The 72,089-nt window shown below is 39.3% G+C and overlaps 1 protein-coding gene across 1 annotated transcript; it reads left to right on the top strand.

The window, feature by feature from the left end:
* The first annotated feature begins 19,383 nt into the window (after positions 1–19,383).
* Positions 19,384–63,102, top strand: LOC131894702 (zinc finger protein 431-like). The gene is made up of 4 exons (XM_059245009.1): positions 19,384–19,479; positions 58,545–58,671; positions 58,867–58,927; positions 60,111–63,102. Exons 1-4 carry the CDS (start codon positions 19,477–19,479, stop codon positions 61,321–61,323), a joined length of 1,404 nt encoding a protein of 467 aa, XP_059100992.1. The 5' UTR covers positions 19,384–19,476; the 3' UTR covers positions 61,324–63,102.
* Positions 63,103–72,089: the final 8,987 nt, after the last annotated feature.

Raw genomic sequence — 72,089 nt, 5'->3', positions numbered from 1 at the left:
AGAGCAAGTTCCAGGACAGGCACCAAAACTACACAGAGAAACCCTGTCTCCGAAAAAAAAAAAAAAAACAGAAAAATTGTGGTGAGAACATCTAAGCTGTCCTGAGCTAATCTTTGAAAACTGTGAATATGTAATAGCACATGAAAGGGGGAAATTATAGTTGCCTATGGAGTTAAGGCTGCTAGTTAGACAACCATTGGAATGAAGAGATTTTTCCTAGATTATCTAGGTGAGTCAAGTACATTCACAGGGTTGCTTGTAAGTATAAGAAGAAGACAGAGAGGGAATGTCAAAGTGATATGGCATGAGAGACTCAGTTAACCACTCTTTCTGTGGAAGGAAGAAGGGTTGTGTTAGCCAAAGAAGACAGGGAGTTTCTAGAGCTTCAGAAAGTTCAATCAACATCTTGATTTCAATGGATCAAAGTGAAGACCAATAGGCTTCATCTTGCTCACTTGAATAGTTGTCTACAGGGTTCAGTATCTCTCAGGGATTTAGTTGTTTGCTGGCCCTTGACCAGACACTTCTCATTTTTTTTCCTGTTATGTGTTCCAGGGCAGCTCATAGCATTGTAACTGTCTTTAATCAGAGAGAGAGAAGAATGAAGCCAGTATGTTCATAGCCTAATTTTACAAATTTTCAGCTTTTGAAAAGTATAATTGACAAACAAGTGTTGCATGGTTTTATGTACAGCATATTTGATATACATGTGCACTGTTAAATGAATTAATCTAATACATCTCTCTCTCTTTTTTTTAAGATTTATTTATTTATTATGTATACAGTATTCTGCCTGCATGTGTCTCTGCAGGCCAGAAGAGGGCATCAGATCTCATTACTGGTGGTTGTGAGCTGCCATGTGGGTGCTGGGAATTGAACTCAGGACCTCTGGAAGGGCAGTCTTAACCACTGAGCCATCTCTCCAGCCCTCTAATACATCTCTTATTTCATACATTCAAGAAAGAGCATTGAAGATGTATACTCAGTGACCTTAAATATCCAATATAGTATTATTACTTGTAGTCACCTTACTGTGCATTTATTCTTAAACATATGGTTGTTGATGCAAATAAAAAATAACCATGGCATTCTGATTCCACTAGAAATACATAAATGATGAATTGAAAAGTTTTATTGTAAATTATTCCATACTACTATTTGACCTGTTAGATGTCAAGCCCAAAGTATAAAGAAGATATGCAGTCTTGTTTCTTCAGATTCATCAGTGAGTATAGTCTCAAAATGCCTGAGTTTTGTTCACTTGTTTAAAAAATATGAAATGGAATTATTAAATTTGCAGAAAAATATATGGATCTTGGGGGTTGATATTATGGGTGAGGTGACCCAGTCTCAGAAAGATAAAAATCCCATGTTCTCTCTCATATTGTATCCTAACTTATGTTTGTACGAACATAAATAACAGGCTGTGAGAGTGGACCATAGACTGTAAAACTAGATAGGCATCCATGAGAGGTGGATAAGAGGTAAAGAATGGGGAGAGGTCACATGTGACATAAAAGTAGAAAGGAAGCTACTGGAGTTGGGGGATCAATGAGAAGAGGGAGATTGGAACTTAACAAAGGGGAAAGAAAATTTTAAAAAATGTTGAAAAAGCTATAATAAAGTTTGATTCTTTGTGAGCTAATGAGAAACGAAAAATAAAACTAAACAAGACAGACAAGTGCAGTTGAGGAGAGCTTCAACTGAGAAAGAGTCAAAAACAGACTGTGAATGCAAGCACACACACACACACACACACACACACACACACACACACACACGACTGGTAACCAACAGTGCCCTGATATTCTGCTATGGGAGGCCTGAATGTCACTGCTTTTCAAATCATCATTAGATACATCAGTGAATTCTTGGGTTTGTTGCAGTGATGATTATCTTCCGGATTGCAGGTGTGCTGTGTGTTTTGTCTGTCATAGTAATTGTTTTTGTTCTAAATCAGTCATTAATTACACAAACACACATAATTAAATATGCATAAAAATGAATGGATCTTGACAATATAATATTGAGTGAGGTGACCCAGTCTCAGAAAAATCTCATGCTCTCTCTTATATGTGTATCCTAATTTATAAAGTTTGTATGCTTATAAATAAGGGGTTGTGAGAGTAGAATGTAGAATATATATGTGTGTGTGTGTGTGTGTGTGTGTGTGTGTGTGTGTGTGTGTGTGTGTGTACCTGATCTATCCAAAATAATATGTACCAGTGGAGAGATAGATAGATGATAAACAGAAAGATGACAGGAAGGCAAGCAGCCAGGAAGACAGGTATATAAAAATATATCTTTATATCGGGCAAGCAAAACATCAAGAAGAAATTGAATGTGGAATCTCCTTTAAGGTAGCTACTTGGGATTCCCAAGAGAGGCCCAGTGAAAGCAGTTTCCACTGTGCTGAGGTTTTCAAATAAAACAGAAATGAGAAGGAGAAAGGACACTTCATCACATTGGGGGCTAACAAACATTCATTGTTAATGACTGATGAGCCCAGTTTAGGAAGTTAGCTGGAGGACCCAATAGAGACATGCCCAGTGAAAGAGGACTAACCAGCAGCTACACTGTGTAGAGTGGAGGAATCCCAGAGTGTGTAAAGTCTTTAGTGTATGTGTATGTTCTTGACATAAGCCAGTCATGTAAAGAACAATAATCTCATACCCATGGAAAAATGAAAAAGCTTGTATTATCCAGGGTGAGGCTCAGAGAAATTTAATGCCCTACCTCAGTAGTCTGAATGTGGGTATTGATAGTGTGTTCAAAAAGAAGTCCACCATATTTTTCTCAACTGGATGTTTACAGCCTGAATGCCATTCCTACACAGTGTAGGAATTTTTTCTCCCTCTTACCAGAGGCTCAGTGGAGGAGAGGTGAGAGAGACAGAGTCCTAAAGAGTTTCCTGGGAAGCAAACTCCAGAGACCAGCATTGAGGAGCAGATCTAGTTTAATGTGTATGTTAACTGGCATGTATGCATACATCATCCAATCAGCTAAGGTCATATCAAGTTGCTATCCAGTCAGTCCAAATGACACACTACTCACATTATGTGATGGTGTACAGGGGGCAGTATGTCCAGTCAGTGTGTCTGCAGACCAAGGGCAGGAAGCAGACAACACCCTGGGCTTTGGTGCCAAATTAGAGGGTCTCCAGTTAGCTGGGATTCTGTTATGAGTCATTGTGTGTTCCAGAGACTCAGTTCTGCTCAAACAGCCACAGGAGGTATTGGCATTTCTCACATTCCCTGTCTTTTAGTGACACCATTTGAACTGACCCCTTATGTTCCCCCTTTTCTATTAATTCAAGGCTAAATAGTTCCATGAGGAATACCTTTTGAGTATTTGATTGATTTTTTTATACATGATATGACCTTCCAGATTGCAATACCTCTCCCCAAAGGCAGGAGGAATAATCCATACATGACAAGCTTTTCTGGAGAGAACATAGAGATCAGATTTTGAGCTCTCCCTATAAGTCCATCATATCAGGCAAACTTATGATGTCCACTTTGGTGACATTAATTGGGGGGATTTCTTGATATAATTGTTGGGAAGAGGGGCCCTCATCTGTATTACAGACACGGCTCCTACCTACTTAGCTAATTTTTTCTCCTTGATCCAGATGTACATACTCAACCCAATCTCCTTGTTTATTGTACGTTATAACTCCACCTCCTTGTTCAAGTGTGTGCAGTAACCCTGTGTCTCTATTCAACTCTATACTATAAATGTGCTGAGCTTCTGGGGTTCTGAGCTTTCGCTGTGTGAGACCCCAGAGCACTTAACCCCAGATCTATGTCCACATGTCTGTCTGCCTGTCTTTTCCTCATTCTCTCACTGCTCCAGTCAAGTTCATCCCTGGAGCTATGCTGGATGGACTTGGCACTATATCACTGATGTCAATGATCCTTTACACAAGTATCCATAAACACCCAATAGCTTCCCGAGGGAGCCATAAGTCCCCTTGAAATTGTCCCTAGTCCAAGACTGAAAGGTGACAGGCCAAGTCTTATTCAGGTGCAATGCAAGGGCCACATTGGTATAAACTCATGATGACAAAGGCTATATAATACCGGAATAGTCTTTCAAATCCATGGCTTAGACTCCTTGGACATCCTGCTCCACAATCTTTTCTGAGCCATAGAGGGAGTGATGTAGATGTCCCATTTATGGGAAAAAAACTCAACATTAAATAATCCTCAGTGCCTTGAGCTAGGGTATCTGCCTTCACTAAAGGAGTTTCTCTGCTTAAGGTTGAAAGCAGCAGTTGTCCCCAGGCCACAGACCTCATCCTATCTTTGTGTCTGTGTATCCCTGATCCCTTTCTCTCCTGGTACTCTTGATCAAACACTCTGACAATAAATGTATTTTTTTTTCATGTCCATCCTGGATTTCTAAAGGTTCATCTGTCATTTGAAGGGAATTCTAATAAATGTATACAGAGATAATAAAAGCATACTTAGGTGAGACTATGTTGAGTGGTAATTGACATTACTTTTTCCAGAATTAGGACATTTAAATTTCAGATTCCTATATTCTTTATGCACTATTTCTCTTGTCCAGCTTTTGCCATTTGAAATATTGCATATATTTTCCTTGTTAACAAGTTTCTTTAGGATCTATGATGTCATCTTTGAACATCTTGTGAAAGGACTGGTATTTTAAATAATTTATATCTTATTGTAAATTTCCAGGGACTAAACTTCCAGCTTGTATACATGACTAAGTCTCTGCTTTCACATGTAAGACTTACTTTATCTAAAATAGTTTTGGAGAATGAATCAAAAATAACATTTCACAGGCTGCTGCATGCTGCAATCTATGCCATACATCATGATTACTGTCATCATAATGGTAGAAATACATGTGATGCTAACTACAGGTTAAGAAAGCAATCCCTAGTGAGGAGAGCAGAATCAGTAATCTTCCATTAGGGTACAGCTCTTACATGTCCCACCACATCATCATTCACACTAATTAGGAAGAGGGAAGTTAGAAGAGGAAGATCTGTGGGATCCATAGGAGATGGGAACAGGCAGGCAGGGAAGGCTGCCACAGATGTTCTGCTGCAGAGCTAGGGATGAGATGGGGTGTTGGATCTAGGGGAACAGAGGGAGAAGAGAAGATCTGCAGGTTGTGCTTGCATGAGTTAGGGGCCGGGTAAATTGATGAGTGGGGGAGGGAGATAAGAGGGGATGGTCTTTGGGAATCAATGATATTGTGTTCCCCAAAATATTGTACACCCTAATAAACTTATCTGGGGTCAGAGAACAGAACAGCCACTAGATATAGAGGCCAGAAAATGGTAGCACATGCCTTTAATCCTAGCATTCCAGAGGCAGAGATCCATCTGGATCTCTATGAGTTCAAAGCCACACTGGAAACAGCTAGGCATGGTAACAAGAGCCTTTAATCGCAGGAAGTGATGGCAGGAAGGAGAAAAGTATTTAAGGTGTGAGGATGAAGAACCAGAGCCAGGTTAAGCTTTTAGGCTTTTGAGCAGCAGTTTGGCTGAGATTCATTTGGATGAGGACTCAGAGGCTTCCAGTCTGAGGAAACAGGATTAGCTGAGGAATTTGGCGAGGTGAGGAAGCCGTGGCTTGTTCTGCTTCCCTGATCTTCCAGCTTTAACCCAATACCTGGCTCCAGGTTTGATTTTATTAATAAGACCTTTTAAGATTTGTGCTACAGATCAACAGGAAGTACAGGCAGCAGGAGGAGATGGGGTGAGGGAGGAGGCTGCATCTGGTGTTCTGTTGCAGTGCTAGGAATGAGACTGGGGGATTAGATATGGAGGGGAGGAGGGAGTCTTCAGTTGGCTTACCTGTTTCCTTTATCAGCTTGTGTGTTCCCAGTGAGTTCCTGCTAGTGTTGGAGGCTGGGAAGACTTGGGGGAAAGAAAATTGTGGGAGAAGATCTTTGTGAAACACTGGGGATGGGGTCAGAGCAGAAACAGAGACCTAGAAGATTTTCTGCTAGAGAACTGGCGATTAGACTGAGGGGATTAGATCTGGAGGAGCAGAAGGAGAGGTGTGCATCCACCCTCAGCCTTCTTGTTGCCCTGGCAGGAACAGCCTTGGGTTAGAGGGTGCCTGTTGGGGTTGGGAGCTGGGACACAGCAAGGAGTTAGAAGGGAGGTTGGAAGGGAAAGATCTTGTTTGTCCCCAAGACTTGGAAGCTCTACTTCAGTCTCCCCTCCTCTGTCTCAAACCCTGACCCTCAGAAAGCCTGCAAGTGGCAGCTCCTCCCCCAGAGCTGTTCAAGACTCCACCTACAGGGTATTTGGGCTCCCAGCCATAGACCTGCCATGTGATTTCTCTTCCTTCCTTCCCCTGAGATCACCCTGGAGTGCTTTGCTCAGATTAAACCTGGTCTTATTAATTCAGCTTGATTTGGCTTATTGCATCAGCAGAGAAAACCATTACTGGAGGATTCAAAATACTTATCATCCTTATCAGATATCACACTATAAGACTTAAGTCCCACAGCCTTACAAATTCAAACATTTTACAAGGTGTTTCACAAATATCCAGTCTCTTTTCAAATCCAAATTCTCTGCAAAACTCCAAAATCTTTTTTTAACGTTTAAAGTCTCTCAACTGTGGGTTCCTTTAAATTAAAAATAAATTAAGTACTTCCTTATTTCAAGAGGGAAGAACCCTCACACAGTCACAATATGAACAAAGCAAAACCAAACTGCAACAGTGTAGATAACACAATGTCCAATATCTGGCGTCCACTCATGGTCTTCTGGGCTTCTCCAGGGGCCATGGGTCACTTCTCCAGCTGCACCCTCTGCAGCACACACAGCTTTCTTCTGGGCTCCGGCTGGCTCCACTGTTCCATTCTTGGTGGTCAGCCCATGGTACTGTCATCTCCAAAACTGCTGGAGACTTCTGCTGCAACTGGGCTATATTTTCACCAGTAGTCTCTCCTGGGCTGTCTTCTGAGACTCCAGTCTTGCCACACAGTGTCAAGCCTCAGCTGCTCTCCATGCCCTCTACATGCCTTCAAAACCAGTACCACCTAGGTGACTCTTACACTACCAAGTTTGGCTGTTAAGAGGAGGTACAACATTGGACACTTCTGGAACACAACTTCTGCATGCTGATCCTGGGGAAACACTTCCCAGAAGATTTCACCTCAATCACACCAATCTCTTCTTAATCACAGCTGATTCCTCAGCTCCAGCTGATCAGACACCACAGCTTGTTCACACGAAAGAACTGGTAGAGTCTTCACTTCCCTCTGAAACTTCAAAGGCCAAACCTCCATCATCTGCATTGCTCTCAACATTCTTATATTCCAAGATCCCACAGAACAGCTCACTGAGCTCTCAATACCCAGTGGCTTTTCTGGCCTGAAGTCCCAAAATCCTCCCACAATATTCCCCAAAAGAATATGGCCAGGTCTGTCACAGGAACACCCACTTATGTTACCAATTTATCTTAGGGTTACTATTGCTGAGAAGAAACACAATGACCAAAGCAACTTGGGGATGTTACTAGAGTTTTCCTGGTCCTGCCTGGCCCATGGTCAAGACAAATCTCTCTTACCCACCAGTCCCCAAGCTGCTCAGACCCAACCAAGTAAACACACAGAGATTTATATTACTTATAAACTGTATGGCCATGGCAGGCTTCTTGCTATCTAGTTCTTCTGTCTTAAACTAACCCATTTCTATTAATCTCTACCTTGCCACGTGGCACGAGGCTCACCGGCATCTTCACATGTTGCTTGTCATGGTGGTGGCTGGCAGCATCTCTTCTTCAGCCTTCCACTTCCCAGAATTCTCCTCCCTCCTTGTCCCACCTATACTTCCTGCCTGGGTACTGGCCAATCAGTACTTTATTTATTAACCAATCAGAGCAACATTTCACAGCATACAGTTATCCACAGCACTTCCCTTTTTCTTTTTTTTTCAAAAAGGAAGGTTTTAATTTTAACATAGTAAAACTACATATAACAAAACAATTATCAAACAAGAATTACAGTTACAATATCTAGTTTATTTATAATTCTAGTCTATTTGTATTTGGTAAAATTAAAGAAGATACCCTATCTATCTTATACTTGTGAGACTAAGGTTTCATATCTAACTTATCTTTTATCATAACTAAGGAAAATTATAACTAGTATTCAACTACATAAAAGACCCCAGAAGGATCTACTATTACCTGAGAAACAGAAGGATGCAAGCAACTTTCAGGAGTCTTGCAGGATAGACAGAGACAGCTGGCAGCCTGGATAGTCACCTAATGTTCCTTTGTAAAGTTGGGACATCTGTCTTCAGCCCACAGGACCAGAGTCTCCCAGTCACTTCTCTCTGTGTCCTGTAGATTGTCTGGCAGTTTCCTCTGCGAAGCAGTAACCTAAAGAACCATTTTGTCAAGCAAAGTTCAGTGGTTACCTTTCTATGGGTCCTGCATGTCCAGTTGATCAAGCAGTCCAGGCAAGAATAGTTTCTTGTCCAAATGGCTATTTTTGCCAAGGTGAAGATAAATTCCATATGGAGTGTCTTTGATGCCCATCCTCCTCTCTGAAGTAAATCCGGTGCTGCCAGGAGCAGACATGCCTCACTGTCCAGAAAGACTAAATTTTTAAAACATTTTAAATGCCATATTCTGTAGGTCTTTGAAGTGTTTGAAGATTACCTACCTAATTGAATTATATCTATGTGTACCTAGAAAACAACATAACTATAATTTTGACTATCATAGAAGACTAATTATTAATCTATATTTCTTAATTATCCATTACAATTTAAATGGGTTACATAAACATAATACCTCAAACGAGAATAGAAACATATATATAGTATAACAAAATTAAGTTTAAACTTGTATCAATAAACTAAAATCTATACCAATGTAAAACATTTCAAACAAGTTGTTGTTCTTTACAAGTAGGTTCATTAATCTACCCTTTCATCCTATCATATCTAAACTATCTCCTTTTCTTCTTTAGAAAGAGATTGCATTTATAATCAACCTGTTTTAAATAAAAATATTGATTTTTCTCTGTCCCACACCAGAGGGCTCTTCTGATATGGGACAAAAGAATTTTTCAAACTTTTTTTTTTTTTTTGCAGTGTGCTTGGGTTTAGAGAAAGAGTGAACCAATTCCATCTCCAAAGCCAGCTTGGTATATTTGGGAATTTGGGCATAGCTTCTCTTTCTACTTCCTGCTGGAGGGGGACTCTGTATCTTATGGGGACACAAAGAAAATTTTAAAATTATAGAGTAGTCCGTAAGGGTGTATCATCTGAGCCAGTTGCCTTGAAACTGTTCTGGATGTTGGATCATCTGGACCATGGAGTCATCAGAGACCTTTCAGGGGGTCTTGGTTGGTCAAACCTGATGTATCTTAATCTGGAACAAATTCATAGCCTCTGGCTTTCTGTGGAAACAAAAGCAGAGCCTCCTTTCCAAAGCAGCATATCCTTACATCCAAACTTTGAAGTCAAGGTACCTTTAAAATATCCATATTGGTTTAACTCCACAGCTTTTATGATCAAATGTTTTTCTGCAGTTAAAAATCCCAAAGACAACACAATCCAGACTCTCTGTGTAATATCCATCTTTATGTGGCTTATTTTTATACTACCTTTACTGTCTCTTTAAAGACTTTATTTTTAAAAACTATGTATTTCTTTATATAACTGTATATATTCCTTTTTCTCTCTCTTCCAAGCCTACGTACATTTTTACACACATTGTAAAGCATTTAAAGTCTTGTTTCATCTGAATCTGCCTTATTGTGTAACTATTGCTTTAAACTGCAGCATTCATAAGACCAAAATGACCACTGTGGCTGCTGGCTCTGCCCACCTCAGCTTCCCAACATGGCAGGGGTATGTTTTCCGCCAGCTCTCAGAGCCATCAACTCTTGGAAACAGTGGGTCTATGCTTTTATCATAGCAGCGTGTAGCCCAGAAACCTCTTTTTTTTTAACTAGTAAAAACTATATCCAACACACAGCGTAGTGCACAGCTTGGAGACACCTCCGTGTAACATAGTGTAAAACAAGCTCGCACGCATGCATGCATGCCACGAACTTGCCATAGAGTAGCTCAAACATGCAGACTGCAGCTAATTTGAGAGAGACAACTAGGAAGCTGTTTTAGCTCCATTTTAGAATCGTCTTTCTCAGGTTTTAGGTAGAAACTCGAGCTGTTGAAGCTGAGAAAGAATTGGCCTTGGTAGAAAAGAAAGTACATGAAGGACACGTGGATCATATCAATCCAAAGCTGGATTGCATTTTGGTTATTTTACCCTCGAGACATTCTCCTACAGGAATATTAATGCAGGGGGAAGATATTATATTGGAGTGGATATTTTTACCAAATAAACCGAATAAAAATTTAAAATTTATGTGGAAAAAATTTCTGACTTGATTTTGAAAGGAAAATTGAGACTTCGTCAATTAGCAGGAATAGACCCAGCAGAAATTTTCATACCTTTAACTAAGGAGGACATTGAAAAATTATGGACAGAAAATGAATCTTGGCAAAGAGCTTACACTAATTTTTTGGGAGAAATTAACAGCAAATATCTCAAAAGTGATAGAATTGATCTTATAAAGAGAGCTGATTGGATTTTGCCTCAAATTGTACAGGAAAAACCCATATCTGGATTTCATACATTTTATATAGAAGCAAACAAACAAGGAAAGGCAGGTTATAAATCAAAAAATTTAAGTAAAGTGGTTCAAAGTCCTTATAATTCAGTTCAAAAATCGGAATTGTATGCTATTCTGTTGGTATTAATAGATTTTTCAGAACCTCTCAACATAGTTACTGACTCTCAGTATGCTGAAAGAGTGGTATTACATATTGAGACTGCATAATTTATCCCTGATGCTTCAGAATTAACTTCACTATTTATTCAGTTACAAGATACAATCAGGAAAAGGAGTCATCCTTTATATATAACTCACATCCAATCCCATACTGGTCTGCCAGGCCCTCTAGCACAAGGTAATGATGAGATTGATAAATTATTGATAGGAAATGTGCTGGAGGCCTCAGAATTTCATAAAAAAAAATCATGTAAAGGTTTAAAAAAGGATTTTTCCATAACCTGGCAACAAGCCAAGGAAATTGTAAGGAAATGTCCTACTTGTTTCTTTTACAATCAGACGCCATTACCAGCAGGATGTAAACCAAAGGGTACTCAGAGGAATGAAATCTGGTAGATGGATGTGTTTCACTTTGCAGAATTTGGAAACTTGGAATATGTACACCACACCATTGATATTTATTCAGGATTTCAATGGGCAACTGCTTTGAGTTCTGAAAAAACTGATTCTGTTATCACTCATTTGCTAGATGTTATGGCCATCATGGGTATACCTGCACAAATTAAAACTAACAGTGCCCCACGTTGGGCACCATTTGTTGCTAGAGTTTTCCTGGTCCTGCCTGGCCCACAGTCAGGACAAATCTCTCTTACCCACCAGTCCCCAAGCTGCTCAGACCCAACTAAGTAAACACACAGAGATTTATATTACTTATAAACTGTATGGCCATGGCAGGCTTCTTGCTATCTAGTTCTTCTATCTTAAATTAACCCATTTCTATTAATCTCTACATTGCCACGTGGCTCAAGGCTCATCAGCATCTTCAAATGTTGCCTGTCATGGCGGTGGCTGGCAGCGTCTCTTCCTCAGCTTTCCACTTCCCAGAATTCTCCTCCCTCCTTGTCCCACCTATACTTCTTGCCTGGCTGCTGGCCAATCAGTGTTTTATTTATTAACTAATCAGAGCAACACATTTAGCATACAGAACATCCCACAGCATGGGGAGGAATGGATTTATTTGGCTTACAGTTCCACATCATAGTCTATCATTGAAGGAAACCAGGACAGGAACGCAAACAAAACTGTAACCTAGAGGCAAGCTTCCAATCAAAGACCATGGAGGGGTGCAGCTTACTGGCTTGCTCCCCATGGCTTGTTCAACCTGCTTTCTTTTCAGCATACTGTCTCTCATGATAACAGCTCTGGTCCCCCAGGACTCCTTAATAAAGCATGACCCCACTCATATCAATCACTAGTTAAGAAAATGCCTTACGGGCTTGCCTGTAGCCTGATCTTATGGAGGCATTTTCTCAGCTGAGGCTCCCTCTCTCTAATGATTCTAGCTTGTATCAAGTTGACATAAAACTAGCCAGGACAGTATATACATTACATTCATGGCTGGTAGCCAAGAAGTCCAGAAAGGCAAGTCATATTCCTCCCAATTTGAGTTACAGATAGCCATGGGCTGACAAAGAATGACTCCAACGGCTCAAAGAACTGGAGTAGAGGAGGCTTGCACAAGTGTTCTCACTTTCTTTTTTGAGAAAAGGTTTTGCTTATAGCCTGAGCTTGCCTAACCCTCACAGTGATACTCCTGTATCTGTATGCTCAGTACAGAGGTTACAGTTGGCTCCCACCCCTAGCTGCTTTTTTAAAAAAAATACATATGCAGAATTTATTAGCTTTCTACTGACTTTGCCCTAAGTCCCCCTGAAAATAGTGTATTAGAAGCTGTACTTCTGCAACTTGCTTGGCATGAGGTATCAGCTTATACCAGACCTACTGATCCCAAAGCTTCTATCTTTCTCTTCCCATCCTTGGTCCATACCTTCAACACTTAATCTTTTGGGACCCCAATTTCTGGAGTTTCAGGTCATAGCCCAAGCTGGATTTAACTTTTGATGTCTTGCCTCCACTTTCCAAGTGCGGCATGATAGGCCAGTGCCACTGCAGAAGGTTCAGAAAGTGTTAATGTTTTAGGTGACAAAAGTTAAGGTAAGAAAGGTGTGAAAAATCCTAAGCTTGTCTTGTTAAAATTATCAATGCCTGGTGAGTATCAACTGGGTGGTTTAAATTTGGCCTGTGGTTTGGCTAGACACTCTTCCACCTGTGAGACAGGGGAATGACTCCACTTCACATTGTGTGTATCCTAGCAGCTCTGTGCCCAGGAGGAAGAAGGGCAAGTGCATATAGAGTACAGGAAGACAGCAGGGGTTAGATATTAGAGGCTGGGGAGGAGTTCTACTATTATGCAAATCTCTGAAGAACTGGGACAGGTCTATGCCTGAGGTAGAAGCCAAGGATCAGAACTAAAGTATCCAACCCTTCAGCATACTGTCTCTCATGATAACAGCTCTGGTCCCCCAGGCCTCACTAACCAATCAAAGCGTCTGGGAGGACCAGCCACTCAGATTGGGTGGAGGACTCTTCTACGCTCCATGCTCCTGTACTAAGGGATTTCAGAATGAGCCCTTGTGCTGCAATGTGAACATGACTGCTGGGAACTGTGTCGAAGCACAAGTGAGTTCAGATGCCACTACATGGTGAGCAAGGGGCTTCTGTCCCCAGAGATGGGGGAGCAGCCACCTGAGCCTCAGAAGCTAGTGTGGTAGGTCCTCCATAAGGATGAGTTGAAACTAGTAGCCAGATGCTGAGCCAAATGCCCTGCGGCAATTCTCTGACCACTGTTGATTTTGTCAACCAGATTTGCACTTAACTATTTAGAAGTCTTGCCCACTTGGAAACTAAATATTGAGGCTCAAGCTAACCTCTCAAAATTGTACAGCCAATTTTTTCTGCCTTTATCCTCATAGCATGAATTAATTCATCTGGGGAAATTACACAGAAAGTCACTCACTCTGCCCCAGAAGGTCCTTCTTTATTGTGGAGACCCCTGCAGTTCACTGTCTTAAACTTCAGTTTATGATCTGGCTATTGTCTAATCTGTTTCCCCCTGCAGTGTACACAGCACACTGTTCCTCCTCTTCTAGTCTGAAAGGAGAAGCTATGCTCCACACACAAATCCTTTTCCTATTACTACCATAGACAACTCACTGTGTAACTCCAAACTGGTAATTTTAGACTCTGTGGTTCTACATATCTGTAATCCAAGGATTTAGGGTGGTTAGTCAGGAGGATAGCAAGGGCAATTTCCTGTGAAGCTACAGACAGGGTTCAAGTCTACCTCAATCAACATTAGAGATGTTGACTCAAAACTACTTTTCAAAAATGCTGGAGATGCAGTTCTATAATTAATATGCCATCTCAGGGAGAAATCATATCACCCATTTAGAGATTAATAAAGAAAAATCTCTTTAATAGCAGTGCAAATTCAAGTCTGGCTAATGCTTAAAAAGGAGCTGGCCTGGAATAGATTTTGATAACTCATATATACCTTAGGTCTATGCATTCCACACACCCATAAATCTTAATCCTTAAATCTCTTAAATCTCTTTCAGGTCTGGCCACTTGTTATACTTTAAACAGCTGAAATAGAGACAGAAGACTGCAAGTCCAGTCCTTAGTTAGAGGGGAGATTTATACCCTAAAGATATTTCCAGGATAATTTTTTTAACACAATATCAGCTGCTGAAGTCCTATGTCATCCTGTGCTGTCCTTGCTTCAATGCAAGGTCAAACAGTATCTTGCTAATGGCATTCTCTCTATGGGGAAGCACCTACTTTAATTCAAAGTCAGTATATCTAAGAGTTCTTCTAATTATTTTTATCCTTTTAAAAAGTCAAATATTTGTATCACTTTTAAATTTCATTTTCTATATAAGAATCACTGCTCTAATCACTATTTGTTTCTGCTCTCCAATGTTTCCCAGTCATTAAGAACTTCACTTCCATTTTCTCCAGTGGTTATTATTCACTTATTTCTGTTTGGAACAATGTCTCCTGTAACCCACGCTTGCCTCACACTGTGTCATTGAGAATGACTTTGAACACCAATCATGTCTCTGCCACCCAGTGATGTGAAGACACATATGTCAATCATTCCGGGCTTGGCCCTGACTGGTCAGCGAGGAGGAAAAGGAGACAGTGTTCTAATGCAGCCCAGGCTTTTATTGGGGAGTACCAATGCAGAGGTGCTTGTGTAAGAATGGGAATTCATTGTCCATACATTACAAGCTGTTATAGTCCCAGCACAGAAAGGGAAGGGAGGCAGGAAGGAACTTGAAAGTTTTCCAGTTTTGTCTGTAGTTGGGATCACTAATGGGCAAACAGTGAACCAATTATACTTGATCAATAAATGTCACAAGTGGCCATTTCTTGGGCTCTACAGAGCAGGTTTCTTGGCCAGGAGATTGACCCATTGAAATGTTAGGTCTACACCCAGGACAGAGATTTTATTCTCTTGACCAAGGGCCTTTATCTCTTAACAGGCATTCTTTACTACTTTTAAGTTTCCTCCTTCCTAAGGTTTCCAGAATCACTTAGCATTATAGATCAGAATTCCCAAAACACTTTTGGCATCTTTGGCCTCTGACTAGGATAGAATTTCAAGAGTCACAGTGACTCTTCTGGCTTTTGGTCAAGAAAGCAACTAGTTAATTTTCTTTGGGGTCTTTTTACTCTAAACTGCCTAGTTGATTTCTACCTCCAGTTCTTATCCCACCTCCCTCTGAAGAGATAACCCAAACTGCCATTATGGGATTAGAGTAATGACTGATCTGTCCCTTCCAACTGAATTTGAGGTATCAGGTGGCAGTATTGGGCTACCCTTCCAGAGGGCCTCTCACAAGGACCAATCTCTCAGATTCAGACAGGAAAGGAATTCCTTTATTGGTGTCTGGAAAGGACTAAAATGTCCAAAGTCCATGAGACATTCTTGATGGGCTCACAGTAGCCCCTGTTTATTAAATATTTCCCTTTAACCTCTATAGTTGGTCTCCAGAGTGATGAACCTACAATAAGCTTTCACACTCTTTCAAGGCTGTTTCATCAGCCAAAAGTTAGCATGAAGCCCTTCCCATGTAGCTTCTGGAGAGGGAGAGAAGAGGTATTTAGCATCATTTAATTTGGGGATTAAAACAATCATGGGCCTGTCTTTCTTGGCTGTGGGCAGGTGCTCAGGGAGCCAAGGTCTGACATCTCACATGTGGGCAACATCTTTTTATGAAGAAGAAAATATTAGTGAAATTGGTAGTCTAAATAATATCTCATGTAGAATTAAGTTGAATGTCTGTGGAGTGCAATTCCTTGGGCTTTACCAGTTCCCTTAGTCTTTGGTTATACTTTCCTGCTGAGTGATAAGAACCATGCAGGTAGGTAAAATTAATCTTTCTTTCTGTGCTGTCAAGGCTAGTTGAGCAACTAGTCCTCAGGGGTCACTTGGGCTTGAGGGGAACCTGTAGTTGGAAAGTTTCTCTGGTCCCACCAGGACCCTGCAGTCCCATAGCCCACTTATAAAATAATCACTCAGAAGCTTATATTAATTATAACTACTCCACCATTTGCTCAGGATTATTACTGACTAGCTCTTACACTCAAATTAACTCATAATTCCTATCTATATTTAGCCACGTGGCTTGATACCTTTTCTCAGTTCTGCCTTCTCATCTTGCTTCCTCTGTATCTGGCTGGCAACTCCTGACTCAGCCTTCCCCCAGAATTCTCCTTGTTTGCTTATCCTGCCTATACTTCCTGCCTGGCTACTGGCCAATCAGCATTTTATTTATCAGCCAATCAGAGTAACATACATTCACAGCATATAGAAAAATATCCCATAGCAGGAATCTCAGACTCTTAGCCTTTCTTTTACCAGTTGTCCACCAATGTGAGGATAAGTCAAAGCCTTTGTTTTATGTACTGTGGCTTCCTTTGAAGCCTTGAGGAAATCTTCCTCCACATTGACCCTCCTTTTTGTAGACCAGACAGTATTTCAAATTTATTGAGTGGGGTCAGTAGGGTCTCGATAGCCTCCATGAACAAGACAATAAGTGATCAATGGCCTTAGTCCCCAGGGACCTCATTGACCTTGTAGGGAAAGGGGAGAAATATTCTCCCTTTTAGTCCTTTTAACCATATTAGAACAGCCTCCAAAAATGATTATGAAACACCAGAAGATCAGTTTTATACCAGCTTGGTTCTTTTAATTACTGTATACTATTTCAGTAGCCACATATAACTCAATAAACTTTTGTTTGACATACATTTTAGCCAGTCCTTGGAATAGTTGATATCTGACCTTACCAACTTTAATACAATATATGATCTCTAAATCTCATCTTTTATGTACCTTAAACAACTTATTCAGACCTTCATAACTTGCAAAAGCTTTCTAATCTTTTTTATTCTGGAGCCACCCAGTCATTATCATCTTCATATATCTAAGTCCTTTCCTAAGGCCATTTCCATGTTTATATTCTTCTATCTTGTTCTTTTATGTACTTGTTCCTTTTTATAATACCAGGAGACATAAGAACATTAACAAATATATTTATGATCTATTGTGAGAATTTTCTCCCCTGTGGAGGGGACGAAGCAATGTCTATACCATCCCCATAAGTCCCAATGACAATGCAAAATACAATTTCACAAAAGTCCACCCTTGGGGGAACCAATGAGTTTATTGAGTTTACTTACTGAACATGATTGAGGAGATACTTACAGGAGTTTGGATACTGTGGTGGTTTGAATCAAAATGGTCCCTAAAGTCCCATAGGGAGTGACACTCTTAGGAAGTGTGGTCTTGTTTGAGGAAAAGTGTCATAGTCACTTTCTGCTGCCTGTTGATCTGGATGTAGAACTCTGAATTCTTTCCTCAGCACTAATCTGCCTACATACCATCATGCTTCCTGCCATGATGATAATGGACTAAACCCTTTGAAAATGTAAGCCAGCTCCAATGAAATGTTTTCCTTTATAACAGTTGCCATAGTCATGGTGTCTCTTCGCAGAAATAGAAACTCTAATTAAGACAGACATCCAAAAGCAGCAACACGTGAATGTTTTCATTCAGTATGTACAATGGCTTTCCCACACCTGTATATGTGAATGTCAACTTCTCCCTACTCTTCCACTGCCTATATACTCTACCATTACATTACATTTCTCAGTGTACATGGATAACTTTCTTATAAATGCAAATACAGAATCCACCTCCTCCCAAGTCTTTCCCAAGATATGTGCTGTAGCTCCTCCCCAAACCACAAGGTCACATGTCATTAGGGATGAATTGCATACAGTTGCCTGGGAAAGAAGCTGTATACTCAGAAGGAGGGGATACCTCTTTCAATGATGAACTATCAACAGTCAGCAAACCTGGTGGTGGTCATCCTTTGTTAGCAGGCATAGCTGAACATCAGAAGATGCCAATTGTTTGTCTTAACACATTTCTGAGCAACAAGAATTAAATAAAAGAAAGCTGAATAGAAACTGCATATAAAATAATGTAATAAATTACACATTTCCTAGTACAATCTGTTAAACTAAACTTTAAAGAAAACACAAGACAGTCTTCATAGAATACATGGCATTACTACTATAAACATGCCTTTGGTTTTTAATGGGTGTATGTTGGCAATATAAAGAAACAGCAAATACATAACAAAACATTATCAAATTGATGTGTACAGCATCTAGTCCAAAACAACTAAGAAATCCCTCTTTAAACTATGATGCTCCAGCTTACTATAGCGAGATCTTTACACAGAACATTCTCTCTATCCTCTCCATGGATAAGCATCCCATTACTTGTTTTTACTACAGACATGTGAACAATAACAATATACATAAAAGGTGAATAAACATTTATATTTTAGCATCCTAATCTCTAACAGGCCTAGTTAACACACTAGTTATCTTCGGGATATTTTAGAAGTAGCCATCCCTTAGCTAAATTATACTTTGTGTAACTTACTATCTCCTAAGCACTGGTAAGTCCTTTGTTATACCAGTTCTACTTTCCTACATCACAGCTAGTAGTGGAGTGTTACCCAGTACATGAGATGCCCTTTACAACCTCCACAAAATTAACTCCAACTGAATCTCCTAAATGTCAAACTGGAAGTGCAGAGCTTCTAGAAGATACTTGAAACCAGGCCTTTATGAATTTGGCAACCTGTCTAGGCCTTGGGAGGTTTCTCTAAGGCCCTGATGTACAGAGAACAAAACAGAGCTCTTTGTCTAAAACCAGGAATATGCTTGGGAAAGCTGGTCATGTTCTGAGGTCAGGGCCTTTAGGAAGGTTTGCTTCAGATCCTGAGAACTCAAGTCTTTCCCCACATGGGGTTGTGGTTATCAGTCCCAATGCCACTGTGGACTTTATTGATAATGTTCTTGAGACACCCAGTTTTCTTTTTGAGCAACATTGATTAGCCTCCTGAATTTGTGTACTTCCTTTTAAAACTGTACCCTTTGGTTTACATTAACAAGAGACTTGCTGTTGAATTTGGTGCAAATCTCCAGCCCGTTTGAGATAGGTCTGTGCGGAGAGTGGAAGCCAGGGCTGGGAACCACTATGCCTTGTTCCTTCCACTCACCCTATCCAGTCACTCAGGCTTCACTAGCCAATCAGAGCCTCCAGCAGACCGATGGGCGGGTTCTTCCGATAGCAGGCTTCTTGCTCAGCTCCTCTGCTGAGGAAGTAGGAAGTTGTCTCTAGTGTTGTACCTCGTGCTCCGTTGTGGGGAGAGCGTGAGTGAGCTCGGCAGCTACACCATGGTGAGCAAGGGACTGTTGTGTCTTGACTGGGTGGAGCAGCCTGCTGCGGTGATAGAGGGGCCATTGTCCCCAGGCGGGGAGGAGTGGCCGGCCGTGGTGAATGAGGGGCTGCTGTCCCCAGACTGGGTGGAGTGGCTGGATGAGCCTCGGGAGCTGGTGTAATGGGTCCTCCAGCTGTGTGGGAGCTAGTGGCCAGACGCAGAGGTTCGGCGTGTTCCTGCCTGGTGCTGCGTGCCCTGCGTGATCCTGCGTGGTCCTGCGTGGTCCTGCGTGGTCCTTGCAACTCCCTGGGCTGGTGGAGCAGCCTCTGAATAACTTCTCTCCATGGGCTAAGTATGCACAGAGCATTGGAGCGGGACTGTGCTTAGAAATACCTAGTTGTTGACATCACTGTGAAATGTTGGTGTCTGTAGCGCTTGTATTGTCTTTATGGAAGACAGATTTGCCAAACTCAGGGAGCCCTGGTCTCTCTAGTATCTTACAGAAGTTCTCCATGTTTAACATTTAACATTTATGCTTAGGATCCATCTAGAGTTAATTTTGTGGACCTTGTAAATGGTATCTCCTATGTAAAGTAGCACTCCACTGCTAAACTGTGATATAGAAGAGTAGAATTAATGGTAATAGGATTGATGACATAAGAATTTACTAAATCATATGAGACATTAAGTCACATAAAGCAGAATTTAGCTAAGGAAAAAGCTCCCTTCCAAATACCCCAAAGATAAGTAGTATGCTAACCATGCCTGTTAGAAATTAAGTAGCATGGTAAGATGTAAATGTTTGTTCACCAGGATTAATCAGCCATTAAACTCCATTTTCATAACAAAGGAGATAACCCTGATTTACAACCAGGCAAAATGCCCAACTTTCATCAAAGAACAGGCCTCTAACTTGCTGCTCAAGGGTTTATTACAGGGTCACAACCAACATTAAGTCCTGATGTGCCATAAAGGTATATAAATTCTAGAACAGCTGCATCTCTAGCCTTTTTCAAAAGTGGTTTTGAGTTAAGGTCTCCCATGTTGATTGAGGTGGACTTGAACCATGTTTGTAGCCTCACAGGGCATTGCCCTTGCTATCCTCCTGACTAACCACCCTAAATCCTTGGATTACAGGTCTGTAGCACCACAGAGATCTAAAATTACCAGTTTGAGTCACATAGTGGACTGTCCTTTGCAGCAACAAGAAAAGGATTTGTGTGCGGAGTATGGCTTCTCCCTTCAGACCAAAAGAGGAGGAACAGTGTACTGTGTACACTGCAGGGGAAACAGACTAGATAACAGCTAGATTACAGAATGAAGTTTAAGGCAGTGAGCTGCAGGGGTCTCCATCATAAAGAAGGACCTGATGGGGCAGCATGAGTGATTATTGTCTGTGTAATTTCCCAGCATGTATTAATTCCTTCCATGTGAATGAAGGCAGACAGAATTTGGGGGTATACAATTTAGGGAGCATAGCTTGAACTACTGAGTATTCAGTTTTCAGTTAGGAAACTCTCTTATGCAGTTTTGTGCAGCCCTGTATGACACAGTTAAGCAATTAAGTCAGCTCAGAGGTTTGAGACATAGGCCATTGGCTGTAACTCTGTGTGTCAGCTTACAGCATTCAGTGACTAACATTTTACATGGGACAAAGTCATAAAGTCTCTTTTTAATGGCATTCTCTGTAGCAGGGAAGTGTCTATTCCATTTCAAAGTCAGTATAGCTAAGTGTTCTTCCAATTATTTTTATCATTTTAAAAAGTCAATTATTGGTATCATTTTTAAATTTTCATTTTTTAAATTAATTACTGCTCTAATCTCTATTTGTTTCTATTTTCCAATGTTTCCTGGTCACTAGGAGTTTCATTCCATTATTTTATTTTATTTTTTTTTTTTGGTTTTTCGAGACAGGGTTTCTCTGTGTAGCTTTGCGCCTTTCCTGGAACTCGCTTGGGAGACCAGGCTGGCCTCGAACTCACAGAGATCTGCCTGGCTCTGCCTCCCGAGTGCTGGGATTAAAGACGTGCGCCACCACCGCCCGGCTCATTCCATTATTTTCTTAAGTGCTATTTATTTAGTTATTTATTTATTAGTTTGTTTATTTAGATCAGTTTAGAGCAGTGGTTCTCAACCTGAGGTGGTGAAGGCATTCTTTTGGGGGATCAAATGACCCTGTCACAGAAGTCACCTAAGACCATTAGAAAACACAGATATTTATATTACAATTCATAACAGTAGCAAAATTATAGTTATGAAGTAGCAGTGGAAATAATTTTAGAGTTGGGGTGGTCACCACTGTTATGATATATTATGTGGGAGGAACCCCAAGGGTATCCTACGTGTGCAGGGAAACATGCTGGCTTGCAGGGCAGATGCAGCAGCAGGCTGGTGGGTGACCCACTCCATGTGGGCATGGCAGCAGGATGGCAGGTGGACATTCACAACTCAGATGCTACATTTGCTTGTTAATGGTTTATTATAATAGGGATACAAAAAGAAGATAGGAAAGAGGAAGAGAAAAGAGAAAAGAGGGGCTTGAGGAGTGCACACCTCATGGGACTGGAGGGAGAGAGAAAGGGGTAGAGTTTTTCCTTAAGAAGAGGCTTCTACATCAGGACACAGGGCAGCACCAAGGAGCAGGTCAGAATATTAACAACCACAACATGAAGAACCTGTATTAAAGGTTCACACCATTAGGAAGGTTGAGAACCACTGGTTTAGATCAATGTCTCCTGTTGCTCAGGCTTGCCTCTCACTATGTAGTTGAGAATTGCTTGAACATTTAATCCTGCCTCTGCTGCCCAGTGCTGGGAAGACAGTCCTATTACTCATTCTAGGCTGGGCTTTGACTGGTTTGTGAGAAGGAAAAATGGACCAGTTAATGGCTTTTATTGGGAACTTAAAAATAAAGAGAGACCTGTGTCGGAATTATATTCACTGACCAACTGTAAAGCAGGTGTAGTCAGCACAGAAAGGGATGGGCAGGAAGGAGGGTGTCCTGCTGTGACAGTAGTTGTCATTAGCAGTAAGTAGTGGGGCAATCAATCTTAGATGTTCCATAAATGTCCTGACTGGGCATTTCTCAGTTTCACAGACCAGACAATCAAGAATCTGGATAAAGAACTGAACTTTGGTGAAACCAAATTACTGTAGTTACACTAGTTCAACCAAAATAAAAGAACTGGATAAAATGGTATGGCCTTGCCTAACACATTATTATGTTCAAAGTTTAAGATGTTTGGCCTGAGAGAAACGGCATGAGTAGTACTTGGTGCTCTAATACAAACCCCTAGTCTCTGGATCACATGGCCATAAAGCCTGTTTCTACTTTTTAACATATTTTTTTGGATTATATTTATATCATTCCCACTATCTCTTTCCTGCCTTCAAGCCCTCCCATAGATCCTTTTGTTTATGCCCAGATAAAGGGGACTCCCAAAAGACAACCATGGAAACCAAATCCCATATGTAAAAGCAAAGAGCCTTTATTTCAAGCTCAGAGCTTGGACTCTCTGTCCGACACAGTGGTGAGAGCAGAGAGCCCTGAGCCCAGGCAGGGTGGGGTTTTTATCATTGCAGAGGTTGGAGTGAGGGAATTTCCAGGGTTCAGGACCCTGATTGGCTGACATGTGTTTAGGGGTATAGGGAAGGTTTGGAATGTCAGGTATTTCCCCTTAGATGCAAGCCCTCCCTGGGTGGGGTCAGCTCATGGCTTCTCCTGGATCCTGGTATTGCCTGCCAGTAAGCCTGTCACAGAGGCTGTGTCTGGGCCTCTAAGCCTGTCATGGCAGTTGTGTGGTCAAGCTGTTTGGGGCTCCCCCAGACCTTTATTGTTTTCTAATCCATGGCCTCTTTTGGCTTTAACAACAATTACTGTTTGAATGTGACCTGTGTTTGGCTGCAGGATTCGCAGCAATGAAGCAAAGAGTTGGCTGCACTGGATATTGAGTGTGTAATGACATGTGCACACAAAGGACCCTGTGCCTTAGAAGAGGAACAGGAAGTGCTCTGAGAGAATGAAAGATTCTACTAAAGTACAAATTTCTTAGACTAGAGCCTTGTCTGACCCTAGAGTGGATGGGCAGAGCTGGGAAGGCCTGTGTTTTCTGAGTCATTCGATCTTTCCTCACCCAGTAGGGTAACTGCTAAAGTCCTGAAGCCCAGCTAGGTGGTCCTAGCTAACAAGGGACTCTGGGAAGGCATAGCAATCAGGAGCACCAGTGGGAGGTAGCTTGCAGGTTCTTTCTAGAATTCTCCTCTAATTCTGTTATAGGGAGCTCTAATGAAGACCATAAGCCATGCCATGGTGAGTTTGGGGCCACTGTCTCCGGATCAGGAAGAACAAGTTGGCTGAGCTGTCAGAGGCCTAACTGTTGGGACTGGGATGGACCATCAGTCAGACTGTGGTTCTGTTTGTCCACGTGATGACTTGAGCCTTGGCCCTTGACTTCTGAGCCTCCCTGAGTGTGGATTTCCTGGGGAGAGGGAGGTTCTGCCACCCTGGCATGGGAGGCTGTGGTGCCTGTAATATCACTGTCCAGTGTGCACACACAGGCATTGCTTTTGATATGCAGTGGAAAGACAGATTGGAAAACTGAAGGTCTGGTTTCTAGAAGTTCTGAATGTTATATTCCACTTTCAGGTTTGTCTTATAAATGTTACAGATAGTTTAGAAACTGGTAGAAAGGAAGTGATGGGGATCATCCTTCAGCAATACATGATTAGAATGCTTTTAACTTTCTGCTACTGCCAGCCATCATGGTGTGATTCAGGGAAGTTCAGTTCCAGGAGACAAAAGGAGTTTCTGAGTTCTGGAGGTATCTCAGTTTTTCATGGTGTTGGGCGTGTAAATAGGGCAGATGCCACATCTTATGCCATAGTCTGTGTGGCAAGAAGCAGACATTAAATTATTCTTCTACATTGTTTTGTGATTGAACATCATTGGGGCTGGTTTTGCCTGAAACCATAAGGGAGCCTGAGGTACTGTAGAGCCCTAGTAGGCTTTGGAGGAAATCACCTCCATTTGAAGAGAGAGCTCTAGAGCATGGAACCCCTCTGAAAGAAATATCAGTAGCTTATCTTTCTCTGGAAGAAAGATCAGAAAGTTAACAGTTTGAGGGTCAGTTTTAGTTAATTTTGTGGGAGTTGTAAAGTCTGTTTATTTAATTTCTATACACATAGAATCTTAGGTAGCTGGGTAACGTAGGTCAAGGTCACAGTTTTCCTGCCTGTTTCCTTTAATCTTTTTTTTTTTTTAATGACACTGATGTTTTGTCTGCCTGAATATCTGTGTGAGGGTGTCAGATCCCTGGAACTGTAGTTACAGATAGTTGTGAGCTGCCATGTGGGTGCTGGGAATTGAACCTGAGTTCTCTAGAAGAACAGCCAATGCTCTTAGCCACTGAGCCATCTCTCCAGCCCCTCTTTTGATCTTTTGATTAAAAGTTGGCTATATTTTCATGATTTTGCTCTTGGCTTTTTCTCTCCATCCCCTTTATTCTTTCGCAAACATTGTACATGTTCTTGATTACCGTAACTTTTGTGGTAAATATATAAAAGTCACATTGTGTCCATGTGTGTACTGTTTTTTCACATTCCCATTGAGCATTCTGAATGTTTCCACTTTGCATGTTTTTGTAATCAGCTTTGTTGTAATAAATTGTGCAAATTGACCATATACAACATCTTAATATTGATACATCATGGTCCCAAGAATCTTTTATATACTTTATTCATTTAGGTTTCGTTGTTGTTAATCCATGAAAAACTTTTAGATTATTGGATAAGAAGTTATGGGGCTTGGTAGGTCACTCAGCACAAATTCTTCTTGGGGATGACCTGAGTTCAAATCCTAGCACCCAAATTAGGAGCCTCATAACCACCTGCTTCTCCAGGTCCAGGCGATCTGATACCCTCTTTTCTGGTGTGTCACCTGTACACACATGGAAGACATTCTCTCAGACATACAAACATGTGCATCAAAATGAGGATTCATTTGTTTTCAAAAGTGCTTGTGACTTATAAAACAGAACAAAACAAGTTGCTTTAGGTGTATAATACAAGTCAAACAATGTTTTGTTAAAAGTCTGTTATCTTGCATTTGGTTTGGAAAAGTTTTCCTTTCCTCACTCTGATGCAGACTTACATCTAATCATGCATCATAGGAAAGCGATCCTAACTTTTGTGAGCAAGAAGGTAGATAATGCATAGTTAGTATAACAAAAGTTATATTTTATTATGCTGATGGTCATCACTCAAGGTTCACACTCTAAATTCCTAACTGTGCTCCTAAGCCTATTTCCCCAAGGCTGCACATGTATATGATATATTTTATCTAAAGTTCAGGTTCAGTCTCTAACAGAAGTCTCTGAATCAAGGGTCAGGATGCTGAGGGAGATGCTCTAGCTACAAGACTGATCAAGGTGATGTCTCTCCACATGTCAAGAGCTGAGCATTGCTCTTATTCTTTGCTTATATACTGTCCAGTGGGTGTCATGGGGTTCTAGGACTGTGTCTGGTTATCTGGAGTGAGTGATATCACAAGGTTCTGGTTATCAGGTACACTTAGGTGTAGTCAGGTTCCCGACTAAGCTGTTTTTACGTGTCTAAAAGACTTTTTTTAATTTTTACTGTGCTCATTCCACTCCATCCGTTGGTCCTTGAGGCATAAACCGTGCCAATGCAGACCACATATAAGAATTATTAACAATTTCACAGCAGTTTGCAAATTTGGGCCACAACAGAAAAAGGAGAAAGCATACAACATATACTCTAATTACTAATAGACAAACAAATGCAGGAAAATAAATCTCAGGGACTATAACATACAATTATTAAGCAAAATGGTTGAAACAATATAAATCACAGGATATTGTTGTGATCCCTCTGGCATATAATTTCCCAAATTTATATTTTCTCAGGTTTAATATACCCCAAGTTGAAAACACATTTAGAAATAAAAGGAAATGCAGTCACTTTCAAATAAAAATGTTGTAAAAGGGGCATAGTAAGGTTGGAGCTATAGGACTCTGAGCTAAGCCAATCATTGTAGAGCATCATTCTAACCTGATCAGTGTCAAGTAGAATGTAGTTCATGGCCATAGGAGAAGTTTTTCTTCTTTTATTGATGAAAAGAGCAACTAAGAATCCAGTACTCTTCATAATTAGCTTCCAGTGATATTTCTCAGTTGTTTGTATGTTAACATTATGAAAAACAAATGATGAATATAAAGCATTAGGAAGTCTGTTGAGTCTCCAGAGCCATCCATCTCTGGTCTATGACCAGTGTATACAGGCCCGGTCTTTTGGTAAAAATGGCAGTGACATGTGGGGCTGAACCAAAAATCTGGAATACAATAATCTTGGCCTGAGGTATCATCATGGAGACAAAACATTTCCTGAAGAAGTTTCTTTAATATGACTTGTACAGGTGTGTCTGCCAGAATCATACATAGGTGGTTTGTTCCTTCTGGTGTAATAGTTTCTGGAGCACGTTGTCATAGTTCCTTCTAAAATGAAGTTTATTAAACAAGGCCAAAATAATCAAGGAATTATATGCCAAAAGGGCAACATGATGTATACAAAAAGCCAAAAACTCTCCTTTATCCAGTGGAGTAAGTTCCATGTGGGGAAGCAAGTATACTCAAATCTAAATATCCTACCATTCACATCAAATAAATAGCAGTTTTTAAACTTGGTAACTTTATGGGTATAGGCAACAGTGTCTGCTTTGAGTAGGGCTGATAAACGTAGGACTCTGTCTGTCTGTCCCACTATCCCTAGTAATCTCATAACCCATTGACTGTAATTGTGGCATATTAAAGGAAGAACAGTGAAAATGCTGTTAATGGCTTCCTAGCCTTTCTTAGCAAGTCATCAGGTTCAGGTTCATAATTATATAGGGTACCTGAGTCAAAAACATGTCTCTGTTCCAGGGTTAGGCTGGAGATCTTAGACGTGCTTACCTGTCCTGAGAAAGGAGCTGTAACTTAGAATTTTTGACTGGACATGAGCCTAGTGGTGCTTTAATTGCTTACATTTTTTTTTATTTTTACTTTCATTCATAAGTGAACTCATAAGTACTTGTTGGCTTTTGTTTCCTTTTCATGTGCATCCTTGTTGATTAGTTCCATTTGCAAGCAGTTTGTTAGTCTTTTCCTCACTTAGTCATTTGCTAAATTATGCTTCACTTTGTAATTCACTTCCACCATCTATATGCCTTCTCCAGGAATAAAACAGATACCAAAATCCATTCTTTCATAGTCCTTTACAACAAGAATGAGACATACCATAAAATAATCTTTTTTTATTCAGAATTTGGTTCTTAGTATAGAACTTGCTAGAATGGCTCTTTATATTATAGACCAGGCTGGCCCAAACTCACTGAGACTCACCTGATTATTATAAAATCACTTTTTATTCTAGAACTCAGTATATCTTTGAAGTTTAGTACGCACGTGGATGAAGTGTATACTTTTTTTGTCTTTCTTTGAGACAAGCCCCACTGCCTCAGCCTCCTGAGTTATGAGATTAAAGGAGTGATCCACAGTTTCTGAATCTGTTTTTGTTTTCATTGTGTTCAAAAACAAAAATAAGTCTTAAGAGGATCCTTACAATTTTAAAAACTTAAACAAGAAACTTAAGAATGATACAAATAATATAGGAGAGAAGGCTGTGGTGTCTTTGTAGGGATTCCATGAAACTGTTCACAGAACTTCAGTCTTAGAATATCCATTCCTATCCTCGGAATTAGTGTGAAGAGGTATATTTAGGTAATGTGGTAGAGGACATTTTTTAATGTTGAGCAATATCTCAATTGCATATTTATTAGTTCTTAAATTTGTGGGACTTTAGTAAATTACATATTTCTTTACTTGAAATTAGAAAATGTTTTTAGTAGATAGGAAAACTGCTTGTTTTAGAGAGTAAGTATTGCTTCTAAGGATTTTTAAGTTTCTAGCTGTATGATGTTTTTCATTCCATCAGTTCTGGAAATGTGTTCTCATGTTCTAATATATTCACTAGATATGTTGAGAATGCCTCATCAGAAAATCTGAAATCCTGTCAAAATGTTGAAAAGCCTTATGGATGATACAAGCTTAGCTGGTAAAGTCTAAAGAGACACCCCAAACATCAAAAGGTGCTGGAAACTTTTTTGTAACACACTGACATTTTGGAGAATTACTCAGTATTGCTCACTGGAAATAATTTAAGTTTTCTAGATATAATTTAATAATGCTTGCATCATTTTATAATAGTATTCAGTGTGGCCTTATGCTCATTTAAACAGTTTTGAATTAACAATAGAAAACTGCTGAGATACACTTGACCCTAATGTTGACATTGGAAAGTAACATAAATAGCATCCCTATTATTACAATTTTACAGTGAAGGAAATAAAATGGGAAACTATTGATAGGTGAGTCTGGAATTCTCTCTTTGCTGGTAAGTTCTAAACTCAGAAATGAGACAAACTGAAAACTTATTTGGTAGTGTTTAATAATATGGGATAAATTAGTTTAAAACTTGGCTATGCTCTTATAATACGTTTGTTAAACTTTCCTCAGTGGTTAGTTTTTAACCTAATTTGTAATGTCAAATTTAGGACTGTGGACATTATACTATAGTATACGTGTATAGCCCCTGGCCAGGTTATTACTTGGTAGTGTTTTCTATTTAAAAAGGTGTCTCAACTTTAAATCGTACCAAAAGTTTCTCTAGGAAGAAGCCACCTTCCCTCTTCTTAGGATAAAGCTTCTTTATTATGTTTTTAATAAATGAGGTTGAAAATTTGGTACAGAATTTAATATATTAATATTTGTATTTCAATAATTTGATTAACTAATAAGTACTTTTGGTCTAGTGCAAAGAGAAATATTTTTCTTTCTTTAAAAATAACCTAGCTTTAAAACAACACTGACAGCAAATAGCCAAACTAGTGGAAACACATGAACTATGAACCAATAGCTGAGGAGCCCCCAACTGGATCAGGCCCTCTGGATGAGTGAGACAGTTGATTGGCTTGAACTGTTTGGGAGGCCCTCAGGCAGTGGGACCGGGACCTGTCCTTAGTGCATGAGCTGGCTTTTTGGAGCCTAGGGCCTATGCTGAGACACTTTGCTCAGCCTGGGAGGAGGGTACTGGACCTGCCTGGACTGAATCTACCAGGTTGAGCCGAATCCCCAGGGGAGTCCTTGCCCTGGAGGAGATGGGAATGGGGGTTGGGCTGGGGGGGAGGACGGGGTGGGGCAGGAGGAGGGAGGACAGGGGAATCCGTGGCTGATGTGTAAAATTAAATCAAATTATAAAAGAAAAAAAAAACACTGACAGAATTACATTCATTAAATCTTTTCAGGTGAGTTTAAAAAAACACAGGAAATATTTTGTGATCAACAGAATGAGGTTTAAATATAAGGAGTCTGATTTTATTTTCAATTTTTGTTTTTGTTGACACAGGGTTTCATTGTAGTAGCCTTATCCAGTCTTGATCTTCCTGCCTCAGCATCCCTAGTTACTTTTTAAAAAATTGTATTCACATATTTGTGTATAGGGGATGTATGGAGGTCAGAAGTTCTCTCTCTCCAATCGTGTGGTGCTTGGAGATTAAACTCTGGTCTGGCTTGGCAGCAAGCCTCTCTACCCAGCTTTCTCACCAGCTGCTCAGTAATGCTTTTATTTTTTTATCTTTTTGAAACAGTGTTCCAAGCTGTGGATCCCTGATCCTCCTGCCTACACTTTTGAAGTGCTGGAGTATATCCACAATCTGAATTCTTAATGTTTCAACTCTGGTACTTTTCCTTAATTTTAGAAAACACCTAGGCATGCACATGGTCTAAGCATGTGTGCTTATAAATTTTGATATTTGAACAATAATAACAAGACATTTGTCTTATAGCTTTTTGTCAAGCCATTATTTTTACATTTCTGGTTTTTTTTTTTTAGAGAAATAGCTGTTGAGTATAATTTTATTGAATTTCTATTTTATAATACAAACATTTGGATGGTCCACTTTGACTGTTGGACCACTTCAGTCTCCTGTCCATATTTAAAGGCAGTCTTAAACTAATTTCTGTTTAGCTAGATTAAAAAAAGTGTAATGTACTTAGGGCTTCTGCTCTATGAATTACAGGAATTCTGGTAATAGCTTTGCTGTTTAAGTCTCCCATCTGCCTAAGTGGCTAGACTTACAGTCTCCTTTTCTATGATATTTTGTTTGTGTTCTGACAAGTAAAGCTTACCTGGAGATCAGAGGGTGGAGCTAGCCACTAGTTAACCATAGAGGCCAGGCAGTAGTGGCACATACCTTTAATCCCAGCACTTGGAAGGAGGAATCAGGAAGATCAGGAATTCAAGGCCACCCTGGGCTACACAAGCTTGAACCAGTCTAAAAAAAATATAGCCAGGCAGTTGTGGTACATACCTTTAATCCTAGCACCTGGGAGGCTTATGCTTTTTATCCCAGCATTTGGGAGTCTCATGATTTTTTGATCCCAGACTTGGGAGGCTCATGCCTTTAATCCCAGTACTAGGGAGGTGGAGACAGGAATATAAGGCAGGTGGGGACAGGATGGCCTCCTATTCAGTCTGAGATTTCATAGAGGTAAGAAGTCTGGTGGCTGGCGCTCTGCTTCTCTGATCTTTCAGCTTTCACCCTCAATATCTGACTCTGGGTTTTTATTGTTAAGGCCAATAAGGATCACACTTCAGTCTCCTGTCCTATTTAAATTGTTCAAAGTGTAACCTGGTACATGAACCTAAAAGAAACTTAAGGATGACAGCATATGTGGAATGCAAAATCTGTCCTAGGCTGGCTCCATTGTGAGTAGCATTAGCTATTGATGGATGCATGCTATCATTAAAGAGATTTTTCCTTATGAATCTCTTAACTGTGTGAGGTGATTTCTCCCTGGGAAGGCATATTAATTCTAGAACAGCTGCACTTCTAGCCTCTTAGAAAAATGTTTCAGAGACAAGCTCTCATGTTGATTCAGGTGGTATTGATTACAGTCAATTGCTCTCCAGGGAAATAACCTTGTTGTCATCTATATTACACCCCCAAAATTCTTAAATACTGTACCATTTCAGAGTTTTAAAATTATCCATTTGAGTAAAGTATCTATTACAATATTAACTATCTATTTCAGTCACAGGAAAAGAATTTACATATGGAGCATTGCTTCTGCCCTCAGACCAGAATAGAAGGAATAGTTTAGTGTGTACACCACGGGGAAAACAGGGTAGACAATCAGCTGCTGGAGTCACCATTATGAAAAAGGACCTGATTGTGGCAGGGTCATTGATTTTGTAATATCCCGGCATGTATTACTTCATGTCATGTGAATGAATGCAGACCAGATTGGTGGGTATCCAATATGAGAAGATAGCTTGAGCCAATGAATATTGAATTTCCAATAGCAGAACTTTCCTATGTATATATGTTCAATCCTACTTGACAAAGTTAAGTTAGCTCAGTGGTTTGAGATACAGGCCATTGATTGTAACTGTGTGTCAGGTTATGGATCTCAGAAGCCAACATGCACATATGGGCAATATCATATCAGTCTCTTATTAATAATATTCCCCCTACTATGGAATTTTTCAAATTCAATATAGCTAAGATTTTTAATCTTAAAAATGAATTATTTTTAAAAGTGAATTATTGGTATCATTTTTAAATTTTAAAATTTCATTTTCCTTGAACACATTTTTCTGTTTCTCTGTTTCTGTTCTCCAATGTTTTTTGGTCATTAAGAATTTCATTCCTTTTTTTCTCAAGTGCTATTGATTTATTCATTTCTGTTCAGAGCAGTGCCTCTTCTAGGCCAGGCTTGTCTTAAACAATGTAGTTGAAAATTGCTTTGAACACCTAAACCTGCCTCTGCTGTCCAGTGCTAGGAAGACAGTCCTGCAACTCCTTCCAAGTTGGGCATTGACTGATCATTGAGAAGGAAAAATAGACCCGTTAATGAGTGTCTTCCAATATATCTGGCTTTTATTATGGATTTCCAAATGAAGAGGGACCTGTGCATGAATTAAGTTTATTGACCAACTTTGAAGCTGGTATTGTTACAGTGCAGAAAGGGAGGGGCAGGAAAGAGGGTGAGAGCTTTTCTACTTTGACAATAGTTAAAATCAGCAATGGGGAATCGAGTAATCAATTTTAGATACTCCATAATTCTCCTGACTGGCCATTTCTTGGGGTCCATAGACCAGGGCAATCAAGAATCAGAATAAAGAACTGAACTTATCTTAAAACCAAATTACTATAGTTACTCTAGTTCAACCAAAATAGAAGATCTGGGTAAAATACTGTGACCCTGCTTAACAGGACCGTTATTTTCCTGGTTTAAGATGTAGAGCCTGAGAGAAAGATGTAAGTAATCCTTTGTGTGCTCTCATTATATATTCCTAGTGATGAGCACGTGGCCATAAAGCCTGTTTCAACTTTTCAAAATTATTTTTTGAAATATAACTTTGTGGTATCCACAGTCTCTTTGCTACCTCCAAGCCTTACTGTGACCCCCTCATTCTTTTCTAATTCATGGCCTGTTTTTGCTTTAACAACAGTTACATGGTAACAGCAGTTACTGCTTGAGTGTGACCTGTGTTTGGCTGCTGGACTTAACCAGCTATGAAACAGAGGGTTGGCTGAACTGCACATTGTGAGTGTAGTAGAAGGTGCATACAAGGGATTCTGTGTCTTGGAAGAGTAACAGGAAGTGCTTTGAGAGACTGGCAGAATTTCTACTAAAATACAAATTTCCTAGACCAGGGCCCTTTCTACCCCTAGGGCAGAAGGGAAGACCTGAGAAGGCCTGTGCTATCTTAGTCATTTGATCGCTGCTCACTCAGTAGGGGAGCTGCTAATGTCCTGAGGCCCAGCTGGGCTGCCCTAGCTAATGAGGCATTCTAGAAAGATTTAGCAATCAGGAATACCAGTGGGAATTAGCTTTCAGGTTCTTCCCAGGATTCTCTGTTTCTGCTACAGGTACCTGTGAGGGAGACCACAGCCATGTCATAGTGAGTGTGGGGCCACTGTCCCCGGACAAGGAGAAACAAGTCTGCTGAACTGTCAGAGGTGCTGGGGCAGGGATGGACGACGGGCCATTGTGTGGTTCTGTTGATACATGTGGTGACCAACCTGTGCAGTGGCCCTTGGCCTCTGAACTTCCCTGTTGTGTAAATTCCCTTGTGAGGAAGAGGTTCTGCTGGCTATGGGAGGCTTTGATGGTTGTAATATCACTGTCTAGTGTACACACACAAGTATTGCTTTAGGTGTGCAGTGGGAAGACAGGTTGGAAAACTGAAGGTCTGGTTTCTAGAAGTTCTCAACTTTGTATTCCACTTCAAGTTTGTTTTATAAATGTTACAAGTAGTTTTGAAACTGGTAGAAAGAGATGATGGGGATCATCCTTCAGTAATACATGATTAGAATGTATTTAAATTTCTGCTACCTCCAGTCACAATGGAATGATTCAGGGAAATTTCTGGGAAGAAAAGGAGTTTCTTGAGCTGCAGGGGTTTTTCAGGTGTGCATGGTGTTGGGTTGGTGGAGAGGGCAGATTCCACATCTTGTGCCATAATCCATGTGGCAGGAAATAGACCTTAAGTTATTCTTCTACATTGTTTTGTGTATGGGAATCAGTGGGGCTGGATTTGCTGGAAACCACAAGGGGACACAAGAGTTTGCAGAGCCATAGCAAGAGATCACTTCTATTTGCAGAGAGAGCTCTAGAGCATGGGGCCACTCTTTGGAAGAAATATCTGTAGCTGGAGGGTCAGAAACATAACACTTTAAAGGTCAGTTTGAGTTAATTTAGTGGGAGTTGTAAAGTCTGTTTATTTAATTTCTATACATATAGAATCATAGGTAGTTGGGTAACATTGGTTAAGATCACACTTTTCCTGGCTGAATTTCTTTGGTCTTATGACTAAAAGTTGACTGTAGCTGGGCGGTGATGGCGCATGCCTTTAATCCCAGCACTCGGGAGGCAGAGCCAGGCGGATCTCTTGAGTTCAAGGCCAGCCTGGTCTACAGAGCAAGATCCAGGACAGGCACCAAAACTACATAGAGGAAACCCTGTCTCAAAAAAAAAAAAAAAAGTTGACTGTATTTTACTGCTTTTGTTCTTGGCTTTTTCTCTCCATCTCTTTACTCTTTTTTTTTTTTTTTTTTTTTTTTTTTTGGTTTTTCGAGACAGGGTTTCTCTGTGTAGCTTTGCGCCTTTCCTGGAACTCACTTGGTAGTCCAGGCTGGCCTCAAACTCACAGAGATCCGCCTGGCTCTGCCTCCCAAGTGGCATTAAATGTATCATAAAAACAAAGATGGGTTAAATATCTTTGTCTCTTATTGTCTTTGCAAGTCACCATATGGCTACTCCTTACTTGCGGGACCTCAGAATATATCTGAGCCCTCTGGCCACTAGATTCAGGTTAACAAAACCTTACATATCCTTTCATATGGATAACATTAAGGATTATTTTTTTTGATGCTCTATTTTATTAAAAAGCTGTTTCTAGAGTTGGGATCTGGCTCTCCCCTTCCCTAAATTCAAGCATGTTTAAAAGCCTCTTTATGTCCTTTATCAGGTTGAGCCTCCTGACGCAGACACTAAAAATGAAACATCAAAAAAAGTTAAACTTAATTTATATAAACATTCTACACCTCCAAATTTATAAGTTCATTTTATTGGATTTAGTTAAAAAAAATCTATAAATCTATAAAAGGATGTAAAGTTTAAACCTTAAGTTGTGAAGATCTAAACAAATGTCTTAAGGTCTAAGAAGGTATATTAAGGTATATAAATATAAGCTGTAAAAGTCTGAAGATGTAAAAGCTTAAATTATGATAAAAATGACTTAAGTATTTAAATGCAAGTAATTAATTGCAAGTTATTAAGTTATATAAATACAAATTATAAAGGTCTGAGGACATCAAGACCTGGATTGTGAGGATCTAAAAAAGATGTTTTGGAGATACTTGGATGGATACAATTTATAAAGATATAAAAAAGGCTTAAGGTATATAAAAAATGTTTCAGATTTCTCTCCTTTGCTATGGTATTATGATATTAAGACTTTAAAAGCTCAAAGTTTTAGCATTAACCAATGGAGTTCTGACAAGCTATTAATCTAGCTCTAAAAATACGGACTACTTATTGTTTAGTCACAAGCTCAAGAATTTCCACGGGGGGGGGGGTGTGGAAAGGGGGTGGCAGCGGTGGCGGCGCATGCCTTTAATCCCAGCACTTGGGAGGCAGAGGCAGGCGGATCTCTGTGAGTTCGAAGCCAGCCTGGTCTACAGAGCAAGTTCCAGGACAGGCTCCAAAGCTCCACAGAGAAACCCTGTCTCAACCGCCCCCCCCCCCAAAAAAAAAAATCAACAACCACAAAAGTGTAAGTTTCCTTTAGTTATCCTCTAAATATAGACTTAAAGGTACTTCTCATTGGACTAAAGACATCTCTGTTCAATCAGTAACTGATTCTCTGGACATAGAAAAAATGTTCATGCCTTTTATCCCAATGCCATAGCCTTTGCTATGACACCAAGATGTAAATCTGTTCCAGCTGTTTTACAGACACCAGTTAACTGCCTTTTCTATAATATGGATTTCAGTATAATGATAATACTAATATATCTAAAACTTTCATCTCCTTTAGTAAAAACTAAAATTCATATAAGCTTCTAGGAATCAAAATCATAAGGCTTGCATCTATCTGTCAACAAATCAAACAAAAAGGATTCCAAATGTAAAATTTCTCTTTTTCTTTAAACTTTAAGTTCTGCCCAACCTGTGTCTTAACAGAGTTCCACCTGGCTGACAATCACCATCCCCCGCCTCAACAAAAACCCAAACAAAACAAAACAAAAAACACCTGTAAATTACAAGCTACTGAGCTCTGGACTTACTAAATGTTAATACAAACCAGTCCCGCTGATATAAGTGCTCCCTCCCCGTCACCTGGAACAGCTAATCAGATGCTTCTTACAAACAAGCCTTTGCTTAAGCCTCTCAGCCTTCCTGGGCCCTGACAACATATGCCTCAGCTCACCTGAAAGCAGCTATGGAAGGCATCATCCCTGCTACCATAACAGTGGCTAGATAGGTAAGTTCAACAAACAAACAACTCACTAACACCAATGGCTAATGAGACCAGGTAATTTCCTGGAATTCTGGGAGCTGTAGTTCTTAAAAGATAACACCTACCCAAGTACCAGGTAACTTCCTAGGACTCTGGGAGTTATACTTCTCAAAATATAATAACAAACAAAGCCTTCTAAAAAGGTATGATTACATATGGGTTTTGTCCATATAATGTAATGCAGAAAATAGGTTTTCAGTGGGAAATAGACTCCATGAAAAATTTAGCTAGAGGTCATTTACATAATATTTTGGCCCCAACTTGTTCTTATTGAGTAACGTGGATTTAAAAACTAATGGGCTGATTTCTTAGAAATAGTATTAATTCTGTTAGATGGTTATTACTGATGATTCATTCACGTCTATAGTGAAAAAGAAACAAGTGGGACAGAAAAAATGAAATATGTTTTTTTTTAATGTGTTAGTTTATTTTCTCAAAACTGTTTCAGTATCAATACAATCATCACTTCTTTTGTCATAGTAGGCCTACAGAGATTAAATTCAATAAATAAATTTGAGGACAGAATAATTGGGCCTTTGCTCAATGTTTACTGAGAAAAATGTGTTACTAAGATTTGCAATATAGCTTGCTACTTAACTGACTCCTTGGCAAAGATATTTCCAATATAAAATATTTCCCTGCAAGTGTTATTTATAAACACATAAACTTGAAGAGCCTACAGAAGAAATTAAGGAGGAAAATCAGCCTCATATTTGACATAAATTTCTTTTGAGGAGTTCCTTAGAAAAATTTCTGGATTTGAATTTGACATATTAAGCAATGTTCTGTCAGAGACAATAGAGAATACTATAGTTAAAAGTGGATCAGTTACCAGAGATGTTAGCAAATTCCATAGTTTTTACTTGATAAAACAAAAGTTCACCCTCTCCAGAGGATTCAAACTGCTAAATTTTTGCTATAATTAAGAGACCATTCAGGCGGTGGTGGCGCATGACTTTAATCCCAGCACTTGGGAAGCAGAGCCAGGCGGATCTCTGTGAGTTCAAGAATTCGAAGCCAGCCTGGTCTACAGAGCAAGATCCAGGGCAGGCACCAAAACTACACAGAGAAACCCTGTCTCACAAAACCGAAAAAAAAAGAAAAAGAAAAAGAAACCTTCCACTCATTCTAACTGCAATTGAAGAATAAGCAAGGTTTCTACTGAGTAGTTGCCATTTCAAGTCACACACCACTGCCATCCTCATACCTACTGCCTTTTTTATAGATAAATCTACCCAGTACAATGTATTAAAACCGGGGGGGGGGGGGGAGGGAAAGTTTGATTAATTAATTAAGAGAAAATATACACAGAAGAAGCAAATTCCCAGAAAACATAGCAATACCAAATAGTCTTAAATTACTCTAATCACTTACTGAAAATTGTAGGTAGATGAATTTCTAAAGGGTCTTATTACATAAAAAACATGGGAGCCAGATATTGGGGTGAATGCTGAAAGATCAAAGAAGCAGATAGCTAACCTCACCTTGCCAACTTCTCAGCCAATCCTGTTTCCACGAATCCTCAGACTAGAAACCTCTGAGTCCTCACCCAAATGGATCTTAGCTGAACTGCTACTAAAAGCCTAAAGAGACCTCTAGTTCCTGGTCCTCATGCCTTATATACCTTTCTGCTTCCTGCCATCACTTCCTGGGATTAAAGGCATGTGTCTTTCCCAAGCAAGACATGAGATCTCAAGTGCTGGGATTAAAGGTGTGTGTCACCATGCCTGGCTTCTATGTCTATCTAGTGGCTGTTCTGTTCTCTGATCCCAGATAAGTTTATTGGGGTGCACAATATATCAACCACATTTCCCCTTTTTTTGTTTAAAATTTTGAAACGTTATAACTAATATAAGAAAAAGTATATACAATAAGTATATACAATATATACAGTCAAGAATTATATTGACAATGTATAGTCCATTAACATTTGACAGATTAACAATGACAAATTAACATTTGACAAATTCAGACAAAAAAATTTCATTACTTATCCTATTTAAAACAAGTGGTTCCTTTTAAAATATAGATTCAATAATCTATCTTTTTATCTTATCATATCCATATTTCTTTTTTTGTTTTCTGAGTAGATTCAAAAGTCTACCTTTTATCATTTCTTTTATTTTTTTTCATTTTTCTTTATTAAGAAATTATCTTCTCACTCTACATACCACCCACAAATCCCATCTCCTCCCTCCTCCCACCCCCAGCCCTCCCTCCCAATCCACCCCACATCTCCACATCCCCCAAATCAAGGTCTCCCATGGGGAGTCAGCAGAGCCCGGCACACTGAGCCTAGGCAGGTCCAAGCCCCTCTCCACTGCACCAAGGCTACATAAGGCGTCACACCACCTGCATTGGGCTCCCAAAAGCCTGCCCATGCATCAGGGATGGATCCCGATCCCCCTGTCCGGGTGCCCCCCAAATAGTTCGAGCCAAACAAACGTCTTCCATATCCAGTCCCATGGAGGCTCCATAGCCACCAGCCCACAGTTCATGGGCTTCCACTAGTGTGGCCAGTCATCTCTGCAGAAATATCTGTTTTGTAGAGAAAAACAGCCCTAGGTAGTTTTAGATGGCAGTCCTGTGGTGAAACAGAGGTAGAAAATTTCAAGGTGTTTAGCATTATTGAAGAGAAGGTCCTTGCTTTGCATTGGAAGCATAAGAAGGTACCCCAAGGGTAGGACTCCATCCATCTAAACCTTCAATTTATGGTAGGAATAGGCAAAGTGATTCCTAGTCCCAGGAAGCAACTTCACATAGAACCTACTGCAATTCTGGTCCAAGCATGGCAGGGTCCATCACAACTTAGAAGGCAAATTTGGGGGCTTATCAATGTTGTACTGGTTTTGGAAACAAGAAAAATGCAAAATTTAAAGGTCATGGATTCTTACTCTATGGTTTCAGTTCAGCACTGTTGCACTCATGGCACAGCCATATCTGATGGGAATGGCAAAAATCATAAGGCCAGCACAACTACTTGAAAAAGATCTAGCAAAGCTGAGCCACATGATGGCTACTGTGCCACCTTTGGTTTTCATCTCTATCTGTTGCATACTTGGGAGACTTTTAATATTTGTACAATTTGGGAATATTGGATGATGGAAAATTTTTTATGAATCATTTATGCCTTCTCCCAGGACTATTGCTTCTAGGCTTTTTCAGGAAAGTCCTATGCGTACTACCCTTCCCACATTCAGGGAGATATCCTTATCACTTGAAGGTCTTCCTTATGCCTTGCAGGTTGTGACACACATAAAGAAGCCATAGGTCTCTTTAGGAGGCTATGAGATATTCTTTAAACATCTGTCCCTGTACTTACTCAGGAACAAGATACTGAAAAGAAAGTAAACTTCAAAAGGTCAACAAGATTCAGTGGGCTAGAGGAGTTGGCCACAGTTCAAATTGCAAGCCTCTTCTCACTATACACTCAGGCAACTATGTGGCATATACAGCAACAAAGTGAGATTAGCTGAAGTTACCTCTGCCTTACACAGAGACTTATATTGGTGAGCAAAGAATGGAGTGGATAGATGGGATATATGATAAAAGAATGAGATTTCAGGACCTCCCTTTCTTAGAAAAGTTAGCACATGAAGGTCACTGTGATGACATATGACCAAAGAACAACAGAATGCCAGGATTAGACATATAAACAAATTCTATAACTATATAAAATTTAAACATTGTATTTTGCCAGAATTTGAATAGTAATTTCAGATGCTTTGGCCTGAGGAATTTTCTTGGGCACTCTGACAATTAAGAGTTAATAATACACTACTCGGGACATAGCAGTATGCTCAGGCTGTCTTGAACATTTTGTTTTGGCCTAGCAACCTTGAAGCAACTAGTGCTACCAGCCTGAGAACAGGCTGTCATATTCCTTTAGATTCTTATTGGGTTATGGGTTAATGAGTAAAAATGAAAACCTTATCAATGATGTCAAAACTTAAGGGAAAATGATTGGAAATGTTAATTCTGTTCTATCATAGTTTATTAAAGATGACTAAAAGATAAGCAAGAGGAAGGGAAACACATGCCCAAAAACAAAAATATTATCTATGATTTGGAACAACATGAACTTATTCCTGCTACTACATTCTGTATAAATAAAGAAGCATTCTGGCTGCTAGTCAGTCAGACTGCAAGATTCTGACTACCACCATGGCCTTCTTCCCTTGCCAATTCCTTACATCCTCTGCGGGGACCTGTTCAAGTTTGGCAGAGCCAGAAATCCATTAAGAAGACTGCAGTAGTTTATTGCATGATTCTCTGAAGATGAAGCCTGTGTTGTATTTTGAAACTATGGGATGTTGAGATACCCAAGCTATGAGACATCTGCCATGGAGAACTGCATACAGGGAGTGAAAGTAGCAAAGAAGAGACATGTATGAAAATTTGCAGGGTTAGAGATATCTAAGACCTTTAAGAATGAAGCCCCATGTGTCTGAGACACAGCTACAGAATTTGGTGTTTGCCCTGCTAAGTTTTAGTCTTGCCTTGGTTCAGTCTTCCCTCACTGTGTCCACATTCCTCTTTTTGTTTTACTTATTTTTCTCTCATACAATATATCCTGACTACAGTCTTCTCTCCCTCCACTTCTGTAGCTGAAGTTTTCTCCAGTCCTGCCTAGCCCCACAGACCCCACAACCACTTATAAAGTAATCACTCAGAAGTTTATATTAATTAAACTGCTTGGCCATTAGCTCAGGCCTACCACTAACTAGCTCTTAGACTTAAACTCAGCCCATTTCTATTAATCTATATGTCGCCACATGTTCCATGGCTTTACCTGTTGCCTTTACATGCTGCTCCATGCTGCTCCTTGGGTGGCAGACTGGTGTCTCCTGACTCAGCCTTCCTGTTCCCAGAATTCTCTTCTCTGCTTGTCCCGACTATACTTCCTTCTTGGCTACTAGCCAATCAGCATTTATACAGAGCGATATACACAGCACACTTCAGTCTCCTCCTTGCTCCCAGATTCACTCCTCTTTTTCTCTTCAGAATACAGCAAATATCCCAGGGATATCAACCAAGCATGGCATAACAAGTTACAATAAGAATAGGCACAAACCCAATATCAAGCCTGGACTAGGCAACCCACTAGGAGGAAAAGGATCCCAACAGCAGATAAAAGAGTCGGAGATACCCCTTTCCTCTTTTAGGAGTCCCACAAAAACACCATGCTACATAAACATAATGTATTTGCAGAGGACCTAGCAAAGACCCTTGCAGGCTCTGTGGTTGTTGCTTTAATCTCTGTGAGCCTCCATGAGCCCTGCATAGTTGATTTTTGTGGGCTTTGTTCTCTGGGTGTCCTTTAAATTGGAAAAATTTTTGATCGACTTTTTGAAAATATTTTCTAGGCCTTTGACTTGGGAATTCTTTCCTTCTGTTCTTATTATTCTTAGCTTTTTCCCCCCTATTTTTTCATACTGTTCCAGGAAGTGTGCACTGCACTTAAGTTTCCACATCCCTTGCTAAAAGCTCCACTATTCCAGTCATCTATCCCTGTATTCTCACCCTCTATCTCTTCCTTATTCACCTAGTACTTCTTGCTCCCATCCCCAACCACCTCCCATGCACCCACAAAAGCTATTCTATTTCTACTTCCCAAGGAGAGCCATGTATCTCTCCTAGAGCCATCCTTGTTACTTAGCCTTTCTACGTCTTTGGATTGTACTATGGTTAATCTTTACTGAACAGTTAATATCCACTTATAAGTTAGTACATGCCATGTTTATCTATGTGCTTCTGGGTTCCCTCACTCAAGATAATAAAGAGCTCAAGAAACTAGATAACAAACCAAATAATCCAATCAAAATGGAGTACACATCTAAACAGAATTCTCAAAATAGGAATCTAAAATGGGTGAGAAACACTTGAAGAAATGTTAGCCATCAGGGAAATGCAAATGAAAACTATTTTGAGATTTCATCTTACACCTGTCAGAATGGTTAAGATCAGTAGCACAAGTGACATCTAATGTTGGCAAGGATGTGGAGCAACTGGAACTAACTAAACTGCTCAGCCATTAGCTCAGGCCTACCACTAACTAGCTCTTTCACTTAAACTCAGCCCATTTCTATTAATCTATATGTTGCCATGTGTTCTGTGGCTTTATCTGTTGCCTTTACGTGCTGCTCCCTGGGTGGAGTTCATTGTTCATTGTTAGTTGTTCATTGCTGATGCAGGTATACACTTGTAGAGCTACTATGGAAATCAGTATGTAGTCCTCAGATATTTGGAGGTCAATCTACCTTAAAACCCAGCTATACCACCACTCTTGGGCATATACACAAAAGATGCACCTCCATCCTACCACAAGGGCAGTTGCTCAACTATGTTCATAGCAGCTTTGTTGGTAATAGCCATAAAATAGTATGTCTGTGAGAGATTGTGTTGATTGATGATTGATGTGGGAAGGCTTCTCCACTGAAGGTGGCAATATCTCTAAGAAAGTGGGCCTGGGCTGGATAAGATAACTATGAGCATGAGACAGTGACTAGGCAAAAGAGAAAGCCAGGAAACTATGTTTGCCCATGGGCTTAATCTTCAGTTATTGGTTGAGTTTCTATCCTACACTCCCAAAATGATGGAGTATGTTTTGATATGATCAACCAAGTAAACCCATTCATTGCCTGAAATGCTCTTAGTTAGAGGATTGAAGGACAGCAACATAAAAGCAAGTTAGAACAAAAAATGGAACACTAAAAGTGATTTTGTTGCTAGGTAGAACCTGGGAGTGTTGTCTTTTGGAGGAATGTGGAAGGTGGCAAAAAGTTGTACATAGAACTTAATTGACTTTTTTTGTAGGATCAGGAAGATGAGAATGTTGAGAGTCATGGCAGACAGTGGAGGTTGAGGTCATAGGGTTTCAGTCAGAAATAGATTTCAAAAAAAAAATTAAGCTAGAGGTCATTTGCGTGATTTTTTGGCTCAAAAGTCATTTTATTCTGCCTATGGCCTGGCAATTTAATAAGGTAGAATTAAAAAATAATGGGCTAATTTCTTAAATGGAGTATCAAAATCTGTTGGATGGTTACTACTAATGACTCAGGTCTACAGTGGAAAAAAAATCAAGTGGGACAGAAATAAATGAAAATGAGAAGGTAGTTTCAGATGACAGTCAAGTGCTGAAACAGGCAGGAATTTTCAAGGAGTTTATCACCACTCTATAGAAGGCCTTTGCTCTGGAATCAAAGCTTCACAAGGTGCCCTAAAGGTAAGACTCTGTGCAGCCAAACCTTCAGTTTATGGAAGGAGTAAGCAAAGTGATTCCTAGTCCCAGGAGCAACTCAATGCAAAATCTGCTGCACCTGTCATCCAAGTGTGTTAGTGTCTATCCCAATTAAGAAGTCAGACTTTGCACAATCACCCATGATGTGCCAGTCCTAGAAAGAAGAAAGAATGTAAATTTTAGGTCATGAATTTTTAGTCTGTGGTTTCATTTCAGCATTGTTGCAGGCATCTGTGTTTAGCAGAGTCACAAACTCAGTGAGGAAACTGAGAGTTCATTGCATGAAGCTGTGAGGATGAAGCCTGGGTTGCATTTTGAGACCACAAGATGTTGAGATACCTAAGCTATGATATATCTGCCATGGAGAGCTAGGTGCATGTGGGAGCCCGTTCTCGGGTTCCTCGTGGCTTTACCCAGCAGGTCCTCATAGAGGATGATTAGACCACGGGCCTGAGTGCAGGTGTCTGAGATGGTCTGCACTTGGCTGTGCTGGGGGAGGAGGTCTTTTGCTCCACCCCGTGGCGTCTCTATAAAAACCCTGGGGCAGAGACAGTCGGGGCCCGTTGGAATAGGTTCCAGGCCCTCTCGAGGCTATCCTTTATTTTCTATCTGTTTATCTCCGCGATATTCTCCGCAATAAATCCTTCTATCTAATATTTCCTGCTGCTCGCACTCAAGAAAACTCTGGGGAACTGTGAGGGTGGTTGGGTAAACGCCCCACAGAATGGCGCCATGAACAGGGACTAAAGAAAAAAGAAAAAAAAGGGACTAAAAGAAAAAAAAAGGGGACTAAAGAAAAAGGGGGGTCTAAAAAAAAAAAAAGGGGGGGAACTAAGGACAAATGAACAGGGACTAAAGACAAAGTAATAGGGACTAAAGATAAAGGAAAATAATAGTTTTATTACAGAGTTTTTGGCGAAAGTGCTGAGTTCAGCCCTGCCAGTGGATGAGGCATGCCGGTGTTATGGAAAATATATATTTTTTTATATATATTGAGAGGCAGGGGTTTTATCCTCGAGAGAAAAGGAAAGCGGACTGGAAGGATGTCCGATGCTGCAGCGAAATTCTCTTCTGTCAAAATTTTCTATCTTCTATCCCTTTCTCAATTTCTGTCTGTGAAAAATAAGTATAAGGCATAGGGTAGTAAAATAGTGTAGGAAAAACTTAGAAGTGTAAGATTGTGTAGGAAAAAATAAGTAAGGCAACTAGACAGAAAAACTTCAATTTTCTAACTTGGGGGCTCTGAATGCAAACTGGGGGAAAAAATCTTTCTTTGGGCTATTTGGGTAGTAAAAAAGCTCTTCTTCGAGCTTATGGGGAAGAATAAGTTTCCTATGGAAGCTTTTGACCTGGGGACAGCTGAAATGCTAAGTCCAAGCGGCAGGAGAAAGTGATTTCTCCCTGAGGCAAAAATAGAAATGTTTGTCTGAATTGAAGCACTTAGGGGAACTATTATGAATTTGGGTGAAGGGACAGCCTCTAGTTAAACACCGTCTACCGCTGACAGTGCATCTCTGCCGGTCCGGAACGGCTGAGAGAACTGGCAACTTTGGAGTGTGGCATCATCCCAGGAAGGTTACAGTCCCCTAGCAACAACTATCACAATTCTATAACAACACTCACTAAATCCCAGTGCTTTATAACAAAGCTGACTATAAACTCTAAACTTTGGAAATGATGTATGTACTTCCTGTCTAGTTAAGAGAATCTGTCTAATAGAGATAGTACTAATAATTAAGAGTAAGAAATAGAAAAAGATGAAAATAAGATATGTGAGTTTGTAAAAATTCTCTTGTTAGATCTGTGTTAAGAAATCTTTAGGTGTTTGCTAAGTTAAATATATGCTAATGATAGCCTTATAAAAGTTTGTAAAATAGATCTATAGAGTTCCTTTAAGAATATAAGCTTACAAGAAGAATCTAAGGTAGTCCTAAGACATGTAGTAATAAGCTTGTAATAAGTAAAGATGCTAGTTGTAAATGTAAGTTTAAATAAGAACATAAGAAATACATAAGAAGTAGTAAGAAATATATTTGCTAAAGTAGTTCTATAGTTCTCTTAAAGAGTATAAATAAGTAGATGTTAATGTTATACGTGAATTTGTAAGAAAGTGTAAATGTTAAACATGAATCTATTCCTAATGTATATGGTGAAAGAACCCGAGACACAGAAGGTTAGTGTCCCAGCAGACTGCAAAGTAGGCAGTCTGAATGGTTTCAAAAGCTCCAGAAGCCGCTAAGAAGCTAAGAATGGCGGACGCGAGAACCAGCACAAGGCATCTGCAGCTAAGATCCGTGGAAAATCGATGCAACACAGAAAAACCTGAGCTAACATCAAAAACGGTGCGGTTTAGAATACTACTGTACCTAAAAAGGTCTCTGGCTTGAGAATAAGTTCAGAGACGCTTGTTTGAACTAAAATTTTTAACAGCAAAAAGTTTTGGTTGAAAAATGTCTCTTCGTATTTGGAAGTGAAAGCCTGATACCAGAATTTATTTCTTGTTTGAACTTTTTGAACTTAAAATGAGATAAAACTACAGAAAGATTTTGGTTATGGATTTCTTCATATTTGGAAGGCTAGTACCAGAATTTATCATTTGAATTTTGGGACTTAAGAAAGGAAATGAATAGAGATTTCATTGCAATGGGACAATTGAGTTTACTTATAGTAATGACCTAGGAACTGTTTTCTGGAATTGGGTTAAAAATGGAACTGTTTAAATGAAGAAATTTATTTCTACCTAGAATCAAGATGCAGTTTTGTGTATGCATATATGCTTTATTAACTGGTGATTCATGAATTGTTTTGTGGAACTGTTTATGTAAAATGGAAATACTTATGGAACTGGTTTGTGGTACAAACGGAACTGTTTAAACAGAAGTTTGGGTTTTCTAACTAGGCTTGAGATTTTGCTTAAATTATAAAGAAAAGGGGGAGAGATAATATTCCTTAGTCTAATTTCAAAAGTTGTTTGAGTGGATTAATGTCATGTTTTGTTAGTAAGAAAGGCAAATGGGGTATATTAAGAGACTACTTTTAAAGTGTAAAGAGTTTTATTAAGAGACTGCTTTTGGATGTTTTGCTAAGTTTTCAAAGTGTTAATGGTTAGATTGAGAAGATTGCTTTTCAATATGGGTTTGTAGGAATTATATATGTTTGGGTTCCTCTAACTAGGTTTGAGATTTTGTTTAAAAAATTATAAAGAAAAGGAGGAGTTATGAGATTGAATTATGTTTGCAGAAACCTATTGATATTAATGCACCCTGGTTTTGTGGAGTTAAGGAAATATTAAGTTTGATGTGAATACATCGAAGTTTTTCCTATGTTCTGTTAGCAAGAAAATTCAAATGGTTGAGTTAAAGTTGTAAGGCGGAGAAAATTGTTAACTATATTTAGCACCATATATGCTAATTCAAATGGTTCTGTTAAGAGTTTGCTTTGTGTTATAAGATTGAGAGAATTGTGACTATGTATAGCAATGTTTATGTTAACCTGTTAATGGTAATGATGAAGCTAAGGGATTCTTTAAGTTTGTAGTTGCCTTAAGAGTTTTTGGCTTAGAAAGGGCTTGAGGCAGCTAAGACTGCTGTAGTCACCTTGGACCTAATTCAAAAGAGAAATGCCATCTATATCATCCTCTACTCCCATACTGGGAGGTGTAACAGCTATGGAGATTGCTGTAAGCAATTATTAGTTATTTTTTTATATATTAAGAAAGGGGGACCTGTGGGAGCCCGTTCTCGGGTTCCTCGTGGCTTTACCCAGCAGGTCCTCATAGAGGATGATTAGACCACGGGCCTGAGTGCAGGTGTCTGAGATGGTCTGCACTTGGCTGTGCTGGGGGAGGAGGTCTTTTGCTCCACCCCGTGGCGTCTCTATAAAAACCCTGGGGCAGAGACAGTCGGGGCCCATTGGAATAGGTTCCAGGCCCTCTCGAGGCTATCCTTTATTTTCTATCTGTTTATCTCCGCGATATTCTCCGCAATAAATCCTTCTATCTAATATTTCCTGCTGCTCGCACTCAAGAAAACTCTGGGGAACTGTGGGGGTGGTTGGGTAAACGCCCCACAGGTGCACATATGAAGTAGATGTAACCAAAGAGAGAGATGTATGAGAAGTTGCAGGAATAGGGCTATTTAGTGCTGTAGGATGTTCTGTATGTTAAATGTGTTGCTCTGATTGGTTAATAAATAAAACACTGATTGGCCAGTAGCCAGGCAGGAAGTATAGGTGGGACAAGCAGAGAAGAGAATTCTGGGAACAGGAAGGCTGAGGCGGGAGATGCTGTGAGCTGCCGCCATGACAAGCAGATGTTAAGATACTGGTAAGCCACAGCCACATGGCAACTTATAGATTAATAGAAATGGGTTAATTTAAGATATAAGAACAGTTAGCAAGAAGCCTGTCATGGCCATACAGTTTGTAAGCAATATAAGTCTCTGTGTGTTCACTTGGTTGGGTCTGAGCGGCTGTGGGACTGGTGGGTAAGAGAGATTTGTCCTGACTGTGAGCCAGGCAGGAAAACTCTAGCTACAAATGGCACTCAACGGCTTGGCAAGAGTTTCCACCTAAAACCTAAGAAAAAAAGATTCTAAAACAGAGGTAAAAACAGTTTCCGAGCTACTGGCGGGTTCCTGGCATTTGTGCTTGACCTACAGTATGGTGGGAATGAGGCGTCTACAAGTGGCACATTACGCTGGTGTGTGATGGATTTAGCCTTTGCTAGTATTTAAAAAAAAAAAAAAAAAAGAGATTTCTGGGCTACATGCTGCTTGGACAAAAGCATAGACCCACGATGGCTCCTAGAGCTGGTAGTAAACTGTACCACCGCCATATTGGGAAGCAGCCACAGTGGCCTTTTCAGTCTTAAAATGCTGCAGTTTAAAGCAGTAGATTCACAATAAGACAGATTCAGATGGAACAAGACTTTAAATACTTTACAATGTGTGTATAAATGTACGTAGGCTTGGAAGAGATGGAAAAAGGAATATATACAGTTATATAAACAAATAGATAGTTTTTAAAAAAATAAAGTCTTTAAAGAGACAGTAAAGGTAGTATAAAAATAGGCCACATAAAGATGGATATTACACATAGAGTCTGGATTGTGTTGTCTTTGGGATTTTTAACTTCAGAAAAAAAAATTGATTGTAAAAGCTGTTGAGTTAAGCCAGTATGTATATTTTAAAGATATCTTGACTTTGTTGCTTTGGAAAGGAGGCTCTTCTTTTGTTTCCACAGAAAGCAAGAGGCTATGGATTTGTTCCAGATTAAGATACATCAGGTTTGACCAGTCAAGACCCCTTGAAAGGTCTCTGATGACACCATGACCCAGATGATCCAACATCCAGAACGGTTTCAAGGCAACTGGCTCAGACAATACACCCTTATGGACTACTACATAATTTTAAATTTTTCTTTGTGTCTCCATAAGATACAGCATCCCCCTCCAGCAGGAAGTAGTAAGAGAAGCTACATCCAAATTCCCAAATATACCATGCTGGCTTTGGAGATGAAATTGGCTCATTCCTTCTCTAAACCCAGGCATATTGCTAAAAGAAAAGATTAAGAGATTCTTGTGTCCCAAATCAGAAGAGCTCTCTGGTGTGAGACAGAGAAAAACCAATATTTTTATTTAAAACAGGTTGATTATAAATGCAATCTTTTTCTAAAGAAGAAAAGGGGATATGATATAGATATAATAGGATGAAAGGGTAGATTAATGAACCTACTTTTAAAGAGCAACTTGTTTAAAATGTTTTACATTGCTATGGATTTTAGTTTATTGATACAAGTTTGAAGTTAATTTTGTTATACTGTATATATACTTCTACTCTCGTTTGAGGTATTATGTTTATGTAACTCAGTTTGTAATGGATAATTAAGAAATACAGATTAATAATTAGTCCTCTATGATAGTCAAACTTGTAGTGATGTTAGTTTTCTAGGTATACATAGATATATTTCAGATAAATAGGTAATCTTCAAATACTTCAAAGACCTACAGAATATGGCATTTAAAATATTTTTAAAAATTTAGACTTTCTGGACAGTGAGACATGTCTGCTCCTGGCAGCACCAGATTTACTTCAGAGAGGAGGATGGGCATCAAAGACACTCCATATGGAGTTTATCTTCACCTTGGCAAAAATAGCCATTTGGACAAGAAACTGTTCTTGCCTGGACTGCTTGATCAACTGGACATACAGGACCCACGGGAAGGTGACCACTGAACTTTGCTTGGTGAAATGGTCCTTCAGATTCCTGCTTTACAGAGGAAACTGCCAGACATTCTGTAGGACACAGAGAGAAATGACTGAGAGACTCTGGTCCTGTGGGCTGAAGACAGATGCCCCAACTTTACAAAAGAACTTTGGATGACTGTCCAGGCTGCCAGCTGTCTCTGTCTATTCTCACAAGACTCTCGAAAGTTGCTTGCATACTTCTCCCATTTCTCAGGTAATATCTTTCTGAGGTCTTTGATGAAGTTGAAGACTAGTTATAATTTTCCTTAGTTATGATAAAAGATAAGTTAAATATGATACCTTAGACTCACAAATATAAGATAGATAGGTTATCTTCTTTAATTTTGCCAAATACAAATAGACTAGTTATTATAAATAGACTACATATTGTAACTGTAATTCTGCTTGATAATTGTTTTGTTATCTGTAATTTTACTATGTGAAAGTTAAAACCTTCCTTTAAAAAAAAGAAAAGGGGAAGTGCTGTGGGGTGTTCTGTACGTTAAATGTGTTGCTCTTATTGGTTAATAAATAAAACACTGATTGACCAGTAGCCAGGCAGGAAGTATAGATGGGACAAGCAGAGAAGAGAATTCTGGGAACAGGAAGGCTGAGGCGGGGAGACGCTGTGAGCTGCCGCCATGACAAGCAGATGTTAAGATACTGATAAACCACAAGCTACATGGCAACTTATAGATTAATAGAAATGGGTTAATTTAAGATATAAGAACAGTTAGCAAGAAGCCTATCATGGCCATACAGTTTGTAAGCAATATAAGTCTCTGTGTGTTCACTTGGTTGGGTCTGAGCGGCTGTGGGACTGGTGGGTGAGAGAGATTTGTCCTGACTGTGGGCCAGGCAGGAAAATTCTAGCTACATCTAAGCCTTTTGAAACTGAAGCCCCAGGGTGTCTGAGACAGAGCTACAGGATTTGATGTTTGTCCTGCTCTGCTTCAGTCTTGCCTTTGTCTAATCTTTCCTCAGTATATCCCCATTCATTTCTTTTGGAAAAAAAAAATAGGTATTCTGCACTCCCCATTCTCTGTGTATGTTGGAGATATGTAACTTGTTTTTTAATTTTACTAGATGTCATAATCAAGAGATTGTCTTGAGTGTCAGAAGAGATTTTGGACATTTGAACAATGTAAAGGCTGTGGCAGACTATGAGGAGCATTGAAATGACTAAATGCATTTTTTTATGGATGATCATGAGCCTGTAGTTACCTTGGTCAGAATGTATTTGATGAAATGAAAAACCTCCCAGATAGGATGATATTTGATCATGTGTCTCTCCTTGGTGGCTTTCTATGGGTTGCTTGTGAAACCTTTAGTAGAGCAGCCTTTCTGGATGAAATTCCTCATTGGGGATGGGTATTAGTGTCTATAGCCTCAGCCCATTTGCTGTTCTTTGTGTCTACTGTGTTGTGGTTGAGACTAATAAGCCAGCTTCCTTCTTGTGCTGTCATACCTTCATCACCATTATAGACTCTATTTCTAAATCACATAAGATACAGTAGAAGCAATTTCTATTCAGTGCTAGGCCAGTTTGCTAGCCTGCTGTTTAATTTGTTTATTTGTTTTTGAAGACAAGATTTGACTTGTAGCCCTGGTTGTCCTGAGAGTAGCTCTGTACACCCGGTTAACCCCAAACTCAGAGATCCCCCTGCCTCTGGCTCCCAAGTTCTGGGATTAAAGTTGGGACAAGATTACTGGTTTGTTTTGTTTTTATATTATTGAGTGATGGGCCTGGAATGTAGGTTTGTATACATGTCAAGGATATGCTATTGTGTTGAGCTTCACCCACATCTTGAATTTTTAAACTTGGCAGAGGGTATCATTCTCTTTCCCAGGATGGCAGTATTCATGACATTAATACTGTCTGCGCCATCTGAGCCACTGGATTCCAGGTGTGTGACATTCTTTTTACCTACTGTGCTTATTTTGAATTCATTTGAATGAACATGAGTCTTTTACCTGTATGCATGGATGTGCACCACATGGGTACCTGATCTTCACAGTGGTAAAAAGCCAGTATCAGAAACCCTAAACTTGGAATAATGAATAGTTGTGATCCCCCATGTAAGTACTGGCAATTGAGCCCACCTATACGCAAGACCAGGAAGAGTTCTTTAGTACCGAGCCATTTCTCCTGCCCTGTCTTGATTATTTATGATCAACATTTATACGGCTGATGTTTTCATCTGTCCATTTGTAACTGTTTCAACGTGGAGTGCCTTTTAGTACTGCTGTGGATATCGCTCTGTATAAACACTGATTGGCCAATAGCCAGACAGGAAGTATAGGTGGGACTAACAGAGAGGAGAATTGAGGAAACAGGAAGGGAAAGGAGAGACTGTGGGAGTCACCGCCAGGACAAGGAAGATGTAAGGTACCGATAAACCACGAGCCACATGGCAAAGTATAGATTAATAGAAATGGGCTAAATATAAGAGTAAGAGCTAGACAATGATAGGCCTGAGCTAATGGCTAAGCAGTTTAAATAATGTAAGAGTCTGTGTGTTTATTTTATAAGTGGGCTCTGGGACTGGTGGGACTTGGTGGGAGCTGGAGAGAAATTCTCCAGCTACAAATGGCGCCCAACGTGGAGCAAGAGTTTCCACCTAAAACCTGAGTAAAAAGATACTAAAACGGAGCTAAAAACAGTTCCTAGTTGTCTCCTTCAAGTTAGCGGCAGCCTGCGTGTTTGAGCTACTACCTACTATGGCGAGTTCCTGGTGTGCGCGCTGGACCTGCAGTATGGTGGGAATGAGGCCTCTGCAAGTGGCACATTAAGCTGCATAGTGGATTTAGCCTTTGCTAGTACAAAACAAAAAGAGGTTTCTGGGCTACATGCTGCTTTGATAGAAGCATAGACCCACTATCTCTGAGAGTTGATGGCTCCCAGAGCTAGTGGAAAACGTACCACTGCCATGTTGGGAAGCTGAAATGGGCAGAGCCAGCAGCCACAGTGCCATTTCAGTCTTAGTATGCTGCAGTTTAAAGCAATAGGTTCACAATAAGACTGATTCAGATGGAATAGTTTACAATGTATGTAAAAATGTATGTAGGCTTGAAAGAGAGAGAAAAAGGAATATATACAGTTATATAAACAAATAGTTTTTAAAAATAAAGGCTTTAAAGAAACAGTAAAAGTAATAAGCCACGTAAAGATGGCTATCACACAAAGAATCTGGATTATGTTGTCTTTGATATTTGTAACTAAAGAAAAACATTTGATTGTAAAAGCTGTTGAGTTATGCCAAAATGTATACTTTAAAGGTACTTTAACTTCAAAATTTGGATGTAAGGATATGTTGCTTTGGAAAGGAGGCTCTTCTTTTGTTTCCACAGAAGGCCAGAGGCTATGGATTTGTTCCAGATTAAGATACATCAGAATTGACCAGCCAAGACCACCTGAAAGGTCTCTGATGACTCCATGTTCCAGATGATCCAACATCCAGAACTGTTTCAAGGCAACTGGCTCAGACAATACACCCTTACGGACTACTCCATAATTTTAAAATTTTCTTTGTGTCCCCATAAGATATAGCGTCCCCCTCCAGTAGGAAGTAGTAAGAGAAGCTATGCCCAAATTCCCAAATATATCATGCTGGCTTTGGAGATGGAATTGGCTCACTTCTTCTCTAAACCCAAACATATTCCTAAAATAAAAGGTTAAAAGATTCTTTTGTCCCATATCAAAAAAGCCCTCTGGTGTGGGACAGAGAAAAACCAATATTTTTATTTAAAACAGGTTGATTATAAATTCAATTTCTTTCTAAAGAAAAGGGGATATTATATAGATATATAGGATATAGATATAATAGGATAAAAGGGTAGATTAATGAACCTACTATTAAAGAACAACAACTTGTTTAAAATGTTTTACATTTGGTATAGATTTTAGTTTATTTTTAAAATGTTTTATATTGGTATAGATTTTAGTTTGTTGATACAAGTTTAAACTTAATTTTGTTATACTGTATATATATATATATATATATATATATATATATTTCTATTCTCGTTTGAGGTATTATGTTTATGTAACTCATTTAGATTAGAATGGATAATTAAATAGATTAATAATTAGTCATCTATGATAATCATACTTATAGCCATGTTAGTTAAGTCTTCTAGGTATACATAGATATATTTCAGATAGATAAGTAATCTTCAAATACTTCAAAGACCTACAGAATATGGCATTTAAAATATTTTTAAAAATTTAGACTTTCTGGACAATGAGACATGTCTGCTCCTGACAACACTGGATTTACTTCAGAGGAGGATGGGCATCAAAGACACTCCATATGGAGTTTATCTTCACCTTGGCAAAAATAGCCATTTGGACAAGAAACTGTTCTGGCCTGCACTGCTTGATCAACTGGACATACAGGACCCATAGAAAGGTGACCACTGAACTTTGCTTGACAAAATGGTTTTTAAGGTTCCTGCTTCGCAGAGAAAACTGCCAGACGTTCTACACGACACTGAGAAAAATGACCAAGACACTCTGGTCCTGTGGGCTGAAGACAGATGCCCCAACTTTACAAAGGAACATGAGGTGACTGTCCAGGCTGCCAGCTGTCTCTGTCTACCCTGCAAGACTCCTGAAAGTTGCTTGCATCCTCCTGTTTCTCAGGTAATATATCCTTCTGAGGTCTTTGATGTAGTTGAAGCTAGATAGTTACAGTTTTCCTTAGTTATGATAAAAGATAAGTTAGATATAAAACCTTAAACTCACAATTATAAGATAGATAAGATATCTTCTTTAATATTGTAACTGTAATTCTTGCTCAATAACTGTTTTGTTATATGTAATTTTACTATGTTAAAGTTAAAACCTTCCTTTTTGAAACAGAAGAAAAGGGGAAGTGCTGTGGATATCGCTCTGTATAAATAAACACTGATTGGCCAATAGCCAGACAGGAAGTATAGGCAGGACTAACAGAGAGGAGAATTGAGGAAACAGGAAGGGAAGGGAGAGACTGTGGGAGCCACCGCCAGAACAAGGAAGATGTAAGGTACTGATAAACCACGAGCCGCGTGGCAAAGTATAGATTAATAGAAATGGGCTAAATATAAGAGTAAGAGCTAGACAATTGCTGTGGGATGTATGGCAAATGTGTTGCTAATTAATCAATAAAACACTGATTGGCCGTTGGCTAGGTAGGAAGTATAGGCGGGGCAAGGAGGAGAATAAAGCTGGGAAGTGGAAGGCTGAGTCAGAGAGACACTGCCAGCCGCCACGATGAGAAACAGCTTGTGAAGATGCCGGTAAGCCACGAGCCATGTGGCAAGGTATAGATTAAAGGAAATGGATTAATTTAAGCTATAAGAACAGTTAGCAAGAAGCCTGCCACGGCCATACAGTTTGAAAGCAACATAAGTCTCTGTGTTTACTTGGTCGGGTCTGAGAGGCTGTGGGACTGGTAGATGAAAGAGATTTGCCCTGACTGTGGGCCAGGCAGGAAAACTCTAGCTACAAATGGCGTCCAACGTGGTGGCAAGAGTTTCCACCTAAAAACTGAAAAAAAAAAAAGATTCTAAAACGGAGCTAAAAACAGCTTCCTAATTGTCTCTCTCAAATGAGCGGCAGCTGCTGGTTTCAGCTACTGGTGGGTTCCTGGCATGCATGCTCAACCTGCAGTATGGCGGGAATCAGGCCTCTGCAAGTGGCACATTAAGCTACATGGTGGATTTAGCCTTTGCAGGTACAAAACAAAAAAAGAGGTTTTTGGGCTACACGCTGCTTGGATAAAAGCATAGAGCCATGATAGCTCCCAGAGCTGGCGGTAAACGTAGCCATGTTGGGAAGCTGAGGTGGGCGGAGCCAGCAGCCACAGCTGCTGCAGTTTAAGGCAAGAGATTCACAATAAGACAGATTCAGATGTAATAGTTTACAATGTGTGTAAAAGATACGTAGGCTTGAAAGAGACAAAAAAGGTGATATATAGAGTTATAGAAACAAATACATAGTTTTAAAAAATAAAGTCATTAAAGAGACAGTAAAGGTAGTATAAAAAATAAGCCACGTAAAAATGGATATTACACAGAGAATCTGGATTGTGTTGTCTTTGGGACTTTTAACTGCAGAAAAACATTTGATTGTAAAAGCTGTTGAGTTATGCCAAAATGTATATTTTAAAGGTACCTTGACTTCAAAATTTGGATATAAGGATATGTTGCTTTGGAAAGGAGTCTCTGCTTTTGTTCCCACAGAAAGCCAAAGGCTATGGAATTGTTCCAGATTAAGATACATCAGGTTTGACCAGCCAAGACCCCCTGAAGGTCTCCAATGACACCATGGCCCAGATGATCCAACATCCAGAATGGTTTGAAGGCATCTGGCTCAGACGATACAGCCTCATGGACTATTCCATAATTCTAAAATTTTCTTTGTTTCCCCATAAGATACAGCGCCCCCTTCCAGCAGGAAGCAGTAAGAGAAGCTACGCCCAAATTCCCAAATTATATGTAATTTTATTTTGTTAAGGTTAAAACCTTCCTTTTTGAAAAAAAAAAAGGGGGGAAGTGCTGTGGGATGTATGGCAAATGTGTTGCTAATTAATCAATAAAACACTGATTGGCCGTTGGCTAGGCAGGAAGTATAGGCGGGGCAAGGAGGAGAATAAAGCTGGGAAGTGGAAGGCTGAGTCAGAGAGACACTGCCAGCCGCCACGATGAGAAACAGCTTGTGAAGATGCCGGTAAGCCACGAGCCATGTGGCAAGGTATAGATTAAAGGAAATGGATTAATTTAAGCTATAAGAACAGTTAGCAAGAAGCCTGCCACGGCCATACAGTTTGAAAGCAACATAAGTCTCTGTGTTTACTTGGTCGGGTCTGAGAGGCTGTGGGACTGGTAGATGAAAGAGATTTGCCCTGACTGTGGGCCAGGCAGGAAAATTCTAGCTACAGACAATGATAGGCCTGAGCTAATGGCCAAGCAGTTTAAATAATGTAAGAGTCTGTGTGTTTATTTTATAAGTGGGCTCTGGGACTGGTGGGACTTGGTGGGAGCTGGAGAGAAATTCTCCACCTACATAGTAGGATCTTATTGATTTTACATTTTAAACTAGACACTTCAGGTTTCTGGAAGATTAATATAAAACTGAAATGAATGCATACCTCTTTGTAGGAACTTCAGTGAAAACCTCTGAGTTCTTTCTATCTTTTTTGTTTAATTGATTTTTGCACAGGAGACAGGGTCTTAATATATACTTTTGGCTGTCCTGGAACTGACTGCATACTATAGGCTGGCATTCAGTTTTGAAGCAGATATACCTCCCTCTGCCTTCTGAGTGCTGGGATTAAAGGCACTTGCCAATACACCCATCTTTCAAATCTTATTTTTCTTTTTTGTTGTTAGTAATTGTTCATACAATTTTTCTGATGTGTACTCTGTCCTGTTGATCTGTTAATTTGTCTATGTTTGTTAATAGGCATGTTTCTTGCAAAGTGATATCCCATTCAAACAGTTCAGAAATGACAGAAGTTCTTGCAGGCCGTAAGAATATATCATAGAGATTCAGCTGTGTATTAAAGTTGAACTTTGACCAGCCAAGGGTCTGTCAAAAGGCAAACCCATTTATTATGAATATTTGATGTTACCCAGCCTTTAATATTCCAACTGTCTTCTGCTATGAAATCCTTGCTTGTCCAGACCAAATGGTAAACAATTCAGCTCCCCAGATCTGCTGTACCTACTGAGTTACTAACTGCCCTGCTGAGCTTAGGAGACAAGCTGGCAAGAGGCACATAGCTTTGTTTCCTGTGCTAATGAAGCTCAGACCATCCCTTCACCTTGAGGAGGCCTAGTGATTCTCCAGAGCATTTTGACTGAGAACAAAAGAGGTTTTTACATATCAAGGTGAAAGATAAAACAATATTCCTGAGGAGGCAGGGAACCACATGCCCAGGAGTAGAGAGTAGCAGAGATGGAGAAAGAGGATACAGAGAACGAAGATGAGACTGAAAGCATAGGAGTTAGTCGTTAGCTGGACTATGAGCTAGGGAGCTGGACAGAACTGCAGTTATGGAGACAGGATTTCATCCCAGAGAAGTAAAGTAGATGGATATAGAGCTTGTTATGTCTAGAGTTATTCCTGCCTTGAATGCCTGGTGGAACTATAGCTGAATTGATGTAATTTTGTCTTAGAGGAATAAAGTTAACAGACATAAGAACATAGTGTATGTAGTTTTTTTCCCCCTGATATCCCATGCTGGACATAGCAAAGCCCCCTTGGACCCTGGGGAATCAATAAAAAGTGAACCTCCTATTTGGTTTTCTTCTAAAGTGACTTGTTGACTACATTATAATGTCTGTATGATGGAGTAAGTGTGCATAGCACCAGAATTATATGTCTATGTCTATATTGTCAAAGAAGTATACATTTACAATGCTTTCAGTACCATGTTTTCTGTTGTACATATGTATGGGATATTTTAGAATGCAGTGACCTATGAAGATGTGCATGTCAACTTCACTCGGGAAGAGTGGACATTGCTGAATACTTCCCAGAAGAATCTCTACAAAGATGTGATGCTGGAGACCTACAGGAACCTCACTATTATAGGTAAGACTGAATTTTCCTTCATGTTTTCAAATAGAGGGACAACTGTTCTTTGGTTATTGATGCTCTTCCATAATTTGATTGAGGAAGAACAAGGTTAGTAAATCAGGCATGGTTCTAAGGTTCACTGAAGATAGTAACTTAAATTTTGCACAATTTTCAATAATATACCATATATTTTCTGGTAATCTATTTTAGGATACAGTTGGGAAGACCATAATATTGAAGAACATTATCAAAGTTCTAGAAGACATGAAAGGTAATTTTCATGTGCAAGCTGATATAAATGTGCCTCTGAAGAAATTGTAATGTGTGCTGGAAGTTTTAAAGAAAAGCAGCAGTTTAAATAAGCACAGCTTAATGTGCATTGATGAATATTAAGTTCTCACAAAACTGTATACTTCAGTTATCATGAAGTGAATTTCATTTTCAAGGCATTCTTTAAAGAAAGAAGACAGGGAAACAATAACAATGTCTTAACAGATATCACCATTTGAATCATATCCTCATTAGAACTATGCTGTAGACCTGCCAATCCATTTATTTTCATAATGCTCATATTACAAAATGTATACACATTAAAGAGGTGAAAATTAGTGTCCAAAACCCTCTAATAAGCAAATAGTCCATAGTAAAGCTACTGTTGCTGTTATACTTGTGACTTTGCTAAGTTTAGTGAAAGAGGGAGTTAGAGTCAAACGTCAAGGGGCAGTTATTGTGGAGAAACCTCAATCCCTATTCCACATGTCTATGAGAAGCAAAAAGTAAAAGTATGTGAATTCGATGGGAAAACCTTTTGTTTGTTATTCTTCCCTTAGTAGATATATCATTTGTCACTCTGGATATAAGCCATATGAGCATAGGGATATGGAAAGATGTAACCTCCTTCTTTCTCAGAACAATTAGAAGATATGTAGTAGTCCCCACATTGAGTAAACTTGTTAAATTTTATTCAAGTACATAAGTAATTGGCTTTCAAGTTTCATTGTTAATACATTAACAAACTCACATTGCTAAAAGCCCTATGAGTACTAGGAACATGTGAATACTTCTCTTTGTCCTAGTTCACTTAACAAATATAGTATGACTCACAATATAGGAAAATTTATGAATGCAATCATCATGGTAAATTTCTGAGTTCTTCCAGTTCTCTTCAAGTGTGTGAAAATTTTCATATAAGAAAAAGATTCTATAAGTGTGAACCATGTAATAAAGGTTTTTATCATACAGGTATCTTCAAAGATACAAAAAAAAAAACCCTTAATGAAGGGGAACAACATGAGTATAAATACAGTGACAAAAGCTTAAGGTCTTTCCTCTTTACAATTAGACCAATTGTAATTTTACAATTAATTGTAAAATTGACTCATTCAGATATAAAGATTCAAAAGGATAGTGAATGTGGTAAAGCTTTTACATGTGCCAATTATCTTTCCTTGCAGGCATGAAAGAAGTCATACGCAAGAGAAACCTTCTGAATATAGTCAATGTGTTAAAGCTTTTGCATATCATAGTCATCTTCCAAGGCATGGAAGAACACATACTGGAGAGAAACCCTGTGAATGTAATCAATGTGGTAAAGCCTTTGCACACAAGAGTAGTCTCCAAGTCCATAAAAGAACTCACACTGGAGAGAAACCCTATGAATGTTATCAGTGTGGTAAAGCCTTTGCATGTGACAGTAATCTCCGAGTACATAAAAGAATACATACTGGAGAGAAACCCTATGAATGTGATGAATGTGGTAAAGCCTTTGCACGTCTTAGTAATCTACAAATACATAACAGAACACATACTGGAGAGAAACCTTATGAATGTAATCAATGTGGTAAAGCCTTTGCACGTCTTAGTCATCTTGAAATCCATAAAAGAACACATACTGGAGAGAAACCCTATGAATGTAATCAATGTGGTAAAACATTTACCCGTCCCAGTAGTGTTCAAATGCATAAAAGAACACATACTGGAGAGAAACCCTATGAATGTAATCAGTGTGGTAAAACCTTTGCTTGCCACAGTAGTCTCCGAATACATAAAAGAACACATACTGGAGAGAAACCCTATGAATGCAATCAGTGTGGTAAAGCCTTTACACATCATTCTCATCTTCAAGTGCATAAAAGAACACATACTGGAGAGAAACCTTATGAATGTAATCAGTGTGGTAAAGCCTTTAATCATCACAATCATCTTCAAATACATAAAAGAACACACACTGGAGAAAAACCCTATGAGTGTAATCAATGTGGTAAAGCCTTTGCATATCATAGTAGTCTTCGAATACATAGACAAACACACACTGGAGAGAAATCCTATGAATGTAATCACTGTGGTAATGCCTTTGCACATCTTAGTACTCTTCAAAGGCATGAAAGAACACATACTGGAGAGAAACCCTATGAATGTAATCAATGTGGTAAAGCCTTTGCACGTCATAGTCATCTTCAAAGTCATGAAAGAATACATACTGGAGAGAAACCCTATGAATGTAATCAGTGTGGTAAAGCCTTTGTATGTCATAGTCATCTTCAAAGGCATAAAAGAACACATACTGGAGAGAAACCCTATGTATGCAATCAGTGTGATAAAACCTTTGCATGTATCAGTAGTCTTCGAAATCATGAGAAAAAATCATACTGCAGAGAAACTCTATAAAAGTAGTCAGTGTGGTAAAGTTTTGCACTTTATACATGAATAAAACTTTGTGTGCAATCAATCTGTTAAAAACTTTGCATATTACAGTAGCCTTTGAGTGCCTAAAAAACTAATACTGAAGAGCTCCTTATTATAAAGTATTTGGTAAGATGTTAGCCAAAACACTTACATTCAGTTGCACAAGAGTATTTATTCTGGAGAAGAAAAATTGACAGTGTCAACAATCTGTTCAAGCATTATATCTGTCTTTGTTTTGTTTGTACCTACAAACTCATGTGAACAAAAGCCCTTTGAATTTAAACAGTAAGGCAACCCTTTTAGATTTCATACTTCTTCAATTACATGAAATAACTAATTCAGATGTAAAACTTTATGGATGTGTATTAGTGCCTTTTCTGTTTTTGTAATATAATGTCTATGTCAACTTATAAATGAGTTTAATTTGGCCCTTGGTTCCAGAGGTGTACAGGATATCCATGAAAGTGGCATGGCAACAAGTGTCGGACATGGCAGCTAAAGCAAGAGGCTAAGAACTCAGATCCCTAATCTGCAGCCTGAAGCAGACTGGAAACGGAAATGATGCATGGATATAAATTCTCAGAGCACTACCCCCAGTGACATATTTCCTCCAGCAGTGCAGTATTTCCTAAATCTTCCTAAATGATACCACCAACTGAGAAGGATTGGTTTCTCTGACTTCAAGACTACACACTTGCTTTCTGTTATATGAACCAACTCATGATAAAGAAAAAATCTGCAAGTAAGCCTTTAGATGCCTCAACACCTGTCTTACAGGAATTAATGCTTACAAGAGATAACCTTTCATAAGTGAAAACTTGTTTGTTTAAAGATTTGTTTTCATTTTAATTGCATGATATCAGTGTGTATTTGTATGTGCATGTGTATGCTGCTTCCCAAGAAGGTTAGACCCTTGGATCATCTTATAGCAGGAATTACAGAAAGTTGTCAAATACCAAACCTTGGTCCTGGAAATGAATTTTTCTTAACTGCTCAGCCATATATCTAGTCCTATAAATATTTTACAGCCTATTTACATCATTTTGAAGTCAGGAAATAGGGAAGAACTCATACAAGAGAAAATCCCTATTCATGTAAATGATTTGGTAAAGACTTTAGACATCACAGTTGTCTTTTAAGTCCAAGAAAAAAAATCTTGTTTCATTTTCATCATATCTTTGAAGGAAGTAAATTACTTACCATGTTTAATCAAGACTGATAGTGGTGATCAATGCATTGTGGTTTCTATTTTGAAACATTTGATGTAGATACTAAAGTGTGTTATATGTATGGTTAGTGACATTTATGTTTTGGTCCTTATATTTCTCATGTGGCTTTTGTTGTTCTTCTATTGTGCTTTTACTTAGTGATAGGTAGTTTTCTGCTGCAATGTATAGAATGGAATGCCCATCATGTAAGTAATCATTGTTTATTTAAATATCAGGCAGTATGTGAACATATTGTCAAGGAAAGGATGTCTGTGAAATGGTCGTGGGTTGTTGTTCCTGGTTTTGTTTTTCATATTATCACAAATTCCCTTGAAATTTTGTTGTTCATTATTCAGTGTTCCTTGGATATCAGTAATTATTCAGGAATACATTTGAACTCATGATCCTTTTGTGTTAACCTTCTGAGTACAAGTCCAAGAGTAGGTGATGTAGTCTCAATATTTGCTGTTTTGTCAATGCAATTTAACATTGTTAAAGTTAAAATGTTTATAGAAGAGAATAAAAGAAACATTAAATAACTCGTGTATATTCAGAGCAGTATTTTTATTTATCTGGTAGAGATGTAATAAAGTGAGATAATCAACAATCAACTGTGTATCTCATAACATAATTCTGCCTCTCATAAATAATATATATACATATATATATTTAACATTCCATACTTCTTCCTGTCCTCATTAGTTAACCATTTCACAATTCATCTTGAAGTACTTCCTTCTAAGGGAATTGTCTAGAGATGTCATATAATGTAATGGTGCTAAGATTTATTTTGTAACAAACATTTATGTATGTGTGTAATGTGATTATGAATTTGTAGACCATGACAGATATGTGGAGACAAGAAGACAGCTTTGTGGGGTCTACTTTTGGTCCTCTTTATATGGTGATGAAGGTCAGGTTTCCAGCCTTGCATATCACAGAGATTTTGCACTGAGTTTTCTCACTGGTGCTCAAATAACATTAGTAGAAATATTACATCAATAAACTGTTGTCTTCTTTTCAGATTGTAAACATAATTTCATACAAGGATAGAGGAACACAGGACAATTTGAAAAAGTAAATCTCCTTTACATATGAAAATAATTTATACTACCATTCATATTTTTAAATTTGTTTATTCTGAGGACTAAATATTTGTTTATAACACTTTCTCAGAATCTCAATTGAATGCCAAGGAATTGCCTTAGCCAGTAAAGTTGGTTGCTGCTAAACCTGATGACCTGAGTTCTAGCTCTGGGTGACCCATATTACTCCTACAAATTTTTCTCTTTTTTCTACACTTGGGCTGTGGCATATGTACACTCCTACACCAGCATACCTATAAATAAATTTTAAACCTAAATAAGTGTCATAGAGGTCACTTGCTGCCAAATGACTCCTTGGATTTCACCACTAAAACTCACATAGGGGAAATAGATAATAGACACCTGTAAGTTGTTTTCTCAGTGCTACATATACATCATGGTGTATACACACAAATACAGTTCAAATATTTTTAAATGGATGAAATTAACAAAGCAGAGAGAAAATAACTCAATTATTGAGAACATATGAAATGATTTGCCAGTTTAAATTATTATAGAACATATTTGAAGAAGTATTACTTTTCATCAAAGTAATGATGGTTTCTTTTTAAATCTTATTTTAACTTTTCATTCTCTGATTCAATGACAGATTATTTAAGAAACATATGAGCTGGACTTAGAGGTGTATGCCTGTAATCTCAGCACTTGGGAGGCTGTGTTAGGCCAATTCCTGTGAGTTTGAGGCCAGCTTGGTCCACATAGTGAGTTCCAGAGCAGCCATTGCTATGTGGACATATCTTTTTTCAAAAAAAAAACTCCAAAAAGAAAATGCATATCTCAAATTATGGAACTTTTCCTAATATAATCTGGCTGGACTCTGACTTGTTTTGACAAAACCTTTTTGTTATCTTTACTCACATGAAGAGAACTGTGATAACATTGAAAATAAAGAGCAATATGGAGAGTCCATTCACAGAGGGTCAGAAGTCCATTGAATCCTTTGACAACCATCTAGAAGAGACTCAAAAGTTTCAAATCATAGGAGACAGGAGTGGTGGGACATCATCTTCTGCATTATAATGACATATTTGGGACCTGGAAAGTTGAATAAGTAGTACTGTGCTCCTGGATACTCATGTTTGGTTCCTAGTACCCACATCAGATTAGTTAGAACTACCTGTATTTCTAGGTCCTGGAGATCTGGTACATTTTTCTGACCTTCTAGAGCATCAGATATGGAAGTGGTGAAAAGACAGATATATATGTGATTACATATTGTGAAAAAGGTTTTCTTCATGTGTATGCTATTTTAAGAAAATGAATTTTAAATTAAGTCTATAAGTTTTGCCAGTGAGTGTATCAAGTGCATGCCAGGCACCAGTAGAGACCAGAAGACAGTGTCTGATCTCTTGTGACTGGAGGTTGTGAGCTGTCTTGTGGTTGCTGGATATCAAAGTCAAGCCCAGTGGGTGAGTGGCCAGTCTTCTTAGGTGCTGAGCCTTCTATAGAGCCCCATGAACATGTCATTAATAGTAGTAAGGTGTGAATGGCTGATATAAGTTCATCTATATTTCAGCCCTGATGACCCAGAAGAAATATAAGATTGATAGTATCAGAAACTAACTTACAGTTGGTAGTTAAAGGAGATTTTTCCAAGCCCAAATCTCCACAAAATGATTGGAAAGTACAAAAAATAATCAGGAGAGAAGCTGACAGTAGAAGTCTTTAAAAGGTGGCTGACCATATAACCAAAGCCACAAGACTTGGTTTATCTCTAACGTGGTAAATAGGCAGTGATGGGGCCCAAAGGGGCATATGTCAGGTGTACCCCTGCTTGAGTTTATACCTCCTGTAAGGAGAGAAAAGGAACTTGCAGGCATGAAGATTGACTTGTCTGAATGGGATCATATTCTGCTTCCCTGATGCCTGCAAAGCCTTCAGTTGGCAGCTCTGAATGGTGGTGACTCCAGATGACATCCAGGTTGTCAGGAGATCCTGAGATTTAAACAGAAGTTACTCAAAGGCTAAGGTAATCAAGCATTTACAAAGACCTAGGGGTTTGGAGTAATTAATAGGGAGGGGGCTTTGGGTGTGAAAACCGAGGATCAAGTGCCATAGAGCAGTGCTTGAGGTGTACCAAAGCTGGCATGCACTGTACTCTGTATCCCCTCACTTGTGGTGGGTCAGCCCCCTCCAGGTCTTCTACTCTGCTTTTTTTTTTTTTTTTTTTGACACCTCATGTAGCTGTCAGTGACAATACCTTATAGCCTCTACTTTGCAATACCCACTGGGATCTTAAAGCTCCTGGTCTCCACCCTACCAATCCCTGGTACCTGCCTTTGGCTAACAACTAGTGAAACAGTAGACACCATGAAATCCAACTTCCCTGGGAATTTCATTGTGGGAAAAGACTAACTCCTCAAGATGAAATGTCTCTACTGAAGAAACATTTACTCCTTATCTGATCACCTTGCAAGAGATAAAGGACCTGAGAATGAGGGAGGATTTTAAAGATGGGGGAAAATTTCACCATATGGATTAGTTATATTACTTAGTTGTCCACATCTCTTACTTTTTAATCTAAACCTGTTCATCACCTTATATCTTCGTTGCTGTTCCAAATTAGTCACACTGAAAAAATGTCATGTTTATAATTTGTATTAATAATTTGCTCTTTTTTCTTTTATATTTTTCTCTTTTATTTTAAAGAATAGTCTCAGTATGAATCTGTGGCTGGCCTGGAACTCACTATGTAGCCTAGGGTCTTCTAGAATGTCAGAAAGGTTTGCCTAGTCTCCAGTGTACCTGAATTATAGGTGGACACATCACAAACAACTAACTTGGTTTTCTGGTTTTGTTTTTTTTTTTGTCTTTTGTTGTTGTTGTTTTGAGACAGGGTTTCTTTGTTTAGCCTTGGCTTTCCTGAAACTAGCTCTGTAGACCAGATTGGCCTTGAATTTACAGAGAGCCGTCTGTCTCTGCCTCTCCAGTGTACCACCACCACCTAGTGTAACTTTTTTTTTAATTGGCTTAATAAGAGTTAGTGGCTGAGCCAGGCTGGTTAGGGTAGCCAGGACACAGGCTCTGGCCTAACTCCAATATTAGAAGAAGGCGCCCATCAAATGCAGCCCTCCTTCCTTAAAGTCCACTGTATTCCAACTATGAGCAATATTGTTTTTATTTATCTTTGAATCTATTATAATTCATTAAGGGACTAGGGCAGAGTACTGTCATTATACTACAAATGGTGAAACTCAGGCACATAGAAATCAGTGGGTTTTGAATATACTTAAATGTAACTGCTCATCTTCTTCATTCCATCATTCTAATGACTCACTAGATGAAATTGAAGCCACCTAAATCAGATATGGTGGCATATGCCTGTAACCATGATACTTAATAAGTAGAGGTAGGGATTTCAGGATTTCAAAGTCATCCAAGATGAGAATGGTCAATGGGTTAAGGTGGGAGGCACAAAGAACCTAGGGAGACTGTGATTGGCTCAGGACACAGTCTTTCCTGCAGCTCTAGAACTTCAGGGCCATGGCACCAGCAAGTGTTAGCTGAGGTATTTATCACTCCAAGTTTTCTATTCTTGAAAATGTTTCCTGTCCAAGGCAGCCTAGGTCATTTTGGGGTCAGACTCATGTGCTGTGGGATAGTGCTTTTGTACACTGGTTTAATAAAACACTGATTGGTCAGTAGCCAGGCAAGAAGTATAGGCAGGATAAGCACACAAGGAGAATTCTGGGAAGAGGAAGGCTAAGTCAGGAAACACCAGCCCACCATTCAGGGAGCAGCATATAATGGCACACAGGTAAAGCCATGGAACACATGGCAACCTATAGATTAACAGAAATGGACTGAGTTTAAGTGTAAGAGCTAGTCAGTAGGAAGCCTGAGCTAATGACCAAGGAATTTTAATTAATATGCCTGTGTGTATTTACTTGGGTCTGAGCAGCTGTGGGACTGGTGGGTGAGAGATTTGTCCTGACTGCAGACCAGGCAGGAAACAGGAAAACTTCAGCTACACTCATGTTGCTCAATAAAGAATAAAATTCTCCTGCAAGTGGGTGAATTAGCCTCAGACAGGGATGAACTACTGATCTGTGTATCCAACACAGTCTTGAAATCATAACACACAACCAACAGACATGGACCCAGCAGGTCTTATTCATATATTTGCACATACCTTTTCACACATACTTAACAAGGAAGAAATTAAAAGAGAGGAATTTGGGATGGGATAGAGAAAGGACAAGAAAAGGGAAAGTGATGTAATATATTTAATTAAAATAAATACAAATAAATTTTAAATAACAATATGGCTTGAGAGATAGCTTAGCAATTAAGAGCACTGAGTGTTATTGCAGAGGACATAGGTTACATTGTCAGAAACCATGATAGCCAGCAATCTCCTGTAACTCCAGTTCCAAGGGATTTGATTCCCTCCTCTGGTCTCTGCAAGAGCTGCACACAGACACATGCAGGAAAACATCCATATACATAAAATAAGGCTTAAAAATGGAATCCTGTACAGTAATATCACAGCCTTGAGACAGACAGCAGTCAGGCCTAGTTAAAATAAACTCTTTCTGGTCTTGCATAGAAGCAGCTGTGACTTTCTTCTGAGCTAGCTTGCTCAGGGGCAAAAGAAGCCTGATTCTGAGGTTAGAATAGCTCGGATTAGCTGTTCACTTAAGAACAGCATCCACAATATGGATTGGTAACTTTCCCATTTTTTGTTTTGTTTTTTGTATTTGTGTTCTATGTCCTTTGTACATGTGAGTGTGGCTGCTTTCCTGCTGAGCTACACCTTGCCTAGTTGCAGAGTAGCACCTGGCCCTAATTCATCCTTTGTTTAACCAACACCTTTTGTTTCTCTTATACCTTTTGTTTCTCTTTTCGCCCTATGTGGATCTTGTCTGAGAGTCAAGGATCAAAGAGTCCCAAGGATCAAAGGCCTATGCAAAACTTGGTTCAGGAAACCAGGAAAACCATGATACCTGAGAAATCAAGGAATTTGCACTTGGCATTTTATCTTTGGGAGCAAAGGATCAGTTTGCTTTGAAGGTCTGGAAATTAACTGACTAAACTATAAATCGAGAGAAAACAAAAATGCCCAAGGTGAAGGAAAAGTGCTTCAGTCCTTCGAGGCTGGACCCCCCTGCAGCCATGTAAGGCCAAATTCATTCTTAAGATACCTCTGAGTGTTCTTTCCATGGATCTACATGAATCCACACACCCATGCCATGACAAACAGTGATATGTGAGGATTGTGGTATTGATACATCTTTTAAATGTATCTTTTACATTTAAAGATAATAGATCATAATGCATGATATAAAAGATAGACTTGCTCTGTAAATCTCCATCTGCCTAAGTGGCTAGGCATGCATTCTCCTGTCCTTACTTAAACTGTTCAATGTCTAGCCTGGGATCTGAACCTAAAAAAGACTTGAGGATGACAGCATATGAGGACTGCAAAGTCTATCCTCGTCTGGCTCCTCTTTCAGCATTAGCCACCACTGGATGCATGCTGTTATTAAAGAAATTTTTGTTTATTAAACTTTCAAGTGTGTAGAATGATTTCTCCCTGAGAAGGCATATTAATACTTCTAGAACAGCAGTTCCTCCAGCTTTCTAGAAAAATGTTCTAAGACAACCTTTCTTTCCCACTCCATTGCTCCCCAGGGTAATGACCTTCTTGTCTTTGTGATTAAATCAACTGAATTCTTAGATTAAAAAACTCAAACACCATTGAGTTTTAAAATTACAAATTTGAGTCATGTGGTCAACAGGAACAGGAACAAGATTTCAGTAACAGGAACAAGATTTGTGTATGGAGCATGGCTTCTGCCTTCAGATCAGAATAGGATAAACAGTTTATTATATATACTGGAGGGGGTAACAGAGTAGGTAAACAGTTGATAGAGTCACCATTGTAAAATAGGACCCAATTGCGGCAGGATCAGTGATTTTTAAATTTTCCAGCATGTATTAATCCATGTCATGTGAATAAAGGCAGGTCAGATTGGTGGCTGTACTCTTGTATAATATTAGAGGGACCAGCCTTAATATTATATATCCCAGGAGCTCAAGAGAGAGAACTATGAATGGCAAGGACTGTTTTTGGGAAATAGAATCTCAGCACACCGAGCTCTATAGTCCACTTGCTTTAATTCCTCTGGCATAACATCCTATTTACATAGCTTCAGTTCTGTTCTCTTGTTCTTGCCAGATTTCTCTCTGTATTTATCTACTGCTCCCTCTAAGTTCTATCTTAATTCTGTCATCTCTGCCTCATCTAGGCCCTTTTCATCTTGTTCTTATCCAGCTAATACTTCCCCATCTGGCACTTCCTCATCTTCCATCTCGCCCACAGGTACTCTCTGGTCAAAATCCTCCTTATCCCTCCCCATTCTTCGTCTCTCTGTCCTGTGCCCTGGGAGTCCCAGTATATATACACTTACAAGCAGTAATCCCTTGGCAGTGCAAAGCCAGGCTTCCAGGGTCAAATGGAGGGGTGATAAGAATCACATAGAGGGGCAATTATCATTTGCAACCCCAAAGAGAAGTGACCAATGGGAAAATGAATTAACTAAAGGCTAAATTTGGATAATACTTAAGAAGAAGGATCTAATGTGCTCCACTATAGTCTTAAATGTGATTGGTAGAAAATATTAAGAATCTATAAGTTGCTATGTCAATGGGAGAAAAATAAAACTGCCTTCTTTTTTCCTGTGGTTCATATCTGTCCAAGCTATCTGCCATTTTTCTGCAGGGTGGGAGAAAGTATGCTTGGTCACTGGGCAACCTGTGTACAGCTAGATGTCTTTGGTGATAGTTAAAGGGAGATCTGGAACTGGAGGTAAGGTTTGGGAAAGGAGGAAGTTAAGCTTAATTGGCACATCCACCAGGCCTTCTCAAACGGGTAGTCTGGATGCTCAAGTCTGTTCTTAGAGAGTACAGAGGTATCTCTGATAAGGTACTTTCCTCCATCTGGGGATGGACCTGGCTGGATGCTGCCAATGACAATAATTACAGGGAGGTTTGAACTGGGGTTCTGGCTGACCATAGCTGTCAGCGCAGAAGGTTCTCTAAATATTCCTAGAAGTGGTTAGGTAAGGAGTTAAAGGTCTATAAAGTTAGTAAGGCTGTAAGAAAGGAGTGTCCGAGCTAAATTATGTAAAGCTATTACTTAAGGTCCACCTGACATAGGCAGTGTCTCCTTGTGTAATTTACCTTAAACCAGGAGACTTGCATGTGGACTGTTATCACTGCTAGTCCTTGAAAGTGGCTAAGGGAGATATCTGCTTCCAGAGGAAGCCTTTCCTGAGGCTGTTCTCCAAATAACCTTGAATGTGTATGTCCAGAGAGTGATCAGTTCACACTGTTAGCCCTTCTTAGGGGAAAACTATGAAGACACACATGATTTTCACAACAGAAGATAGCTGATATATAACAAGCCAAGTAATACCAAAAGCTCCTTGGAATTTGGCTTCCTTTGGAGGAATTTCTTGATCCCTCCAGGTAGTGACTTTGCCATAACCAGCTGAGTTCTTATGATATATTCCTGTGGCCCACAGCACTGTACAATTTGGACAGGCTAGCTTGAGCCAATGAATACTGAATTTCCAACAAGGGAACTCTCCTATGCAGATAAAATCAATCCTGCTTGTCATGATTACATCAGAGATTTGAGACACAATTCATTGGCTGTATTTATGTGTATGAGGTTACAAGTCTCAGCAGCTAACATTGCACATAGGGGCAAGGTGAAAAAGTATCTTAACTAATGCCATTCCCTCTACCAGGGAATGGTTTTCTCTTTTTTAAAGTCAGTATAGCTATGTGTTTTTTCAATTATATTTATATTTTTATAGTCTTTTTTCTTTTTTTAGATTTATTTATTCATTATATATATACAATGTTCTGCCTGCATGTATATCTGCCCACTAGAAGAGTGCACTAGATCTCATTACAGATGGCTGTGAGCCACCATGTGGTTGCTGGGAATTGAACTCAGGACTTCTGGAAGAACAACTCTTAACCTCTGAGCCATCTTTCCAGCCCTATATTTATCTTTTTAAAAAAATAATTATTAGTTTCACTTTTTAAATTTTATTTTCTTTAAATGCATCACTGCTCCATTCTCTTATTTGTTTTTACTCCCTATTAATTCTAGGTCATTAAGAATTTCTTTTCATTTTTCTCAAGTGTTGTTGATTTTTTTCCCTATGTAGAGCAATGCCTCCTTCAGCTCATGCTTGCCTTACAGTATGTACTTTGAACATCTACTACTGCATCTGCTGCCCAGTGCTGGAAGGAAAGTCCTACAACTCCTTCCAGGCTGGTGCTTGAATGGTCAGTAAAAAGGGAAAATAGACCTCCAACTTCTCTGGATTTTATTGCAAACTTACAAATGAAGAGGGACTGTGTAAGAATTGAGTTCACTGACCAACTTTAAAGCAGCTGTAGTCCAGCATAGGAA

Source organism: Peromyscus eremicus, chromosome 17 (assembly GCF_949786415.1).
Source record: "Peromyscus eremicus chromosome 17, PerEre_H2_v1, whole genome shotgun sequence".
NCBI classification, from domain to species: Eukaryota; Metazoa; Chordata; class Mammalia; order Rodentia; family Cricetidae; genus Peromyscus; species Peromyscus eremicus.
The sequence above is the reverse complement of the archived record's forward strand: the minus strand, read 5'-3'. Positions and strand labels throughout refer to the sequence as shown.

What these genes read in the sequence shown, in the direction of transcription:
- LOC131894702 (XM_059245009.1), top strand. An exon ending in CAGGAACCTCACTATTATAG is followed by an intron (nt 58,672 to 58,866) that starts GTAAGACTGAAT and finishes AATCTATTTTAG; the next exon opens with GATACAGTTGGGAAGACCAT. An exon ending in AGTTCTAGAAGACATGAAAG is followed by an intron (nt 58,928 to 60,110) that starts GTAATTTTCATG and finishes CTTTCCTTGCAG; the next exon opens with GCATGAAAGAAGTCATACGC.